Source organism: Pelobates fuscus, chromosome 7 (genome assembly GCF_036172605.1).
Source record: "Pelobates fuscus isolate aPelFus1 chromosome 7, aPelFus1.pri, whole genome shotgun sequence".
Classification (NCBI taxonomy): domain Eukaryota; kingdom Metazoa; phylum Chordata; class Amphibia; order Anura; family Pelobatidae; genus Pelobates; species Pelobates fuscus.
This window is the reverse complement of record NC_086323.1, coordinates 79648660-79710936: the sequence shown is the minus strand read 5'-3', so window position 1 is coordinate 79710936 and position 62277 is coordinate 79648660. Positions and strand designations below refer to the sequence as shown.

General features: G+C 41.8%; 2 protein-coding genes across 2 annotated transcripts; both read right to left on the bottom strand.

Moving 5' to 3' along the window:
• Positions 1-3343: 3343 nt before the first annotated feature.
• On the bottom strand, positions 3344-35701 carry LOC134569161 (uncharacterized). Its single transcript, XM_063428071.1, has 9 exons — positions 35685-35701; positions 34823-35050; positions 26994-27100; positions 25940-26047; positions 24999-25097; positions 23721-23813; positions 19544-19670; positions 3810-3945; positions 3344-3560 (listed from the first exon to the last, which is right to left on the bottom strand). The coding sequence occupies exons 1-9, from the start codon at positions 35699-35701 to the stop codon at positions 3429-3431; spliced, it is 1047 nt and encodes a 348-aa protein (XP_063284141.1). The 3' UTR covers positions 3344-3428.
• A 1332-nt stretch (positions 35702-37033) lies between these two features.
• AKNAD1 (AKNA domain containing 1) lies at positions 37034-53327 on the bottom strand. Its single transcript, XM_063428070.1, has 8 exons — positions 53253-53327; positions 51185-51397; positions 49823-50901; positions 48862-48985; positions 45037-45176; positions 41142-41275; positions 38591-38732; positions 37034-37141 (listed from the first exon to the last, which is right to left on the bottom strand). The coding sequence occupies exons 2-8, from the start codon at positions 51354-51356 to the stop codon at positions 37034-37036; spliced, it is 1899 nt and encodes a 632-aa protein (XP_063284140.1). The 5' UTR covers positions 51357-51397; positions 53253-53327.
• Positions 53328-62277: the final 8950 nt, after the last annotated feature.

Here is a 62277-nt window from a genome sequence, read left to right as displayed (position 1 = left end):
CATACTAAGGTGGAGTTAGAACAGAAGAGCAATAAAACAAAGTTGTTGTTGTTTTTTTGTTTTTTTCTGTTGATTAGTTTTGTAGGTCTTGGTTTTTCTTTCCCTATGCAAGTTTACTTTGATCAAAGCTGTTTCAGTAATAAGCTCCATCAATGACTGAAAGACAATATAAACTTGTTTTAACTAAATTATGATATATAAAAAAAAACTGATTTATGTATTCGATATCCTTTTTCATGTTGTTACTCTCCATGATTCTGGTGTAGAGGAGACCAGTCTTCTGGAAGTGACTTTTCATTTCTCAGCAAAAATATTTCTTCTCCCTTCATCAGCAATGACCTCTTCATTCTGTTACTTATTTATCGCATGCTAACACAGTTATCCGTTTTGTTTTACAAGTCAAGGGTTCAACATTTTCATAGTGGAAATAGCTGCTGTACATTACAATTTATTATTTAAACCGTTTATTACCAGATATGTAACCAGCACGTTGGACACCTCTGGCACTGACTTCTCATAGAAGTGCTTTTGAAAGTAACACTCTGTCATGGGAGAACTTTGCATTTATGTTATTTCTTTTTGCTTCTTCTGGAAACTAATATACTACTATTCAGGTTATGATTTGGCTTTTATAAAACAGAAAGACACTTTGCAGTTCTTGATCGTATAAGGCTAACTTACATGTACCTTAAAGCTATTACTTAGGAACATATTTAGAGCACGAAGACCCTGAAGGTGATTGAACTACTTTATGGCACATTGCATGGTATGTAATATTATCAGCAGTATTATAATTTAAACAAATACAGTGGGTGTTTATCATTCAGAAGTGGTATTGAGGGAACAGATCTGGAAAAAAAAATAGCTTTTAAACTAATCCAAGTCTGCCGCTGGGACATTCCTAAAAACAAAGCCACTCTAAGGTAACAGGTCCACTTGTATTTATGGCTTTGTTCTGCGTGTCAAATTTAACATATCACTAAAGAGGGAAGTATCAATAGTCTCTCTGAGAACAATTCAAACATGTCATCTTGTTAGTTGGCACAAATAATGTAATTATAAGCAAATATCGTGTTGCCTTCTCTGTAAAATGTAAACTGTACAGCCTGTTGATGTGCTTAGTTACAACAAGCAAAATATTCCACGAAGAGTAGCCTAATTGTGATGTTTTACCGTATATACTTGTCTATAAGTCGAGTACAGTTTTTTTTTTTACCAACAATTGTGAAATATGCTATGACTCGTTGGTAAGTCGAGGGTACGTGTTCCCTTATTTGTACCTTGTTTCATCGGATATCCCCCTGCTTTCGAATGGAATTGTTCTCCTTCTGTTCGATTACCAAACAGACTCTGTGTGGTCCCCCTTGTTATCACCTCGTAATCACCGACCACCCTGGGCTGTTAACAAACAAACATTCCCTGGGTGGCCAACGTTCGTATATATGAATGCACGTGTTATTATTATTATTGCCATTTATAGAGCAACAACAGATTCCGTAGAGCTTTACAATATTATGAGAAGAGGAATTTAACTATAAATAGTACAATTACAAGAAAGCTTACAGTCTATATATTCAAACAAACTTGTCTCCCGAACGCAGGCAGCGGTACATGGTCATCGACGGCATGGATCAATGAGTCGGCTACACAAACCCGCTAAAACTTGTACCCCTGTCTGTTCGACTTCCCGACCAGCTAGGAGAACGGTGTTCGGGCGTCGACATTGCCCCACATTCAGTATACAAAATTCGATCAAAACTAGCACTGACCTGTGGATAAGTCGACTTTGTGTTTTAAAATTAAGTTTACGACAAATTTCTCGACTTATATATGAGTATATATGGTAACTTCAGTATATAGCAGTAGTTCTTAACTCCTGGATCAGAAGCCAAAACCTGGCTCAGCATGCTATTGTATTTGGTGCCCATTGACCTGTACCTTATATTCATTAGGAATCCGCTGTCCACTGTAAAGTTTTTACAGTAGCTGCAATACTTTACTTTGCAATGGAGACCTTTTTGACACTAGGCGAACTGTAATGGTGTTTAGTAGAATTTATTTTGGTATATTTTAGAACACACAGTTTATTTTATATTTGAAAACGGGTCTCTAATTATAGCATAAGATCATGGAGAATACCTCAAAACTGTCTCTCAAATAACCAACAACAAATATTTAAAGTATAAAAGCCTGAAAACACATTAATTGGCTTTAGACATGAGGGGAGAAGATTGATAGCACATCCTTCAAAATAACCCCCGATTATGGGGTCTTGCTAGGGTTCTAGCACAATATGTTCTGACTCATTAAACTTACAGACTTGGTTGGAGAGACAGCCAATGCTTGTACCTTTGTTTTCAGATTTCCCTCACATGTTATGAAAATAAGCTCTTCTTGAAGTACCACAGAATACGTTCCACAGATGAATCCATATGGTAGTACCTATACTTCTACACCTATTACATAATGTGTTTTTTTCAAACATACTTCATGGAAGAGTGCAGGTTGGGTGATGCATAATATTGAGATATGGTAACATTACATTTTGTTTCTACACTACCAACCCATTATGTTACATATTCATTAATACCTAACTATGAAGGCTTGAAAATATAAATCCTGGGGAACGGGGGGGCGGGGGGGTTGAGCTTGCAACGCCTTCCTATTGTTCAATGGAACACCAGGTCTATTTAAACCTTGACACAATTTACTGATTGTCCGCTTGTTCTACAGATCCTGCGTGACTGGATATGACTGTAAAAAGGTGGGAGACCTTCATGTCTCCATATACGCTTTACGATGCGTTTCACAATGATCCTTTGTCCGTAATACATCTCTGAATTACAAAAGAGACCATACAAAAATACAATGCCTGTTGTGGGATAATTGGCTAGTGTACAGATGCAAATTTTGCTGGATAAAGTGTTAAATAGGATTATTGATGTATCTATGTCTCTGTCAATGTATATCTCTGCTCGTTATTGTATTACTTGTCATTTACCTTCCACGGGTAAACCCCTTTCAGCGCCTAGGGGGGCTCTCCAAGAGCCTATAGTGCCAGGAAAACTGGTATGTTTCCTGGCACTGTAGGACCCCTTTAAGACCAAAGAGCAATTTTGAAAATCAGCTATTACAATTCTCCTGTAGTGAGTTTATATTTTATTTATAAGCTTATATTTTACATGGTTTTAGATTTACATATTAGATTTACACATAGAAAATTACTAGTAAAAACGGAATTGTCATACCGATGAAAATGGAATATAATACACTATTTTATTAATGTGACTGAGTGTAACATTAATTGCTGTGCAGATAAAAATCACAAGACCTAAGCAATATATAAAAAAAAATCTCTGGCAGCAGGTTACATATACAATGCTGGCTGCAACACTATGATTGCCAAAAAGGTTGGAACTTTGGCACTGTTATCGACTGTAGGAGAGTCTGTTACAGGATGGAATACTCTGTTCTGTAGACAGTTTTTTTAGCATCCTCTCCGTTGTTTTCTGCATGCGTTTGGCAGTACAGAGAGCTTGGTCCAAAACAGAATTCAACATCTGCATGATATATAAGAAAAAAAAAAAGATGTATAACATTCCCAAAAACATAGCTGCTTAGAATCACAACTGGACAATCTTCCTGACACATAAGTGTAAGGGGCCAATTTTTCTTTACATTTAAAAAAAAAAAAATACCAATTGTGGAAACTGCAAACTGTTATTGTTTATTTCTGTTACATGTTTTACTTATTCATTGTATAAATGAAAGTGTAGACACCAACAAACCCATGAAGCAGTTCTACATACCTTACTGTCAGTGGGATCCATGTGTTTCTGCTTTATACATGACCAGCATTTACTTTGTTGAGTTACTTTATGACTGCAAGGTATTACTGGGCCAGCAAAGCGGGAGTGTCTCAAAACTGGAACATGGAAATTGTATCTGGAATTTAAAAAATATAAAAATGTATATTTATGCAGGATTGTGTAGATCTGTCTTAAAATAACCTTCCAAGATGATACATTTTCATAATGTTCTCTGCATGATAGACCTTGTGAGTAAGTCTCATATTATGTGCGTTTAAGTTTTTTCTCAATGTAATTTTGACTCTTAAGTAGAGTTGAGAGAACCCGAACCGCAGAGTTCAGGTTTGTACCGAACATTATGGTTTTTGGACCCTGGACCCGAACACTGACATTTCAGTATATGTTCGGGTTTGAGTTCGGTGTTCAGCGATTTAATGGCGTGTTTTGAAAGGCTGCAGGGCAGCCAATCATCAGCGTTTGACTCATTTGCCCTTAGAAGCCATCACAACCATGCCTACTAATGGCATGGCTGTGATTGGCCAGTGCAGCATGTGACCCAGCCTCTATATATAAGCTGGAGTCACGTAGCGCCGCACGTCACATGAGCTCTTATTAGTGTAGGGACAGCTTAGGAAAGAATTCTGGTGTTGAATCTGCAAACTACAGCGATTATTTTAGTGGGTGCTATACTACATTTTTGTACCCTGCCCTGAGCCCAGTGCCACAGAGAGTGTAGTGCACTTGCAACTGCATGTGTGCCAGGCACATGACTTTAATCCTGTTCTTGTATAGTACATTTGTGTACTGCATTTTTTGCAGTCTAATAAAACCGTTAAATACTACTGTTACATTGTTGGTTTAAAAAAAATCACACATGGGGGGCGGAGCCTGACTGCTGAGGTGGATGGTCGCAGGCTGCCCGAGCTCCGGGCCCAAGACCAAAAAACTGACTGACTAACGAGCAAAAATCATAACATAACGCTTCACAATTCCACTGGATACCCATGAACGACCCGGGAACACGATGCGTGTGGTAATCCCGCCAGTGGTCATCAGCTTCATAACAATGCAACCACGCAGCCTGTGGGAGACCGATACGGGGAGAGACGGCCGCTCATCCTGCACGAAGGTCAACTATGGAGCCCGTAATCGCTCCCACCCTCCCCCCTATGGACCGGTGGGGGTCATCCCGGTCCCCCCCCAAAGCGCAGATGAACCCGTCCAGCATCCACCGGAGGGGCCCTGCAAAATCAGAGTCCCATGTGGAGAGAGCCAAGATGGGCGCCGAAATCAAGACCCATTTCACTTCAAACTACCAAGAAGTGGGCCACCCAGAAGGACAGCATCGCACAAGCCTTTGACAAATTCTGGGCAAAATTCTGGGAGCTGACCCTACGGGGTGAGGCACAGTGTGCCAGGGCAAAATCGACCCAAAGCAAACCACAGACCGACGCACTCCCAAGCTGGACTACAGTTAAGCAACCTACAAGACGGCTGGAGAGAATGCAGAAGCATCGCTTACCAAACCTGCTTCGGGCTCCCGCCGGCAGCACTCCCGGTTGCACGGCATCATGGAACCATCAGGCCGATCGTCACCGACCACCCAAGCACAAGCCCGGTGACTCAGGGGAGATACCACAGGAGAAACGGTGCAAGAAGCAACCAATACCACGTCGGAACACTGGGAAAGTCCAGTGGCGGTATACGAGGCAAGCACGGAGACAAGCCCCTGAGAAAGCACGCAGCTGGCATTACCTAGCCACGACATGGGGGCTCATAGGGGCCGGAAAGGCCCCTTACACCAGCCATCCAAAATGGGCCAACAGCTTCCAAACCACGGGCGTAGGATAAAAGAGGACTAGACATGGACCATTGCCCACCAATTGAACACATTTTTGGTCACAGAACTGCTGCCATAACCGTTGATAATAACTTTAGACCTGTTGTCTTACATTCTACTTTTATCTATGAGGCTGGAGGTATACCAGTACAATCAGAGATGACTAGCACCCATCCGATGGTAACATCTCCATTAAGGAGTGCGACTTAATCTTATAGACACAACGCTATCCTACACTTACACTGTATATCAACTCACCACACCCGCACTCACTATCTCTGCCATGTAAGTCTAGCACTTCTATCTACCATACCTCCACCATGACTAGATACAGCACTAGACATAATAATCTCTCTTTTCCTCCCTTAGCAAAATGTATGATTATTACTAGAGCAGTGGTCAGCTAATATAGCATGTTTAATTTTACACTCACTGCAGAAGAACCAAAAGCGTAGTGAATTATACTTGTCTCTACTACCTATATTTTAAAATGTGCCAGTACCTCAATGCCATATCTGTGACTTAACGTGTTTTCAATTTACTTACATATGCTGCTGTGGCATCGTAAGATGTTTTTGTTACCCCATGCACAATAAAAAATAAAGAATTAATTTTTTTTTAAATCACACTTTTTTGTGTTAAATAGAACATTTGCGGCCTGCGGTGCCTTTCTTGCAGTCCAATAAAACCCTTAAATACTACTCTTACATTGTTGGTTTAAAAAAAAAAAAATCACACTTTTTTGTGCTAAATAGTACATTTGCGTCATGCGGTGTACTTCATATCTGAGAGTCAAATAAAAATGTCAAATACTGTGCTTACAGCGCACTTTCAAAAATTAAAATTATTTTGGGTGCTAATACTAAATAGTACATTTGCTCCTGCGGTGCACTTCATATCTGAGAGTCAAATAGAACCGTCAAAAACCCTGTGCTTACAGCGCACTTTGAAAAATTCAAATTGTTTTGGGTGTTAATGCTAAATAGTACATTTGCGTCCTGCGTTGCACTTCATATCTGAGAGTCAAATAGAACCGTCAAATAGTGCTGTGACGTAGCAGTTTTAAACATTCAAATTTTTTGGCTGCTAAATAGTACATTTGCGTCCTGCGGTGCACTTCATATCTGAGAGTCAAATAGAACCGTCAAATATTGTGCTTACATTGCAGTTTTAAAATGTCTAATTCGTTAGGTGCTAAAAAGTCAATTTGGTGCCTGCACTTCATATCTGAGAGCAGAGGCGGCTCTCTAATTAGGCGGTTTAGGCGGCCGCCTAAGGCCTCGCGCTGGCTGGGGCCTCACGGCCGCCTAAACCACCTGTGGGCAGAGTGTGTCAGGTCCTCGGTCACTGACCGAGGACCTGACACCAGGAGGGGGCCCGGCGGCTTGCCCGGTATGCCGCCGGGTGCGAGGCCCCTCCTGGCTGCCCAGCCAGCCACCGCAGACAACGGTCTGCAGCTCCGCAATGAGCAGAGCTGCAGACCATGTGTCTTGCGAAAACCGGCCAATCAGAGCGTTGCCGCGGCTTACCACGGCAACGCTCTGAAATCTCGAGAGATTACACGGTCTGCAGCTCTACGGAGCTGCAGACCGGGAGCAGTGGCCACCAGACCACCAGGGAGCCCACTGGACCACCAGGGAAATTAAGGTAGGCTCTCCCTCACCATCCCCCATCACCCCCCACTACCCTCAGCCTCACCTCCCACCACCCTCAGCCTCACCACCCCCATCACCCTCAGCACCCCCACCACCCTCAGCTTCACCCCAATCACCATCACCCCCTCCTTCTCACATCACCCCCCTCTCACTCTCACATTACCCCCCTCAGCCTCACTCCCCACCCCCCTCAGCCACACCCCCCACCCCCCTCACCATCACCCCCCACCACCCTCAGCCTCAGCATCACCCCCTTCAGTCTCACCCCACCCCCCTCAGCTTCACCCCCCACCACCTTCAGCCTCATTACCCTCAGCATCACCACCCTCAGCACCCCCCACCACCCCCAGCCTCACCACCCCCACCACCCTCAGCCTCACTCCCCCCACCAACCTCAGCATCACCCCCCACCACCCTCAGCATCACCCCCCTTCACCCTCACAATCACCATCACCACCCTCAGCCTTACCCCCCTTCACCCTCAGCCTCACCCTCACCTCCCACCACCCTCAGCCTCACCTCCCACCACCCTCACCCCCCACCACCCTCAGCCTCACCATCCCCCATCACCCCCCACTACCCTCAGCCTCACCCCCACCACCCTCAGCCTCACCACCCCCATCATCCCCCACCACCCACAGCCTCACCCCCCACCACCCTCAGCCTCACCCCCCCACCATCCTCAGCATCAACCCCCTCACCACCCTCAGCATCACCCCCCTACCACCCTCAGCATCACCCCCCACCACCCTCAGCATCACCCTCCGTCACCACCCTCAGCCTCACATTACCCCTCTCACTCTCACATTACCCCCTTACTCTCACATTACCCCCCTCACTCTCACATTACCCCCCCTCACTCTCACATTACCCCCTCTCACTCTCACATTACCCCCCGCTCCCTCTCACATTACCCCCCGCTCCCTCTCACATTACCCCCCGCTCCCTCTCACATTACCCCCCGCTTCCTCTCACCATCACCCCCGCTTCCTCTCACCATCACCTCCGCTCCCTCTCACCATCACCTCCGCTCCCTCTCACCATCACCTCCGCTCCCTCTCACCATCACACTCCCTCTCACCATCACCCACGCTTCCTCTCACCATCACCTCCGCTCCCTCTCACCATCACCTCCGCTCCCTCTCACCATCACTCTCCCTCTCACCATCACACTACCTCTCACCCTCTCACCATCACCCCCCCCTCTCACCATCACCCCCCCTCTCACCATCACCCCCCCCCCACACACACTTCAAGCAGCTACCCCATACACATAGGGTCCCAGACAAAAATACAAATATGCTCACAGAGACATACATTCACACACAAAAGGATACTCTCTGTCAGACACACTCTCGGGCACATACACAGGTAGACAGTGCATCAATGTGTATATGTGACACTTTTTTCTAAGTGGGGCCTCATGTTTGCGTTTCGCCTAAGGCCTCATAAAGTCTAGAGCCGCCTCTGTCTGAGTCAAAAAGAACCATCAAATACTGTGCTTACAGCGCATTTTTAAACATTCAAATTATTTAGGTGCTAAAAAGTCAATTTGGTGCCTGCACTTCATATCTGGTGTATGTGTGCAACACTGGTTAGTTACCGCTTCTCAAGAAAGTCTAAAGACTTTTTTAAAAAGTGGAAAATAAGTGTTATTGTGGTAGCTTCATATACAGAAGCATTAATATACATTTCTATATTGTGTAAAGACACAACTCCAAAGTTAAAAACCAAACACCAAAACAACGTGAAATGAAGGTCATGCGAGTGACATGTGCAGTTTGGAGGAAGAGGCGCTGGTCGGACAGAGGCACCAGCCCAGCATAAGAGGGAGCAGGGTGCAAAAGCGGTGCAGCCGTCCCCCAGCACTCGTCGGCATGTATTATCTTTAGTATTCCCACAGTTATCCAAGTAACAGATGGAGCGATAAAAGGAAGCATAACAGATTTAACGAGCCTTTTGCAGTTTCACATTCAGGAGGGCAGTCTGGTGACCGGGACCCAGACACTGTCTGGGCGGCGGTCAGACGACTGGTACCCAGTATGCCTGATGTTGAAGTTAGGAGTCACAGTGTGGAATGGATTAGCAGGGTCTGGTGCAGGGTAACCGCATGCCCCCTGGTGTTGAGCACCAGCGATTGTGCGGCCACATACCAGGACCCTGGTGCAGTTTCAGGGAGCAGCAGCAGACGATAGTAGAGTTTCAGCTGAAGCACGCACGGGTCAGTCGCTCTGCACCAGACTTGCCCTCCAATTGATACAAGTTAACGGATTTAAAGTGGACTCATTACAATTACAGGGCCTCGAAAGAGTAGTGTATTGTTATGTCGTCACTACCTCCCCACGTCGGGAGTGGGTAATTTGTGCGCCTGCTGCCTTCCTTGCATGTGGTAGCCATTTCTCAGGCTCCCTCTTTGGAATCGAACCCTGATTCCCCATTACCCGTGGTCACCATGGTAGGCGCGAAAATTGCATCAAAAGTTGATAGGGCAGACATCCGAATGGGTTGTCGCCATCATGGAGATGTGTGATCGGCACAAGGTTACCACAGACAAGCGCAGCCGCCTGTCCACGGCCAACGTTTATTAAAATGCAAGCTCACGTTTATTAAAATGAACCAGGCATGGACAGGGCCGCCATCAGGGGGTGACAACCATGACGGTTGTCACGGGCCCGGCGGCCCTGGGGGGCCCGGACTGCTCTGGCAGTCCTGGGCCCCACTTTCCCTCCCTGCACACATAGATAGCGAATATCGCTATCTATGTGTGCAGCCGCGGGCCCCCCGGCTTCCCGGTTACCGCAGAGGGGGCCCAGGCAGCACACTGCCTCTTCTCTTCGCTCTCCTCTAATAACTCTCGCGAGACCCGGTTGCCATGGCAACGCTCCGCGGGTCTCGCGAGAGTTATTAGAGGAGAGCGAAGAGAAGAGGCAGTGTGCTGCCTGGGCCCCCTCTGCGGTAACCGGGAACCCGGGGGGCCCCACCATGCCACCGGACCACCAGGGATGGAATCTCCCCCCTCCCTAGACACAGGTAAGCAGGGAGGGGGGAGAAACAATTTAATTAAATGTATTTTTTTTATGTTAAAATGCCCCCCCTCCCCCTCACCCCAGATTGCACATTTACACACATACACTGACACAACACACACACTGCATACACTGACACAACACACACTCTGCATACACTGAGACAACACACACTCTGCATACACTGACACAACACACACACACACTATATACACTAACACAACACACACACTATATACACTAACACAACACACACACACTACATACACTGACACACTGACACAACACACACACTACATACACTGACACAACACACACACACACTACATACACTGACACAACACACACACTACATACACTGACACAACACACACACTACATACACTGACACAACACACACACTGCATACACTGACACAACACACACACTACATACACTGACACAACACACACACTATATACACTAACACAACACACACACACACACACTACATACACACACACAACACACATATTACATACACTGACACAACACACACACAGCATACACTAACACAACACACACACACACTACATACACTGACACAACACACACACTACATACACTGACACAACACACACACTGCATACACTGACACAACACACACACTACATACACTGACACAACACACACACTATATACACTAACACAACACACACACACACACACTACATACACTAACACAACACACACACACACACACACTACATACACTAACACAACACACACACACACTACATACACTAACACAACACACACACACACTACATACACTAACACAACACACATATTACATACACTGACACAACACACATATTACATACACTAACACAACACACACACAGCATACACTAACACAACACACACTCTGCATACACCAACACAACACACACTGCATACACTAACACCACACACACACTGCATACACTAACACCACACACACACTGCATACACTAACACCACACACACACTGCATACACTAACACCACACACACACTGCATACACTAACACAACACACACACTGCATACACTAACACAACACACACTCTGCATACACTGACACAACACACACTCTGCATACACTGACACAACACACACTCTGCATACACTGACACAACACACACTCTGCATACACTGACACAACACACACACTCTGCATACACTGACACAACACACACACTCTGCATACACTGACACAACACACACTGCATATACTAACAACACACACTCTGCATACACTGACACAACACACACTGCATACACTAACACACCACACACACACACACTGCATACACTAATACAACACACACACTGCATACACTAATACAACATGCACTCTGCATACACTACACACTAACACACCCTCTGCATTCACTACACATTAAACACTGCATTCACTACACTAACACACACTCTGCATCCGCTACACACTAACACACCCTCTGCATTCACTACACATTAACACACTGCATCCGCTACACACTAACACACACTCTGCATCCGCTACACACTAACACACTCTCTGCATTCACTACACATTAACACACACTCTGCATTCACTACACATTAACACACACTGCATTCACTACACATTAACACACACTCTGCATTCACTACACATTTTCACACACTCTGCATTCACTGCACTAACACACACACTACATTCATTACATTGACACACTCTGCATTCACTACACACTAACACACACTCTGCATTCATTACACACTAACACACACTCTGGATTCACTATACTGACACACACTCTGCATTAACTGTACACACAGCATCCACTACACAAACATCCTGTATTCACAGTACACACACTACATCCACCACAAATGGAAACACTCTGCATTCACTATACACAGACACTGCGTCTAATACACACACTGCATCCACTACAGACACTGCATCCACTAAACACATTTCATCTAGTACATACAAACATCACATCCACTACACAAACACACACTACATCACTGTACACACACTACATGCACTACTCAAACACACTTTGCGTTCACTATACACACTGCATCCGCTACACAAACACACACTCTGCATTCACTGCACAAACAGTATCTAATACACACAAACACTACATCCATTACACACATTCTAATTCACTTCCACTATACACACCACATTCAGTCCCGCATCATTGTCAGCGGACTAGGTAGGGCGTGGGCAGGCCCGGGAGGGGGCAGAGGGGGGGGGGGGGGGGGCAGACCTTGTGCTTTATCAGGGGCCCCACAATTTCTGATGGCAGCCCTGGGCATGGATCTCACCAGACTTGTCTGTACCTTGTGCAGAATAGACATTTATACCGGCCTCACCCAGCCATTGTTATACTCAAGTGCACTTATTCATTTTTTATTTTTTTTTATATGTCCCAATATTTGGGGGGCTACCCCAATAAAAAAAACCTAATAAAAACAGTGTTGGCTACCTCCTCCTCCACCGCCGCCGCTTCCACCTACACCGCCACGGTGTATACCCAGATATATCAGAGCTGCTGCAGAAAGTGCGGGCCGTCTGTGCGCGCTTTTGGCGTTCTCAACCTGCTGCTGCTGCTCGCCTGTCTGCGCTGCAGCGTAACTTCGGCCTTCCCGCTCACCGCCTCATATGAGACGTGCCCACAAGGTGGAACTCCACCTTGCACATGCTGGAGAGACTGTGCGAGCAGCAGCAGGCGATAGCGGAGTTTCAGCTGCAGCACGTACGGGTCAGTCGCTCTGCACCACAGCACCACTTCACCACCAATGAGTGGGCCTCCATGCGAGACCTGTGTGCCATGTTGCGCTGTTTCGAGAACTCCACCAACATGGCCAGTGCCGCTGACACCGTTCTTAGCCTTACTATCCCGCTTCTATGTCTCCTTGTAAAAACGCTTTGGGCGATGATGGAAGAGGGTGTGGCACAGGAGGAAGAGGAGGAGGAAGAGGGGTAATTTCCACGGTTATCAGGCCAGTCATTCACAAGTGGCTCGGAGGGTGGGTTCCTGCACCAGCATAGGCCAGGTACACAATTGTCCAGCATCTCCACACTGTCCCATAGAAGCGTTCAGCTGTCCATCTCCCAAACACTGGAGAGAAAGAGGAAGTACCCCCCTACCCACCCGCGATCCCTGGCCCTGAATGCCAGCATTTCAAAATTCCTGGCCTTTGAAATGCTGTCATTCCGTCTAGTGGAGACGGACAGTTTTAAAAACCTGATGGCATTATTGGACTGCAAGAAATGCACCGCAGGCCGCAAATGTTTTTTTTTTTTTATATGTCCTAATAAAAAACAAACAAACAAATAAAAAACAGTGTTGGTTACCTCCATCGCCGCTTCCACCTACACCGCCACGTTCACCGCCTCCTCTACCTCCTACTCCACATCCACCTCTTCCTCCTAGAGCAGGGTGCAAAAGCGGAGCGGCCCTCCCCTAGACAGTACGCCTGCTACTGCCCACCGCACCCAGGGACCGAGCACACCAAAGCCAGCTCCAAGAAATTCCCTGGCGTGGCAGTTCTTCGGACAATGTGCTGACGACAAGACACTTGCTGTTTTGCAGGCTGTGCAATCAGAGCCTGAAGCGAGGCATAAACATGCTAAACCTGAGCACAACCTGCATGACCAGGCATCTACATGCAAAGCACGAGCTGCAGTGGAGTAAGCACCTCAAAACCAAGAAAGGTCTCATGCTCCTCCTGCTTCCTCTTCTGCTGCTGTCTCGGCCTCTTCCTCCACCTCTGGAGTGACAGTGGCACCTGCCAACCCGCAAACAGAGGATGTGGAATCAACGCCACCACGTCCGCCACCGTCCCCAAGCATCTCCACACTGTCCCATGGAAGCGGTCAGCTGTCCATCTCCCAAACACTGGAGACAAAGAGGAAGTAGCCCCCTACCCACCCGCTATCCCTGGCCCTGAATGCCAGCATTTCAAAATTCCTGGCCTTTGAAATGCTGCCATTCCGACTGGTGGAGACGGACAGTTTTAAAAACCTGATGGCGTTATTGGACTGCAAGAAATGCCCCGCAGGCCGCAAATGTTTATTTTTTTTATATGTCCCAATATTTTGGGGCTACCCCAATTAAAAAAAATGAAATAAATAAAAAACAGTGTTGGCTACCTCCTCCTCCTCCTCCTCCACCGCCGCCGCTTCCACCTACACCGCCACGGTCACCGCCTCCTCAACCTATGGGTCACTTAGTATAAACTATGTACACAATAGCAGAGGCTTGTTGAAGGCCTTTTCTCCATGCATCAGGAGTTGAGCTCAGTTTGAACAATGAAAGAGAATACCCTGCACTCCAACTCTCTCTCAAATGATTCTGGTGATCCTCCTGACAGCCATGCTTTAGATTTTGCTTTATGTTCTTCCAAAGCTAAAATCAAAGATTCCATCTAGTGCTATTTTATGGCTCAGCTGTATTTTTTTTATTTTTATGTATTTAATGTTATTTTAAGTGATTTCCCTATCCACATTTGTTTGCAGGGCACTTGTCCTACTCTTACCCCCATTTTACTTCCTTTTGCAGCCCTCTAGCCCTTTCCAGGACTTTTTTAGAGCCATTTTTGTGCCCAAAAGTTCGGGTCCCCATTGACTTCAATGGGGTTCGGGGTCAAATTCGATCCCAAACCCGGACTTTTTTAGAAGTTCGACCGAACCCGCCGAACCCGAACATCCAGTTGTCCGCTCAAATCTAGTCACAACATTGAAACCTGTCAAGTGGTGGGATATATTTGGCAGCACCCGAACAGTCAGTACTTAAATTTTATGTGTTGGAAGCAGGAAAAGATCTGCGTGACTTTGACGAGGGCCAAATAGTGGTGGCTAGATAACTGGGTGACGTCATATTCAGCTCCCTCGCGCGCCCGCCAGCCTGCCCGCTGACCAGCCGCCCAGCAACACCACTGGACCCCAGGGAATCCCCTCAGCTCTCCCAAAGGTAGGGAGGCTGGGGGATTAAATAAAAAAAAAAAAAAAACGTGTGTGTGTGTTAGAGTGTGTGTGTGTTAGTGTTAGTTTTTGTGTCAGTGTGTGTGTTAAAGAGTGTGTTAGTTTGTGTGCATATGTTAGTGAGTCTGTTTGGTGTCTGTTAGTGAGTGTGTGTTTTGTAAGTAAGTGTGTATGTGTCTGTCTGTCAGTGAGTGTGTATGTATGTCTGTCACTGAGTGTGTGTCTGTTAGCTAGTGTGTATGCGTCTGTTCGTGACAGTGTGTGTCTGTTAGCTAGTGTGTATGCATCTGTTCGTGAGAGTGTGTGTGTGTCTTCAGCACTTACCTTTCTCCAGCGCTGGATCCCTCCGCCCTGATCCGCCTCTCAGCTCCGAATGCGCATGCACGGCAAGAGCAGCGCGCGCATTCAAACCGCCCATAGGAAATGCTTTCCTATGGACGTTCAGCATCTTCTCACTGTGATTTTCACAGTGAGAATCGCGGAAGCTCCTCTAGTGGCTGTCTCATTGATGGATTAACCCTCAGTAAAACATAGCAGTTTCTCTGAAACTGCTATGTTTTCAGCTACAGGGTTAAAACTAGAGGAACCTGGGGGGTGGAGCCTAGCAGCCTAGCCGAACGGACACATACTGGTGGAGTTCATCACACAAAAGCCTGAAATAAGCCTAAATAGCGACATTAAGCCCTAAAACTGCCTACCTTTCAGCCCCCGAACAGAGGGCTTACCACAGAGGAAGTGCACACAAGGCCGCGGCAAACCACAGCGACGACGTACCAGGGATCAACCTGAGGCCTACGAGCGGCCTACTCAGACGGCACAGGGGAGGCGGCCGATCCCTCTGCTGGCTGTTGCCAAACTACTTGGACGTCTCCCCGACACACTCTCACCACCCCCCTGCCGGAGAGGGATATCCCGGCTCAAGCCTCAGGTGCACGGCAACACAATCGACTCACCGACACTGCCGGTCTGGTGTGCCACATCATGGCGGACGTCACGTGCCAGCCAGAACAAAGATCCTCACTGCCACCACTCTCGGAGCGGCTGGACCGCCTGCTAGCTGCTTTCTGGGCAAAGCTCCAGCAGAGACACAAGCAGCAACAACCCCACAGGTCACCAAGCTACAACCCGCGGCTCCAGGAGGGGGCCAAACTAAAGCCTGGAAGGCTGGGAGGAGAAGGCGGGAAATCCGAAGCAGGCCTCAACGGGTCGGCAACAGACCACCAGCGGTGAGTCACCCAACTAAAAGGCGACAAACCCCAGGTCTACCCGCTTACACCCCCCCTTCCCCCAAGGTGATCACTACCCCTCCCAAGCAAAAGAAACCTCGACGGAGACCTACAGACCACAAGACACAACTCAGCCCAAGGCCTCTGCTCAAAAGTGAAGGGGCGCGAGGGGGGTTCTCCTTACCAAACTGCCCTGACAGAGCATTCCGGCCACCACCGGCTTCCCAACCCCTGCCAGAGATGACAAGCCCACGACAGGCTTAATAAAAGCCAGGGGACTCTAGCCACCATACCCCCAGACTCCATGCCGGCTGGGAACTATAAGAGCACCAAATGGGGGGACCACTGCCTTACTACAACTATCACAGACTCAGATTAGGGCTGGAGATGGAGACATACCACACGCTCAGAATGCAGCAGGGCTGCCCCAGATAAATCCCACAACCAACCCCGAGCAGGGCCCAGACAGGGAATCGGGTGAAGAACCTCATAGCAAAAGACAGCCGGATTATTGGATGCCAACCGCAAACTCCCACAGCCGATGACTAGTAAATATAAAACTGGACAATAACAATAGAAAATGTTTAGCTTTCACCATGTCTGTATCATCTTTTCTTCCCTACTTGCACTTGCATAGTTCAGCATTTAGACATGAATATATAGCCTGACAGGAGTGAATTGTTTTACTTTAATAAGCATCAATGTGACCATAGCTCACGATTTATACATGCACCTACGAATGTGTGCCTAGACGTTTAAATGTATTAATCATCATTGACATTACCTACATAGGCCTGCTTAGCTTATGTTTTCAATAGATGCACTCTCTTGCTTTGTTTCTTATAATATGTTCCTTTTATGGTAGCATGACTTATACTCTTTCACACAAAGCCGGCTCCAGTGGCATACTCAGCCTAATTTAACTATAATGGCCTGCATGTAATGACTCACTCGCAAAAGCGCCTGTTAATTTTCATGTACGACTAAATAATAACAAAAATGTGCTTGTCTCTCATATACCCCTATGTAATATATAAATGTGGAACGCTAGAGGATTGCCTTTGGGGTACCTCACAAGCGAATGTTATATGTGTGCGCACAAGAAAAATAAAAAAATGTAAAAAATAAAAAACTAGAGGAACCTGGCACCCAGACCACTTAATTGAGCTGATGTGATCTGGGTGTCTGTAGTAGTCCTTTAAGTGTATGTGTATCTGCATGCACTGGCGTACATACCGCGGTCGAAGGGGTCGCAGCCCTGCGACCCTTGCGACCAGGTGCCCGCCACCATGTGTTGCGGCCCACGCCCGCGCAGAGTAAGCCACGGATCAGTTTTCGCACCGGGGCCCCATTGGTTGTGTGTACGCCACTGCCTCTCCCTCACACCATCACAATCTCCCTCCCAGTATCCCCCCTCACTATCACCCCCTCCCTCACTTTGTCACCCCTTCCTCCCAGTATCCCCCTCACAGTATTAGCCCCCCTTCCTCACACTATCACCCCCTCCCTCCCAGTATTCCCCCCTCACTGTATTACCCCCATCCCTTTCAGTATTATTTTTCTATTTCAGATTTGGTGCACCCCTTCCCCATTTCTCAAAAAATAAAAAAGTTGCTTACCTGTAATCAAATGACAATACTAATAACTAGAGAAATTCCACTTGTGGTGATGGGTCAAAAAAATTTGGCACCTCCTCCCTAGTGGAAGAGCACCTTAGTGGACACTCCAGGAGTGTCCTGGGGCTTAACCCCTTTAAGTCAAAAGAAAAAAATGATAATACTCAAAAGGCTGGAGTGATCCAGACTAGCTGAGTATAGTCCTGGAGAAAAAATCGATAGATAAATAGATAAATAAATAGATAGACAAATGGATAAATAAATTAATAAATAAATCAATAAATTGATAGCTGTATAATGTGGATACCGTGTAATCTGGATAAGATAAGTAGATTAAGCCAAAACACAGTGACAACAAGCCCTAATGGCTTACCTCCATATATTACCAAAGATACCTAATATCCTATTCACTCAAAAAATCACACCTGGATACTGACTTTAATCGGCGATTGGCATGGTCAAGTCCAGTGGATTAGAGTGTAAACCATAGGTAAATGTCAGATAGCTGACCCAGGTATCCGAGAAAGGTCACTAAGGGGTCTGTCATACAGGTGAATGCCGAAAGGCTATTAGTTGTCGCCAGTACATACAGAGCCCATATTGCTACGGCTGTGGATAGTTGGTTAGATCAAAAAAAGCCCAAACTCAGGCATAGGGGATAGCATGCAACTACACCTATAACTACTTGCTATTGCACTATAGTGCTAACCTATATATGGTTACCATAGCTAAACAGGAGATGAGTTCAGCATGCTTGCAAAGGTTACCCCATAACACCCAGAGGAACTCCCTCTATAGACTCCAATATAAAATAGTGACCCAACAGCAAAAGGAGGTATAAGAAAAATTAATTAAAGTGCCTCCATGTGCAGAACCATACTTAGAATGTTGGTTGCCTGCACATGGTGATAGATAGCTTAAAGTGAGAAAAAAATGTGAGAGAAAAGAGCCCAAAGAGCCCAAAGAGCCCGACTCCAGCCTTTTGAGTATACTATTTTCTCACTGCACTCCTAGAAGAGCATCACTAGTTGTAATCTCCTGGCAAATCCAATGCTTCTCACAGAGAAGCATTGGCACACAGGGCATATTGCTCAAAAATCTGTTTATGAAGAAACATAGAAACCGATGCACTTCTATGAGGAGCCCTTCTGCTTTGAAAGAGTGCTCAGTCGAGTGAAGAAGAAAAACCGCCCAGTTGTCTGGTTGACAGTAAGGTGGTGTCAACAAGAGTGTTCTGACTTCAAGAAAGAAAAATGACATAAAAGGGCATGCTCTTAACCTTCAAAGTACTTTAGAGGCTTAGAGTGTTCCTTTGATTTAAATTGCCTCCTAATTCCATCAATGAATGGTAATGGAAACAAGCGAACTAGAATAGGTTACCTATTCACATGTTGGTTATGGATGCTTCGTTTGTACTTTGTAAGATGCAACTTGTCTGCAATATTTTCTTTGTTCTGTGGATATACAGGAATGCTGGAAGCCCATGATGATTTCTGAAGGTATAATCCTGTGTAAAAAAAAAAACACAAAAAAATAGCTTTTTGATATCAGGCCTTAGCCAACTACAAGAGTATTGATAATGTTTTTGTGCGAGTGTGGCGTCTCTTCTCTCATTAATAATTTTCTATTACATTAATAGAAATGTGCAATTTGTTTTCTTTGAATGATGTTGTGTATGCTCTATTTTCAAACTGCCTTTACCTAAAACATAACACACTAGAACGATGACTAATAAGAACAGACGGTCGTGTTAGACATACATATTGCACTTAAACATATTGGCTAATTGTGTGCTGCTTTTCCTAGGAGGAAAAAAAGAAATCATGGGTGAATGATAACAAAAAACAAAATAAATCATGGACGCACATAAGTACGTAAAAAGTACGTACTGACAGACACACACTCAGTGACAGACATACATACACACTCACTGACAGACACACCCTCACTAACAGACGCACACAAACATACTCACACAAACATACTCACACACACTCTAACACACACACACTCTTACACACACACTTACACACTCTAACACTAACACACACACACACACTAACACTAACACACATGCTCACACACACACACACTAACATACACTCACACACACTCACACACACACTAACATACACTCACACACACACTAACACACTAACATACACTCACACACACACTAACACACTCACACACACACACTAACATACACTCACACACACTAACACACTCACACACACACTAACACACTAACATACACTCACACACACACTAACACACTCACACACACACACTAACATACACTCACACACACTAACACACACACACTAACACACTAACATACACTCACACACACACTAACACACTCACACACACACACTAACATACACTCACACACACTAACACACTCACACACACACTAACACACTAACATACACTCACACACACACTAACACACTCACACACACACACTAACATACACTCACACACACTAACACACTCACACACACACTAACATACACTCACACACTAACATACACTCACACACACACTAACATACACTCACACACACACTAACATACACTCACACACACTAACATACACACACACATGTTTTTTGTTTTAAATTTAATCCCCCCAGCCTCCTTACCTGTGGGAGAGCTGAGGGGATTCCCTGGGGTCCAGTGGTCTCACCCGGCTGGCTGGTCCTGCGGGCGCATGAGGGAGCACTCTCCCTGGCTGAGTGCTTCCTCTTCAGCTCCCTCGCGCACCGCGAACTGATACCGGAGCCGCCAGCCGGGTGACAGGGCCAGCCTCGGGGGGCCCTGAGGTGGCCGGCTCCTGGGCCCACCAGGAGAGGAGGCTGGCCCAGTGACATACATACCTGGGTCGCAGGTCGGCCGGGCCCCCTGGTGGGCCGGGCCCAGTCGCAGCCGCGACCCCTGCGATCCTGGTATGTTTGCCACTGCCCCTCCCTCAGCATCAACCCCCCCTTCCTCTCACCATCACCCTCCTCCCTCTCAGCACCATCTCCCTCCCTCACACCATCAACCTCTCACACACACAGTATCACCCCCCATACGCACACATCCTCCCCAGACACACTGTTGGCATCCTCTCCCACTGTCACCCCTCCCTACACTGTCATCACCCCCCCACACTGTCAGCCTCTTCATGCATCCACACTCACATTAACCACTCCTAATCCTGTTAATTTCACCCCCTCCAAACTCACCTGCCCACACTTTGCCACACTCACCCTGTCACATTAACCCCCCCTTAATTCTGTCACACTCGTCCCTCCTAGCATGCCACAATTGCCCTGACACACTTACCTCCACTCGCCCTGTCACACTCCCTCATCAAACCATGTCATACTCCCTGTCCCTCATTCTCTCTAACAACCCCCCACCCTGTCCATTTACCCCATTCGCCCTGTCACACTCTCCCTTCCACTGGTACCCCTTTACTCAGCTTGTCACAGTCACCAGCTGAAGACTTTCATCATACACACACAGTCAAGAAACATAGCTTTGCCATAAACAAAATGCACAAAAGCTACAGGCAGATCCCCCATACACACAACACACTTCAAGCAGCTACCCCATACACATAGAGTCCCAGACAAAAATGCAAATATGCTCACAGAGACATACATTCACACACACAAGGATACTCTCTGTCAGACACACTCTCAGGCACATACACAGGTAAACTGTGCATCAATGTGTATATGTGACAGTGTGCATGTATTGCATGTTTGAGTTTCGCCTAAGGCCTCATGAAGTCTAGAGCCGCCTCTGTTTGCACTTAAAATATAGGTGTTAATTTTAATGGTGACTTCCTATCCTTGAAAGATCTCGTACCACATCGGTCACAGGATCTACTTCCAATAACACCAACTGGTGAGGTTCCTGAAGAGCATAGCAAAACTTGCACCTACAAAACTATTTCTAACCAACCACCACCTCCATTACATACAATTTCATTATTATACAGCTTGTTGAATGCCTCATGGGCCAAGCATTGGTTTCCCTTTTTCAAATTCTTGGAGAGAGACCTGGGACACTCCTGGTCAGCTGAACAATGGTACGCCACTTTCCTTCTTGTACACAAATCGCCATTAGACTCTCCCCTAGTCTTCAATCTTTTAAGAAGTGGCTTAAAACCCATCTCTTTAGGAAAGCTTATGGCCTCCCAGAGTAACCTCTACCTCACTTACCTGTCTCTTGCTCTCTCCTAAAGGGCAGCACTTTACTCTCTCCTCCAGCTTTGCTTCATTCCCACCTTATTTGATTGCTATTTCCTGTCCTATTGTGTTTTACACCCCACCTCCTATAGACTGTAAGCTTGTTTGAGCAGGATACTCTATTTAACCTATTGTTCCTGTAAGTTTTCTTGTAATTGTCGTATTTATAGTTAAATCCCCCCTCTCATAATATTGTAAAGCGCTATGGAATCTCGAAATGGCAATAATAATAATAATAATAATAATCAGGACCAGATTCCAGGAATCTGGCTATAAAAGGATCTCTCAAGACCCCAGAGAGACTGTGCATTATGGGAAGCAATTGCAATCAATTCCTTTCTGTGACCTTTAGTAATGTCTTTCGATAAAGTTGAATGAAAAAATAAATAAAATAGAGGTGGTGGTTGAATTAAAAAACAAAATAATCAAATTGGTGCCCTGGGTATATTGTGAAACCCAAAGGGTTGAATGCTAGAGGAATTAAAACAGGATGTGCCAATGTAGAAACAAGCTTAAGGTTATAGAGAGAGTGTGCCATAGCCACTAATTCAAACCATATATCTATGTGCAATGTACTGGAATCGAGCTGACGCAAAATGAAGAGAAGGACAATCTAGCTTTACATCATAGTCTATCCTTTGTACAGTTTTTAATCAGGCATACCTGTAATACTTAATTAGTCACTCAAACACCATAACACTCTTGTACCATGTGGTGATAGTCCTATGTTATAAATTGACATTTACGTTCAGCTGGTGTCAGACCCACGGTATGGTTTGAACCTATGTGACCTGTGGATTGTCACATTGGCGTCAAACATGATTAGTTTCCTTTTTTGACAGTCATAACTGCATGTTTTCACCTTAACCCTACAAGTGACAGTATTGCTTTAAAGCAACTAAACAAATGAAAATTAAAGAGTTCCCTAGAGCAATCCAACAATAGACAGTAAAACTATTTACAAGCACATTGACACTTCCCTGTTTCTGTCTGGCCCCCACAATACTTCTGCTCTCAGCTAATCTGATAAAACGGAAGTTCATATTTATGCATTATATCAAATTCAAACCAAGTTAAGACATTATACATTGGCTACGAGCATCAACTGGTGGTTATAGTGCTTAGAGTGTCCCTTTAAAGCAGTGTTCTTACACTCTGGCTGACCCAATTTTGATGGTCTACAAATCCAAGTTTCTTTGAATGCAATAGGTGGCCAAAGACTCATGGGCACTGTAGTTCAGACACATCTGCTGGGCCAGAGTGTGAGATGCCAGATTTAAAGTATATTTACATAAGCTGCAAAAATATTACCCTTTGTATTTGTATCAGGGTTCTTCAGTCTACTACGAAATCCAGAAGAGAAGTTCCTTGTGCTGTCTGTCTCCGAGGATGGTTTTGGCAAGGCTGTGGAAAGAACATTATATCAATCTGCTTTTGCAATTCCAATTACTCTACCAAACCCTCTGACTCAAATAGTTATTAAAGTAGCTCTTTCTCTGCATCCTTTTTCAAGGATCTCCCCCTGGTGATATGCCTGTTTGCATGGTGGCATTTAGGTATAAAGGGTAAGGGAGATTTAAGCACAAGGAGCTCTGCTTATTCAGTTTTGTCATCCTCACCATCTCATCTTTTATTTACACACAGATAAAGTCACAAGCAGCTGCTACTAAACTGGGTGTTTGGAACATCCTGTGAAAATGCTGGATCCTCCACAGACTTTCAATCACATGTGGAATGAGATGTCATCAATTGTGCATCTATGCAGAAGATTTTTTTTCCCTAAACAGACTATATTTATGAGAAACTCTAGATAGATACATAGAATAATAACTGCACTCTCAATGTAGAACCTCTAAATTTCAAATTAAAAATAGAAACTGCAACATAAACGCTAAAATAACAAAGCTCTAGCTATAGCTGAGTTGGTGAATGTTTCTAGAACAGCTTTATTTGCCTTAATTTTGCCACCTGGATTTGGACTTGCCACAATTTGGATCTTTGTGAGATCAATTCTGATACTGTTGTATTTTTGTCCCCTGTTGTGGGTAGGATGCTCTGGCATGGCCCCTGGCTCTCTATTAAACTATTTTCAAGCGGTGTTCCTGGTGGCTGTGGCCCAGTCCCTTGCTCGTTACTAAAGCTAATGTAGCATATGGAGGGATCCAGGGAGCTCCTGACCGGACGCTAAATGAGAAATTGCCATAAAGGGATTTATTCACTAAATACTGAATTGTACCGATTTCAAAAGTTTGCATAAATAGCCACGCTGTAATTGAGCTGGAGAATATATTGTTGCCATTCAGATTTCAATCCTTTACAATTCACTTTTTAGTGAATAAACACCCACTCTTTAAAGTCCTGGTTGTGATCCTGAAGGTGTTAATAAGCAGGTTGGTGAGAGGATATTAGCGTGTCACTCACAAGGTCCACTCCAGATAGACTGAAGTAAATCAGAAAGTGCTTTCTTCTACATGGTAAACTACATAATCACATGCAGTAGCCAAGTACAGATTGTACCGTGGATAGAAGCGCCGCTCTGGAAGTACAACACATATTTCAAGGATGTATGAAGAATTCTCATATACTTACAAGTAGTGAAAGAATGTCTCCCGAAAGCGCAGGGACTGACTGGATCATTGTAGTCTTCAAGCTGTAAATACTTATATCTGTTGGACTTGTAGTTCTGCCCTGCATTAGTGAAATGAGACAAAATGAACATTCTCAGTGTTCAATAAGAGTACAGCGAGTAAATTCTTAGTTATTCAAGCAGAATGTGCCCACCATTCCATGTAATTATCAAAAGGTTGTTTGTTTCTGATATTCTGTTTACATCATTGTTACATGTTTCTTTTTCTCTCCATTTTGTAGACATCATCACCCCTACTGCAGTCCGATGAATGCAGCCCCTTATTAGTTACTCGAATATAGTGAAATCACCCCCCAAAAAATACAGATTTGCATGTTCTATATCATCATCCTATATCTATATTTTGTTTTGGTTGTTTTTTCCTATGGTTTTCAATAGTTGTGGATCCCATACCGCCCAATATTTTAAATGGACAAAGAAGGACACTTTAATTTTAGAGGTGTGTCCATGGGCAGGGTAGTTCTGAGAAATTTTAGGTGATGCATTAACAATTTATGCAACTAAAATGCACTTAGCTTCAGAACAATTAATCTTATTTACACAGGCTGATTTCTAAACACATTTATTGTAGTTTAAAGACACGTTACTCTTTGAGTGTATAAAGAGCTCCACAGAATAATACAAACACAGCATTCTGAACTCCTAGAAAAGAGGGACATTAGGATAGAAAAAGGGACAGAGGGACTTGAGACAATAATAGGGACTGTTCCTCCTAAATAGGGACACTTGGGAGCCATGATATCCCAGAGACAGTCCAGGCTCTGTTTGTTTCTTGGGATTCCTGATCAGCGGCTGCAGGTTCAACAGATATTCTACAAGGTGTTCTAAATTTTTATCATATTTACACCAGGAACATATTTGTAACAAACTAAATTCCACTTGCCTTTACTTAAATTATTTTCTTTTCTCAGTCTCGGGCTACTTTGCTCTGACACACTGGAAAATGATGACATCAACCAATCAGAACTACAGGAATCCTTCATTCCTTTACCTAGATCATTAAACAGTAAAATAAAGAAAATTAAAAACTTGCTGTTTACATATTTAATCAAGCAAACATATTTGAAGATCATTATAAAAAAGGTAATTGACCTGTATATCTTAGGTTAAGACAGGTGCTGAAAAGTGTCAATGTCTATCTGACAAAGAGGATTGTTTTAAAAAAGCCAATGTGACACATTACAAAAGTTTTACTTCCTACTAATTCCAGCTGTCAACGAACCTTTCACCATTGACATCTCTCCTGCTAGCCTGTTCAACTTATTGTCTTAAAGGGACACTATAGTCACCAGAACAACTACAGCTTAATGTAGTTGTTCTGGTGAGTATAATAGTTCCATTCCGGCTTTTTTAATGCAAACGCTGCCTTGTTTTCATTGCCTCTAGGGACACTTCCAAGTGGCCACTCCTTAGATTGCCACTGGAGGAGCTTCCAGGGTCAGTGCTGCCGAAAAAGCAGCCCTGACGTTCAGCGTCATTATGCTCTGCATGGAGACGCTGAATTTTCCTCATATAGATACATTGATTCAATGCATCTCTATGAGAAGATCCTGATTGGCAAAAACGGCATTTGGCCCTGCCCCCGTGACGATTTTAGTCAATATGGATTTGGCTAAAAAGTGGCCATTTTGATGATGTCCCAAAAGGTGGTGGAGACAGCGCCGTTGGACCTGTGCGGCGCTGGAAATAAGGCGAGTTTTAAACTTTTATAGGGGAGCTAAAGCAAGCCACCTTAATGGTGGGTTAAACACTATAGGGTCAGGAATACATGTTTGTGTTCCTGATCCTATAGTGTTCCTTTAACTCACCTACTAAGTGAACGGGTGCAAAACTTTCCATTGTGACGTTAGTAATCACCTAAAATATAATCAGCTCATGGCTCAGAGTAAGAGCATAGACAATGTTGGATATATTTTTGGAGGTAATTTGTTACATACGGTCAGGAAAATCAAGGTCCACTGTTTTCTCTTGAATGAGGAAGGACAGCCTCCCATGATTTGAAAGTATTTTCTCTGGTTTGTGTGCTTCATATTTCTCATACCTGCTGCGGGTAAAATGGATTTAAACATAGTATATTTACATGGAGGTTTAGCTTCAGAAAGTAAAAAAAACAAAACAAAAAAAACTCGTGAAACCAACGGATATTGTTAGTTGTTAGAATGGCTGGGGTTAACGCAAGTGAAAAACTGTGTAAATGTAGGCTGTGGGTCCCCATTGATTGGAGCAGGTACACAATATACAACAAGGCCCCAAGTGACAGATCCCAATAAATTATTTATTGTAGCATCACTGCTATTTCAAGTGCAATGGCAAACCCTCTAACAATGAGAAGAGTTCTAATGAAGGCGATTTTTACAATTAATTTTATTATATAAAAATGTGAAAATAAGCCCAAAACTCATTTTACAGTTAAAGACTGGGGTTCTAAGTCAATATGTTGGACATTAACCAACATTCTTGTTAAAAGAATGCTGGGGGCACACCACTAACCAATAGGATACGTTTAAAAATAAAAAGTGTAAATGAAAGGTAATATTTCCAGATTTTTCCTTATAAAAATTAATGGAAATGCATTCTATTAAATAATATAAAAAATCATAAATCGGTAAGGTAGAAAAACAACAAAAGCAATATAAAAATGCAAATCAAACTAGGTTAGCTGTTATCGAAGTGTTATAAAATAATATAAAAAGCAGGGGTTCCCAACCCAGTCCCCAAGTACCCCCGACCAGTCCAGAATTACCCTGTTGTGTCTAAAGCTTTCTTTCTTTCTCTTAGACACAACTAGGTAATCCCTAAATCCTGGATTGATATAAAGGACTTTTACAGCATTTCAATATTTGACCACTAGAGGTCAGTATTTGAACACAGGTGCATTGTTGGCAAGCTTTTCTACCTCTTATAAGAGTCGGTTTTGCTATAGTAAATTAAATATAAAAAAGTGCAACTGTGATTTCATCCTTTTACTTTCCTTGTATTTCTTGCATAAAATCCACAGTTTGCTAGTAAAAAGCACAAATGTTCTGCACAGTCAAAAACTAGCTGAATTAGTGAAAGTTCAACGCACAATCTCCTACAGCTTAGAATTGTAGGAAATCTCCAGGATTGTTTGACAACACAATTCTTAGACCAGTGTAGAAACATAGAAACATAGAATGTGACGGCAGATAAGAACCATTCGGCCCATCTAGTCTGCCCAGTTTTCTAAATACTTTCATTAGTCCCTGGCCTTATCTTATAGTTAGGATAGCCTTATGCCTATCCCACGCATGCTTAAACTCCTTTACTGTGTTAACCTCTACCACTTCAGCTGGAAGGCTATTCCATGCATCCACTACCCTCTCAGTAAAGTAATACTTCCTGATATTATTTTTAAACCTTTGTCCCTCTAATTTAAGACTATGTCCTCTTGTTGTGGTCGTTTTTCTTCTTTTAAATATAGTCTCCTCCTTTACTGTGTTGATTCCCTTTATGTATTTAAATGTTTCTATCATATCCCCCCTGTCTCGTCTTTCCTCCAAGCTATACATGTTAAGATCCTTTAACCTTTCCTGGTAAGTTTTATCCTGCAATCCATGAACCAGTTTAGTAGCCCTTCTTTGAACTCTCTCTAAGGTATCAATATCCTTCTGAAGATAGGGTCTCCAGTACTGTGTACAGTACTCCAAGTGAGGTCTCCCCAGTGTTCTGTACAATGGCATGAGCACTTCCCTCTTTCTACTGCTAATACCTCTCCCTATGCAACCAAGCATTCTGCTAGCATTTCCTGCTGCTCTATTACATTGTCTGCCTACCTTTAAGTCATCAGAAATAATCACCCCTAAATCCCTTTCCTCAGATGTTGAGGTTAGGACTCTATCAAATATTCTGTACTCTGCCCTTGGGTTTTTACGTCCAAGATGCATTATCTTGCACTTATCCACATTAAATGTCAGCTGCCACAACTCTGACCATTTTTCTAGTTTACCTAAATCATTTTCCATTTTGCTTATCCCTCCTGGAACATCAACCCTGTTACATATCTTAGTATCATCCGCAAAAAGACACACCTTACCATCAAGACCTTCTGCAATATCACTAATAAAAATATTAAAGAGAATGGGTCCAAGTACAGATCCCTGAGGTACCCCACTGGTGACAAGCCCAAGCTTCGAATATATTCCATTGACTACAACCCTCTGTTGCCTGTCCCTCAGCCACTGCCTTGCCAATTCAACAATATTGGAATCCAAACTCAAAGATTGTAGTTTATTGATAAGCCTTCTATGTGCAACAGTGTCAAAAGCCTTACTGAAATCTAGGTAAGCAATGTCTACTGCACCACCCTGATCTATAATTTTAGTTACCCAATCAAAAAAAATCAATAAGATTAGTTTGGCATGATCTCCCTGAAGTAAACCCATGTTGTCTCTGATCTTGAAATCCATGTGTTTTTAGATGTTCAACAATCCTATCCTTTAACATGGTTTCCATCACTTTCCCCACTACTGAAGTAAGGCTTACTGGCCTATAGTTGCCCGACTCCTCCCTATTACCTTTCTTGTGAATGGGCACAACATTCGCTAACTTCCAATCTTCTGGGACTACTCCTGTTATCAATGATTGGTTAAATAAATCTGTTAATGGTTTTGCTAGTACACCACTAAGCTCTTTTAATAGATTTGGGTGTATTCCATCAGGTCCCATTGACTTATTTGTCTTTACTTTTGACAGTTGAAATAGAACCTCTTCCTCTGTAAACTCACGTATAATAAATGACTCATTTATCCTTTTTCTTAACTGAGGTCCCTTTCCTTCATTTTCATCTGTAAATACCGAACAAAAATATTCATTGAGGCAGTCAGCTAGACCTTTATCCTCATCTACATACCTTCCTTCTTTTGTTTTTAATCTAACTAATCCTTGTTTTACTTTTCTTTTATCATTTATGTATCTAAAAAAAGTTTTGTCCCCCTTTTTTACTGACTGTGCTATTTTCTCTTCTGTGTGTGATTTGGAAGCTCTTATAACTTGCTTAGCCTCTTTCTGCCTAATCTTATAGGTCATTCTGTCTTCCTCACTCTGGGTTTTTTATAATTACTAAATGCTAACTTTTTGTTTTTTACTATTTTGGCCACATCTGCGGAGTACTACAGTGGTTTCTTGAATTTTTTGCTTTTACTGACAAGCCTAATGCAATTTTCTGTTGCCTTCAGTAGTGCAACTTTTAAATAATCCCATTTCTTTTGGACTCCATTTAAATTGCTCCAGTCTGATAATTACTCCTTTACACATATTCTAATTTTAGAAAAGTCTGTTTTTCTAAAGTCTAAAACTTTTGTTTTTGTGTGGTGTGACTCAGTCACTGTTCTTATATTAAACCACACTGACTGATGATCACTGGATCCTAAACTTTCACCTACAGTAATATCTGATACCAAATCTCCATTTGTTAACACTAAATCTAGTATGGCCTCTTTACGAGTTGGCTCCTCAACGACTTGTTTTAGAGACAATCCCAGTAGGGAGTTTAGAATATGTGTGCTCCTGGCACAAGTAGCTATTTTTGTTTTCCAATTCACATCAGGAAGATTAAAGCCACCCATGATGATAACTTCCCCCTTCATTGTCATTTTAGCAATTTCTTCAACTAGTAGATTATCTAACTCTTCAATTTGTCCTGGGGGCCTATAAATCACACCTACACAAGTTACTGTGTGATCACCAAATTCTAACGTAACCCAAACGGACTCTATGTTCGCCTCACTAACCTTTATTAGGCTAGATTTTATGCTATCCTTTACATACAGGGCCACCCCTCCCCCTTTCTTGCCTTCCCTGTCTTTTCTATATAAAGAGTACCCTGGTATTGCTATGTCCCAGTCATTTTTCTCATTATACCATGTCTCAGTAACAGCGACTAAATCTACACTATCAGTTGCCATTATTGCCACAAGTTCATGGATCTTATTCCCTAAACTGCGAGCATTTGTAGACATGACTCTAAGCTTATCATTTTTAACACACTTGCTACAGGCACCTTCTGTCCTTGTTTTGGGGGACAATTGGATTGATGTTTTATCACCCTTTTGCCCCCCCCCCCCCTCCTAGTTTAAATACATCCTAGCAAAACCTCTGAACTGCTCACTGAGAACATTTGTTCCCTTTTGAGAAAGATGCAAACCATCTTTTTTGTACAGTTTATTTCCATTCCAAACAGAGCTACCATGAGCAAGAAAGCCAAATCCTTGCTCCCGACACCATTCACCAAGCCACAAGTTAAAGTCCCTAATACGCATCCACCTGTCGAGTGTTATGCACAGGCAGAACTTCAGAGAATGACAGTGTGGAAGCAACCTGCCGTATATCTTTGGCAAAAACACTAAAAACTTCCTTAACCTCTGAAACCTCATTGCAAGCCAAGTCAGTTGTCCCTAAATGGACAAGTACATCCAATTCCCCTTCCTGCTTTGCTTGCTTAACAATATTACAGATACGTCTCCTGTCTCTGTGAGCAGTAGCTCCGGGAAGACACCTCACAAGACCACCATTGTCCATCTCCACACCTCTTATGATGGAATCCCCCAACAACAACTGCTTTCTATTAGGCCTCACCATAGTCTTCAAGCCTCTCTGCACAACACCACTAGCCTCAGTGCCTCTCTGCACAACACCACTAGCCTCAGTGCCTCTCTCCACAACACCACTAGCCTCAATGCCTCTCTTCACAACACCACTAGCCTCAATGCCTCTCTTCACAACACCACTAGCCTCAGTGCCTCTCTTCACAACACCACTAGCCTCAGTGCCTCTCTGCACAACACCACTAGCCTCAGTGCCTCTCTCCACAACACCACTACATTCTGAAAGTGCAGAAAATGAATTATGTAGAGCAACAGACTGTGCAATATGCCTTTTATCCACAACTCCAAGTCTACCAGATCCTACAGTAATCCATCTGCCATTCCTAGTATGTCTCTGCGGCAGTGGCTTTGCAGCAGTTCCAGCCTGAGTTTGTTTAACAGATAATTTACAAATCTCAGACTTCAAAAATACAATCTCCTGCCGCAAGATAGAGAACTGTTTACAGATTAGACAACAACCAAACCTCCAAAAAGTGGAACGTGAAACAAATGCAAAGCATCTATTACACTGAACTAAGTCTGCCATTCCAATGAGGTGAATAATTTAAATCAAACAAAGTGTGCTCAGCACGTGTCATGTCTGATAATACATAGTGAGATGTTCATCCTTATTGTCTCTTACACTATGCAGCCTTTTTGTTGACTGCTTTGCATGCTAGAGTCTAGAGCAGCGGTTCCCAAACTGTGTCCCGCGGGACCCTGGGGTGCCGCAGAATGTTTCCCCAGTGCTATGATTATAGCACCGGGAAACATTACTGCTGAACACAGGCCCGGTCGGATGCCGCCGTCCTTTAAGACCGCGACCAGGCCCCTGTAACGTTAGCCGGCTGGGAGGAAGTAACAGGCTGTCACTTCCTCCCAGCATCATGCAGAGGGCATAGCGGGAGGAAGAGGAAGCAAACGCAGCATGAGGGGAGAGGAGCACTCCAGGAGCTGCTCCAAACTCCTGACTCCCACCAGCAGCAGCAGGACCAGTGCTCCAAGCCACTCTCCTGGACACATAAGGTAAACTAACAGGAGGGTGGCTGGAGATATTAAAAATATACTTGTGTGTGTGTGTGTGTCAGGTTGTGCATCTGTGTGTGTGTGTTTGTGTGTCAAGTTGTATATCTGTGTGTGTGATGTGTGTCAGTGTGTGCATCTGTGTTCTGTGTGTTAGGGTGTGCGTTTTTTGTCAATGTGTGTATCTGTATCATGGCGTGCGCATGGATCAATGTTTGTGTGTCAGGGTGCAGGTGTGTGTGCATAGGTCAGTGTATGCGTGTTAAAATGTGTGTGTGTATCTGTGTGTGTATGTGTCGGTGTCTATTATGAATTTGTGTAAGTATGTATGTTTATATGTGGTAGTGTATGTGCATACATCCAAGCAGTCATACACCAGCACAACATCCAAACACATTCCTGCAATCTAACACAAATATTACATACAAACACACACCTGCATTCAAACTCCCAAAAAAATATACGAACACACCCCTTCAAACACAAATAATTCACCCAAATGTACATCTGCATTTAAAAGTGAACATTACATTTAAACACACTCCTGTAATCAAACGAAAACATTACATAAAACACACCCCTGTTTTAACACACTAAAACTATATACAAGCACCCCTTCAAATGCCAACACTGTACATTACACTATAGCGCCATTAAATGCTGCAGCGCTGTACAGATATACAACCTAGACATTTAGACTTGGGGTGCCTTGGGAAAATATTAAAATATTAAGGGCGCCTTGAACCTAAAAAGTTTGGGAACCACTGGTCTAGAGAACCCACTATACCATTGTGCACAGTCTAATGCAGAGCAACCATTTGTCACACAATTCATAACAACAACCCTATATTGCCATGGTGAAAATAATCCATGCACCTTTCATAAAAATGTAATGGACAAAGCTCACAAAAAAGATTTATCATGGTAAAGGCTGGGCAAAAATGCATTGCTTAAGAAAAGAAGCCTAAATTGCATGTAAAGTCCATGAGGCCTTAACTACTGTAACATACTTACCTGTTCCTGGCACCCAAACTGCTCCCCTCCTCAGGTCGCGCGGCCCGAATAGGGAAATATTCATACTTACCATTTGGCCCGCGAACAGTACCCTCTGCTGGTTTACGCCAGCCGTAATCCTCCTAGCCGATTTCTTCCCTGCAATGTATTAGACTCTGCCTGTTTGAATGGCGCGTCTTTTATAAATTTAAATGCCGTGATGTCATGCCCACACTTAAAGTGACCAGATCATCCAGGTGACCCTGTTATGAAACATTTTAGAGTAGCAGAGATGACGTGGACTAATCAGTAACATTGTTAGCCTATATAATTGTAATTTAGACCCTCGTTCTTTGCCCTATTGTGGTTTCTGCCTTGATACATGTTTGTGCTCAAAGTAAGTCTATCCTTATAGATATTCTGATATTGACTTTGGCTTGTATTTGACTTTGTATATTTCTGGTATCCTGGCCTTGCTTATCATTCTGTTTATCCGTATTTCTATCTTCCTGATCTTGGCAATTCCTGACTCAGTCTTTATCTTTCTTATGTTAAATCCAGCCACTCTAAGGCCCGGTAATACATCTATCTAGTAGCTTTTTTTCCAACACAGTCAAAACATACCATAAGACAAAGTAGTGACTACTTTGTTTTAAGGTAAATCTTCAAGTTGACAAAACTTGACACAAGGTGGAGCTACCTCCATCAAGTCTTGTCACTACTATTAGTCATCGCAAGTGACGACTGTAAGAATAAGGCATGATCTTGCTCATCAAGAGACAATATCTATGGTGGCTTCCATGGTCTCATAAGTGTACTCTCGGAATGTGAGAGCACAGCACTGATGTGAGCCTCTGGTGGCTGAATCAGGTAAGTATAACTCAACCTACTGGGCCACTGCACGAAAAGACCTCACAAGGTGACAGAGGCACTTTAAAGAAAAATAAGAATGGAAAATGCAAAGTTTCAGCTTTTTTTCAAATTATTATTATTATTATTTATATAGCAAAACAAATATTGCAGCGCTGTTCAAATCACATTTAATTAGTCTGCAAAAAACAATATTGTAAAAATTCCTTGAATCATCTCCCTCATTGTACAGCACAATTCTTTGCACTGTTCAAAAGTGATTACTATATTTTTAATACCTGTTTAGAGAAAAGGAACTTCTCCCATTTTCTTGCCATGACTTCCCTGCAGTCCGATGGGATACCTCTTTTGGATTCTCAGCCAAATGCCACTCAGTAAAATTTTCCTTAAACAAATATTGATCTAAAAGGATTTCTTCATTGACATTTAATGAGTTTGTGTCCTCAATATGATGAAAAGTAAACTTTAATGGCAAAGGATTACTGTTCCCTGATAGCTGATCTGAGCTAAAAGACAAAATTAATAAACATTAGAAAAAAAAACTAGAAAAGAAAATGCAGTAGATTGACGTTGTGGCATGCTTATGCAATATATGATCATATAATGTAACTAAACCCCCATTATTTTTTTCCTAGGTGAGGTGTTTTTAAATAAAACTATTACAATCTGTAAAGGTTTAGTGAATAAGCGAGTGCGCTGGATTCTGTATTTTATATGTTGTATAATTTGGCCCCAGCAGCACCCTATAATGTAAGCATGTTCAGGTGGGTGCAGCCCTCTTGGTTTCATTTATATATTTGGGAGTCCAGGCCAACTCCTTGGTTTTGCACCCCTCCCTGTCACAGGTGCCTCATTCCAGGACCCCATTTAGCCTCTTGCAGAGAGTCCCAGGAGGAAGTATTTCCCAAGTAAGTGGATTAATCTCATAAGAGCAAGCAGTAGGCTGCTAGAGTAGGACCTGCCAAGAATGGGGTACATTGACGGTGTAGCAGGCTTATGCAATATATGATCATATACTCGAGACCCGGACAGGAGCAGGAACGATCGAGCCATGAGTGGCTCGTATTGAGGCAGGAGTTCTTGATCTGTGTGAATCCAGGCCAGTACGGGGATCAGGTGAGTAATGTTACAATAACTAACTATACCAAAAATAACATATTGCGCCTAACATGTTACAGACAAATGTGCTAAGGAACAGCCTTGGAATGGCTTACCTCTGTGAAATGGCCTCCTGTTTGAATTCTGGATTGACAGTTTTTGTTGAAGTTTCTGTGTGTTTGATCCCACGCGGTTTAAGAGAGAGATCTGAAGGCTATTGTTAAAAAAAAAATCAAGAGACTAAAATTAACCAAACTATATACATGCAAGAAAATGATCATGTTTTCAAGATCTATAGATGATAATTTGTATATTCTAACTGAATTAACAGTAATCACAAAATGCTATTTGCTGTTATCTTACCAGTAAATGTGTGTAATCAATAGATTCTTGAAGATGTACAGGGTCTTGCTCACATATAGGCTTTTCTGGTACAGAAGTCTTGTTTGGTGAACTAAAAGCAAAACATTAAATGGTTTACTTTTCTGTTTTATCAATGAAAATGCATAATAAATGTAAGTTTGTTTTGAACTAAATTCTACATGCTCACCAGGATAAGTGTCTTGCAAAGTGCCGTAGTTTAACGTGCGGTAGTGTAAAGCATTACTAGTTTTTGGCTCTGAATGTCCTGCCTCACTGCTTTTACCCACTTCATTTTCTCTCTAATACATGTCGAAACTTTTTCTTTTTCTGTTCAGTTTGTTCCCCTCCTTTTTTGACCATTCTACTGCCTTTATCTTTTGTTTCCTTGCTGTATTGCGGTTTGTTTCCTTGCTTTTTACCCCTACTTGTTGACACTTGTTTCATTGTTTCCTATATTCTGTTTGAACATCTTTAGAGAGGCACTCTAAGCCCCATAAGCACTACAGTGCATTGTAATAGTAATAGTGCACATACCAGGTTTGGGCACGATTCATTGGTTGAGAGTATCAGCTAAAACATACTGTCTACTTATAGTGTGAGTTTGTATTTTCATGCAAAAGTATGAATTTCCGCTTTACCCTATCAATGGCACCAGAATAAGCAAGGTAAGTGGCAAAAAAGCAAGGTAAGTGGCAAACTGTTCCAAAACGGTTTCACATATTACGGTCAGATGGCACCTAGGAACTCCAGGCACCATGGCCCAGTAGTGGTTATGGTGCATAGAGTATAATTTTAATAAATATTTAAAGAGCATTGCAAATGAGAATTACTGCAGGTAGAAAGTATTACAGGTGGATAAGGAAAAGGAAATAAGAACAACACGCACAAGTTGTGATATGAATTTAAGGGACCCTAGTTAAAAATCAAGATATTTTAAGGTAGACATGTTCATTATTTTTAGGCAATACCAGTCCCGCCAGCAAGGAGCCACGGCTATACAATATGTGCAGGAGGAAGGGGGAATGGACTTACTTTGAGTAAGGCTGTAAGCTAAGAGTTTCAACCTTTCCGCTTGCATCAACCAACTGACTGTCTGTGCTGTGCGCTGCCTGCAGGGCAAAAACATCCTCCGTCTTCTTTTTGTAACCATTCATTAAAAAAACAAAACATATGTACATTAATAGAGTTTCAATGTGATGTTAAAGAGAAGTAATGCAGATTTTTATTTTTTTAATATATAATTATGTCATAAAATATACATCTTAAATACACTAGATATGCACATGGACAACAGCTCCAGAGATAATATACATAAAAACCTATAGCTTACTATAAGGGCACATTTCTAGATTTTTTTTTAATAGCATCTTTAATTCTGTTGATAGCATTAGCCAGGGGACTAATTAAAATTACTTCAGTGGCCCATTCTTTAACTGTTCCATATAATATAGCGAATGTAATTCTGCAAAACATATTTATTAGATTATGCCCAGGATCAGAGAGGTCTCCAATGCATGTCTGAACACAGTGCAGCTACAGAAATAAATTAATGCAGGCCAATCCTTGGGCCATGGTGAATATTATGTATATTTTTCAACCATTGGGTGCCCACTGAAAGTGCATCAGGACAGATTTTGGGTCCCAACCCAAAGGTTAAGAACCAATTGGCTAATTAGAATTAACACATCATAATCCAAGAATCCCAGAGTTTATATTTGGGAAAGACATAGTGTGGTCACATTACCTGTGCCATTCAAATCATGATACAGAGCGGTTACTCATATGATGATTGTGTTGCAGCTTGTGTGTGTAGCGCTAATTAACCTAGATACACCATTAAAGTAAGAAGTCTACTTGAAAATTGCCTCGCTCAGTAATCCCTTTCAGGGCAGTTAAAAAGAAAAATGGTTGCATTTGGCAATTATTTCTCCTTAATCTAGTTCCAAGGCTGCTAAAACATAGCTGGATGAAATTACTCCTCATCCCATTTACTACAGTTCTTTGTGAGACCTACACAAACCCAAATTAAAATTCTAGAATGCCATTTTACTGGACCATCAATGACACCACATGTATTCATTAGAGGCCAATATACCCTGCTCAGTTCTGCCTGAGCTATGCAAGGATGTAATCTATAACATACTTAAAACACAGTAGGATACAATATTATGTGAGTGGACACATGATGACCCATATACGTGTTTATTGTCATCAATACCACCTATTGTGTTATTGTGTCATCAACAGCACAAGGTAAAGCTAGACCCTGTGTATATTGCTCTACGTCCTCGTAGGAGATAAGAACTATATTGCCACATATATAACAAACATCTTATTACGTTATAGAGGTATATATAAGCCTATAGCTGTGCTCAATGGAATGATTACTGCAGGCTCTCACACCTAAGAGAGGACCACAGACTCTGAATCATATGCGTAAATCTACTTCGTAGAAACAGTAAAACAACGCAATTAAAATGATTTCTTGACACTTTTTTTCTTCCTCTTTTCCCTTCTTGAAAAATGATGACTGATTCATTTTTTACCTAGAGACTAGTTATAGAATCGACTAAATCGTCATTTACCTCTGTGCGTGGAGTTGAAAATGTGTCACGTGTGTTGACTGGAGATAGCATGCACGGAGACTGGCTCCTTTCTTTTTCATTTATTTGATCCTGAAGATCTTCCAATAACATCCCCAGTTTGAAAATCTGCCCGGCCACCTGTCTGAAGCACAGCTGGGTTGTAAACACCATTTAATTTCAGATTTTCAATGATTGCTTAATCAGTCTAATGTCTATTTATTTATTTATTTTTTTATTCTTTATTTTATTTGTGCATGGAAATTCACAGATAGCACACCTTGCCACAATAGCCAGAGTATGCAGAGTCGATCTAAGGTATACATTAGTTATGCATTGGAAAAAAACGTGCACATTTTTAAGTTATTAACACTGACCTCAGAGTTATATCTAGGCTGAGTATTAGTAAAAATAAGAAACAGGATTAGCGTTAGACAGGTTATGTTGGTAAGAGAACATTGCAGGCTATAAATGAGAGTCTAATATATGCTTAATTAACACGGTTAACAATATTGTTGTTGTCAGGGAGCCCCTTAATTGCTCTAGTAGGTATATGAAAGGCCTTAGTGGAGTGTGAGCTGTTATGCAGTAGAAACTACAGTCGTTCCTCAATTTGCACATGGGGGTTTACATGAGTCACGCAGGGTTTAGAGTAGGGGGAAAAGAAAAACAAGGGTGAAGTGAAGCTACCAGAAACAATATATGTGGAGCTGTTACCACTCGTCGTTAAGTTCAACCGATGCCGCTGGGGGGGTAATGCATAGCGTTCCAGTGTTGTGCCCATCTGCTCTGTGGCTTGAGGGCTTGTCCTGGGATGTTTGGGGCCTGATCTGCCCATCGGGGCCCGGTGGATCCTCCTCGCTGTTGTAAGAAAAATGTGTGAATAGGCTTGCTGGTTCCTCAGGCTTCCTGTGTTTGTTGGTTGGCTGGACTGGGGTTTTGCTTGTTTGCGTGGGGTAGCAGTCATCTCTCAGCGCTGATGCGCGTGTTTGCTTGCCGGTGGGTAGTGTCGTTTTTGGCGCCTTTTATGGGTCTGCTTCTTCAGGCTTATTGTGTCTCTCAGATGAGAGCAGGAGGGCAGTGCCACAGGTGTGTACCCGTCCGGGATCTGTGTGAGTGCTTGCCTTCCTTTCAGCTCGAGCCTCCTCCAGAAAGCTGCGAATATAGCCTCCAGCCTTGCTTGGATGTCAAGCCCATGGGCTGCGTCATCATGCTTGATGGCGGTCTCTGCCATTTTGTGGTCGGTTGGCTCCACCTGGGGCTGCTGCCATTCAGCTCGGTTGGGCTCTCCTGGGACCGAGATAACCCCATTGGCCCATGGGGGGGGGGGGAGAGGGCCTGTGTTCAAGATTGTAGCCGTTGGTGGCGGCGGGGGAGCGGCAGCCTCCTCCGCGCCATCCATGTTTGTAGGCCTTAAGCATCGCGCCAGTGAGTCCTGCAGGGTAGGCTGCTTGTTTGGTGCCATTGTGAGCCCCTCGATATCACTTCGTAGTTTGTGACCCATCTGCGGCTTTTAAGGGCCGTCTGCGGCTTATAGTCAGCAATATGTACCTGGCAGATAAGGAGCAACACACTCCTGCGTCCACTCAGTTTAGTGACCAGGCCCCGCCCCCCAGTCTAATGTTTCTTAAGTACAGACTATACAAGGGAAAATAAAACTCAAAAGGCATTATTCTTTGAGACATGCTAATCTCAAAATATTAATTTGCTTTGTATCTTGATCCAAACTAAGACACATGTTAAACCAAAACAAATCTCTAAAATTCCAATAAAGATATAATCAGATATATTGGAATTACATATGTATTCAATAAAAGTATATAAGATAAAATAGGGACTATGTAAGCATGTGTAAATGGTAAACATGACGAATTCATACAATTCATAAATTTCCATCTGTTTTGCTTTGCCATGTGCAAGAAAATCTGTATTCCTGAAATTTCGATACATCTAGATGGACCCCTATTTTGTAATCTCATGCAGGTAATTACAAAGGTGATGTGGCCCCTGGCAGCTTTCATCTGTCTGAAGTTGAGGAAAGAAGATCCTGAGCAATGAAAACTTCAAGTGAGCATATCACCTCTCTCACGACACCCTTTTCTCACCAGATGCCACCATCGGGGGATATGAAACTTAGAAGCAATCTTTCTGAAAAAATGTGGAGGCTCCATAAGTCTCCATAAGTAAATATATGTCAGCTGCAAGTAAGGGTCGAACCCCACCAGTGTAATCCCACCATATAATCCCAAAAGATTACACCACCATCTCAATTTAGCTTTAATTTTAAGGCATAATATAAGGGGCCAGTCATGCTAAACCAAGGGGTAGTTTACCATTCCGGTTACTGGCATTTGGATATAATGAAGATGTTCTCCTCACGCTTCAATGCCATTTGATTATTCTCAATTACAATGTCTTTAATTTAATATTTTATTTTGACCAGAGGTAGGGGTCATCTATGGTATTTTTATCTATGGGTCACGATTCCTAAACTCCGCCATATCATAAAATTAATAGATATATCTACTGTGTAACAAATAATAACAGCTCATACCTCTCAGTATCAAACTCTCCAACTATTTGGGAGTCTGTCCTGTAGACCTGAAGCTGCAAATTCCGATGCTTCTCTTTTGTGGACAGGTAATTCCGTTCTAGGGTTTCCAAGCAGGATTTCAAGTTCTGGAATATCTACAAGACAGAGGTGATGACATATAAGTGAATTTATGGGATTTCAACAAATTTTGTAAATTATAAAATGTCGAAACATCATGGGATTTATTCATTTAATGTTTACATTGTAATGCATTGAACCCTAACAGCAAAATGTAGTGAAAAATAGCTCATTTGAAAATATTCTACAACTCATCAATAGGCACAAAGTGGCTATTTTAGCATAAATTTTGCAAATCAGTATTTTATTCATTACAAAATTACAGTTTCATGAATAAACCTCCACGTGTTTCTATATGCAGACATGCTTTATCTACTGTAGGAATATTATCATTATCACAAAACACAATGTTTTTTTGCCAGGCTAAATAATCAGGCAGATTCAAACCATGCAGAATCATGTAAGGATACAAATCGCTTTAAACACAGAATATCACAGAACAGACAACTGAAACTTGAGTTGTGCAAAACTATTTCTTATGTGCTATATTCTATTTCCCCACATTTGATAAACAACTGACTGATTCAAAGGGTTAATCAAGAGGGACATAACAAATCGTCTCTCATCCTAATCATTCACTCTTTGAGCATGAAGGTTAAAGGACCACTATAGTCACCCAGACCACTTCAGCTCAATTAAGTGGTCTGGGTGCCAGGTCCCCCAGGTTTTAACCCCCGCAGCTGTTTTAACCCCGCAGCTGTAACATTGCAGGGTTAATCCAGCCTCTAGTGGCTGTCTTCCTGACAGCCGCTAGAGGGTCTTCCCCGGCGCTGAATGTGAAAATCACATTGAGCACGCAGAACGTCCATAGGAAAGCATTGAGGCTCCATTAGGCTCTACTCGGGAGCTGACGTCAAAGGGGGAGGAGAGGTCAACAGCACCTGGATTTTCAGGTGAGTGAAAATAATTGTATGCCTTTTTTGCAGTGTTTGGCAGGAGGGGACCAAAAAAATTTACTTTTTGCATTTTGTTGTTTGTTTTTCTAAAGTTAGAATGACGTTATACTTATAAACAGAATTTGACTCAAACATTTAAAAATAGATATGTGATGACTGTAAGGCCTGCTTCTGTCTTGATCCTCAATAAATGGCAATTACGCTAATAATCCTACTATGTGTATATTTCGTTGTTCTTGATCCATAATTGTAGCTTGAAATCATCAAGTTATTTTAAAAACAGTCTAGGGACATTGTCATATTTAACTCTGAATAGAAATAAAGAAGAGCATTGTCACATAGAACAAAACACTGGAAATTGATGTATTGTTTAGGAATAGAATGCACAGCATCACAGCATGCAGCAAGTCAGATGGAGAATGATTACCAGGTGCTGCTCCTTCACAGGTAATGAATCCTTAATTAGACAATCTGAAAAGTTTTCAACCTAGGAGAGGAAACCAATTCATTTCTATGTAAATGGTTGTGTACGTGAAAGTCTAGATAACCAATAAATATCTGCCAACTGACTTCAGCACAAAAGTAAATAAACTGAAACAAAAAATTTAAATAAGTCAAAAAGTGCCTATGTTCGCCACACAGAGGAGACATTTGTTAAGCTCTGGAAAGCTCAGAAATCATGTGTAAATAACTGAGAGATCATTGCCGAAGCATGTCCCTTTGTCCCTTTTTTCTTCAACCCCAATATGTTTGTATTTACTTTATTTTTTTTTATTCTTTGTGAATGTCTGTCGGTATGACATAGTGATTTGGCAAATCTGTCGTTGAACTGGGCTGGCTTGGTTTCCTAGATACTGTGTCAGTAGCAACGCCCCCTTGTAGCAACATCTTTGCTCAGCACACAGTGTGCAAAGCATCAATATACTGATAGGCTCAAATCATGTCAGCTATTTCTGACTCACTGTTACACAGTGTGCACATAGTTAAAACAGCAAGATACTGATAGACTCCTTATCACATTTGCAGATGGCAATATAATTAACCTGCAGCCAAGAAGTAGCTGACATGGTTAACAGCATCAGCACAGATTAAAATACGTTGAAATCAGAATCAGATCAGTCCTCAGAGTCACAGCTCCAGTCCTATAGCTTGAAGATTCACAACTTTTCAATTAGCCACAGCATGAGTGCCTCGGGTCTCAGCTGTAGAGTGACTGAGCACTTTATAGAAGATGGTGTGTAAGTGCAGTAAGATTTATTAAGCACAGTGCTCTGTATCAGAAATGTTCCCCTCCCCTTGTCACCTGTGGGCTTCCCTGGCGTTATTGCTTAATCAGACCCCAGGCAGACACTAGGGCTATTGTGGAGAAAAAAAGATTTAAAAAAATACACTTCATTTGGCAAGGGCCATGAGCTGCTGCTACTTCCAAGATGGCTTCTTGCGACTCTCTCCTGTGGGTACTGTAACCCCACCCCCTGAGTACAGAAGCCAATGGCATGCCTACCCTCATGAGCAGGTGGCTCTGCTGTCCGAATGGAAAGTTCAATGGAAATTCCTGAAATTCCTTCTTAAAGGAGACCTGGCATGTGCAAAACTGTCATGGATAGCTAAAACCCAAAACGCAGAGCTTAAGTAATACAAATACAATTAAACAGCGAAAAGCATATTACAGAGCCTTAGAGTGGCTGAACTGAATGCTAAACACAATAGTACAAGACTAGCCAAGGTCTAGGACAGGCATAGGCAACCTCCGGCACTCCAGATGTTGTGGACTACCTCCCCCATAATTCTCTTACACCCATAATGCTGTCAAAGCCTCATAGGAGGTGTAGTCCAAAACATCTGGAGTGCCGAAGGCTGCCTATGCCTGGTCTAGGACGTCAGAAGGTAAAATAGTCAATGTAATGCCAAGGTCAGATAAGCAAGAGATAAACAAGAATATACACGCTCTTAGATTAACCAAACAATGGAAAACCATGACAGGGTACAATCCAATTATAATATTCAGTTTAAACAGCGCTAGGAGGGCAAGGATTGGTCAAAATTGATTTGCCATGCCTTGATGCTCTCAAGAAAGCTTCTCCAAACAGCTACCAATCAGGAGGTGCCCTTCAGAATGGAAACCTAGAACAGAATTAAAAAGACAAAAAAAATTCCCATATTTTTTTGGCTTACCACCTTTCCCTCCAGAAAAAGAATCTTAGTGTTTCTACTGCATATCATTTTTTTGCTTGTGATGCATATTCTCAATTTCTTGCCCGGGCCCTTACATAGGACATCTATAATACCATTATTATACCTCCAGAACGTATTTTTTTAAGATGTTTAATCGTTCTGGAGCTTTAGTTTTTTGAGTTTTTTTTCACAAAAATGAGCATAAGTCATCCCAAGTTTCTCTCTTTTCAAGTGCTACCAGTCTAGGATATTATCTAATTATTCCCACATAACACCAGTTTCAATATAGACATACATTTATTCATGATTAGGTTGTAAGTAATAACGCCTGTTGAAAAACAGTGAAAGTATGCGCTTATGTTCTTTATGCAAAACAAAAATAAAGAATTATAAAAACAATTTTTTTTTAAATACTGAAAGATGAGATGGCATGTGTCTGTGGAAGAGACACAACCTGACAGCAAATTAACTAGCTAATAAAAGACAATGATCTACCTCTGTGCTAGAGATAACATATCCCTAGTACTAAAATTGCAATTTTCCCATTAATGTCTATGGGAACATTGCTTTTCAATCAGCAAAGATAACAAATGTCCATATAATTCAACTCACTGTTGCCTTATTATTATTATTATTATTATTATTTTTATACTACACTGCTATTCACCGCGCTCAGTTAGTAAAATGTATATGTATGTTCTTATTACTTTAACTTTTATCTGCTGGGCTTGTTCCTCTAACATTTCGGACATCCTTTCTCCTTCCGTTGTACCCTGTGTGTGAACAGCATTCAAAGATACATCGGTCACTTTCGGACAAAATAAATTAGCGCCTTGAAAAGTAGCTCCTGCAAAGAACAAATGTCATAACGTTATCTACTGTCAATTATTGCAATAATACAACGTATATTGGTAAACTCAGTTATATATTGTAGTGTTGGGATGGATGGCGTAACTCGGGCTCCTTAGAGGCTTGTGACTTTGTGGGTGTATTGGCAGACAGCAGTAATAGTGATATCAATGCAGACACTCGATTCGATTACACAACCCAGAATAATGAGGCTGTGTAATTAAACAAGGGACCCAGAGCTAGTCTGAAAACCTGTACCAGCCAGACACAAACTTAGAACCAGTTGGCTCCGGACTGACACCACCTATGAATGGTGTGTTGTAGAAAAACCTGGTAAAGGAGAACAGAAAATGTAAGCAGGCTGGTGGGAAATATCTGAATTTTGCTAGCTGCTAAAGCTGGCAAATCAAATGTAGAGAAAATACATTAGTCTGTGACACATATAATAGCACATAGCCTGCACATACCTATAGCAACTATAATATGCATTAAGGAGTTGGCTATATACACAAAACAATGGGTATGAGTATCAACAAGCACTGGAAATGCTAGTTATCAAACACAAATTGTGTAAGATTGCTTAGTATTGTTTTATTGGCATTTACGTTTTTTTACTTTGTCAATCTGGGCTTCTTCAATATTTTTGTCATTAAAGTTCACTTATGAGTTTATGAGCCCCGTTGTTAGACCCGAATGAGGCAGAGAATATTCAGTCTATGTCATCTATGGCAACAGAGCCACAGATCCAGCTGCTCCTATTAGACTGTTTGACCATGTTGTTTAACAGGTATGGAATCCAGCGTAACATGGCAATAGTGATCATAAAAGCTACAATGTTAGTACTAAAGCATCACATGACTATAAAAAATGTGCATAGGGAAGTGCATGCAACAGCATTATTAAATAACAGCCTTTCTGCTTTTACACAACTAGTTGAGTTCTTTATACACTGTATTACTCTTTATTAACGGTCAATAAATTGTAATAATAAACGATGAGGTTTTGTTTTTTTACTAAACCATGAGTTGTGGAAAATTGAAAAGCAAATACAAATGATCAGTTTAAAATTTTCAAAAAATAATTTGCAAATTCTCTTCTCACCATTTACTTGGTAGATTATATGCATATTGATTTACTTTTCTTAAGTGATTATTATATTGTTTCCTTTATACATATAACATTGATGTGTATTGTGTATAATGCTTTTTAAAAATGTAATGTAAATATATCGGGAAAAAAATGCAAAAGAGATCCATCTCAGCTAATTTTGAAGCTCAAATAATTTGTCCTAAAATTGTGCAATTCACCAAACTTCCAGCTTTAGCCAATAAAAACCAACATTATCTGTATTTATTTATACATTTATTTATACATCAGCACAACATGGTATTTATTTATATATCAGCTCAACATGGGTAATGTATTATTATAATAACCAAAATAATATTTGCTTATATACATTTTAAAATAAAAATAAGGTATTACAGCCACATGTTAAGAGATGAGGAATTTAAAATAAAAAATATGTGTTGAATGTGGCATCCTTGCTACCTAACTGTCCATAATAATGATTGATGGGTTGGTATAATGTTTTTAAGTAAATGTTTAGGCATTTTAGCATAGATTAATTATGGGAATTGGTTGAACCATGTGTCTGTATCTCTTTTTTGTCTGTTTGTCATCCTTTAGTATTTTAATGCCAATTAACTTCCGGTCATGTGACGATGATGTCATACGACCATTATTTTCAAATTGTACTGCCCTTTGTAAGCAGCCCTGGTCCGTTTAGTCTGTAAACACTTTGGATAAAGCCATTTTATTAGTGAAACGCGTTCGTGTATCAAAACATTGTTTTATATTTTTAATAATAAAAGTACTTTTTTTTATTGAACCATATCGATTGCTACTGGATTCCTAACACCCATATCCTTGATGGGGATAATAAACCACTAGTGCCTATTGGATTGAGCAAACATATTTTTGCTCTACTAAATGTGAGTACATTTTTATTTATTTTATCTTCCCACTCCATTTTTACAGTGTACACTATTTTAGTTTTATTTCTCTTTTATACATGGAGCAACTCCTACATCACCTATATCCTAGAGTGGGGATCATACCACTTTGCACTAAATATATGGAGCCACTGTTTAGGCTCCATAATATGTGAGTGCACAACTTTTACTACCACCATTGCTGCTAATTGGTCTGGCATACTACACTATATTAATTTACATTTCTTCCACATATCCATTACCACGAGTACTATATTCGGATCCTGCACAACATTATATTTCTAGGCGGGGATCATTCCACCCAAGCATTCAAGTTGGAGCTGAATCTAAGCTCCTTAAGTGTGTGAGTGAACTACTTTTCTCATTTTACCACTATACTTTACTTATTACACTATTTGTTTTCTTCTTCTGTCATTACATATACCTTCAAGGACACCTTAGGTGCTACACCTTCCTTCTTATTTATAACACTGCCTCTGCTAGTCTGCCTTCTTCACATAGTGCATCCTGCTGCCATCTCTTCCCTAGGTAAACAATGCACATGCACCTGGCCATCCACCTGATCTAAAAGAAAACTTGATTCGTCAGACCAGGCAACCTTCTTTCATTGATTCATGTTCCAGTTCTGACTTTCACATTCTCATTGAAGGGACTTTCAGTAGTGGACAGGAATCATCATGAGTATTCTGACCATTCTGCAACTATGCAGCTCCATACACAGCAACCTGCGATTCACTGTGTGTTATTACACCGTTCTATCCACCTTTCAGCATTAAATTTTTCAGCAATTTGAGCTACAATAGCTCTTCTGTGTGGTTGGAAAAGACAACCCTTTGTTCCCCACGTGCATCAATGAGCCTTGGGCACGCACGACCCTAACACCAGTTCTCCTTCCTTGCACCATTTTTTTCTGTATCTTTAACATGTTGATATTTTAAGGATAGGATTAATGTAAGCATTACGATATTCTAAGGATTATATCAATATTGGGTTGGGTTAGTGAAAGTTAATGTTTAGTGATAGTTGAGTGTGTTATTATAGTGTGGGGGGTTAATGTTTTATATAGTGGGTTGGGGTAGTAAAATTTGATAATAGTGTTAGTGTAGAGTGTCAATATAGACGATGGGGTAATGTTTAGTGTAGTGGGTTGGGGTAGGGAAAGGTATTATTTGGTGGTAGTATAGTGTGTTATAATAGTGTAAGGGTTGAGAGGAGGACTTTACAGTAAGGGCATGTCTCAGTGCTGCCTAAGATAGTGGGAGTTACATTCCTAGGTGACGGTTATCTCACCTGCCATTATTAAAATAGCTGCTGACGCCATTTAGGAGTGCCACTCCCACTATTCTCCTGTATACTGAGACATGCAGTCTCCATAATGCACACGTCCTGCCTGCTTTAGCTTAGTGGTAGCAGCTATTTGTAGCTACCAGCATTTTAGGTCAGCACTTTTCCAATAATGATGTGGTCAGACAGCAGAGGAATCCATTATATTTAGCCCACCCATCTCCTTTTCGAGAATATCATTATAGGCCGATGGGCTTAATTAAGGTAATGTAATTCCCTCAAGTTTTGGACAAGTGTTTGTACAGCTTCTCCGTTTGATGTACATGTTCTTTACGTTATTTACATTGTAATAAAAACATGAAATATTATTTTGAATTGATATACCTTGACATGGAATTTCTGTCTGGAAAATTTGAGCCTGAGAAGACCTTGTGGTAAAACCTTCTCCATTTGATAGAGACACATTGTTAGCTGTGTTTTCATTAGCGTCACCTGGTATCTGGTAAACCTGAAGAATTATTAAAAATGCCAAATTTAGGGATTTCGAATCAATTTGTGAATTTTTTTAATTATTAATATTCAATGACAATGAACAAGATACTGAATATCATCTGTTATTTTACATCAATCGATGGCTAATGTATTGATTTCCGATGTTGGGGTTTGGCCTGTATGCATGTACTTCCATCTGCTTAATTAAAGTCTATAAAAACAAAAGATTATTCTGTCCTATTTATCAACAGGTTCTTTCTTGCATTGTCTTTAGGCTGGCTCACACCCATCATTATATTGTTTTGTAGTTTGTCACTCTTGATGGGGTGTGTGAGAATATGACAGAACTGTATCTGCCAAATGCTGTGTCAACACCTGTTTACACTGAATGTATCAAAAGCCATGTCTATATGGCCAGTTATAATCTTTATCACATCTTTTTTTTTTTAATATGAATTTGCTTTTAATGTTAATTTATCTTCTATTAATACTTTTTTCTTTTCAACTATACAAATTGTCTAAACTAACAAACTGTTATTTTTAATTTTTATATATCGAATATACTTGCATGATGTATCCATATGAAACATACATGTACACCAAAATAATGATCTTAACGTACACTGTCCAGAATTACATATAGTGCTATTACAGTGTTACAGTCCTTTTTAAATGTGTGTGATGTATTTTAATTATTTTACCTTCTACTACGTTAGGTATTGGGATTAGCATACATTACGGCCAACGTTTTTTTGTTAAATTACTAATATTTCAACTTGCTGTACTTTTTACACACATACGATTTTACATCATGTTATATTTAGATTATCAACAGTAAAGGAATTTCAATCACCTGAGCATGCACTTGTCCAGAGGTCTGGCCTGATTCGTTGAGGTGGTCATGTTCAACAAAAGGTTGCATGGACTCCAAGATATCTTTGATAACATTCGATGGTCCTGTCAAATTGGGAGAGGATCTGGTTCGTTTCATTGCAGGAAAAGCTTTTACATGACCATTTCCCTTGGGTATCTTTACCTTTGGTGGGATCTTTGAAAAATCAGGGAGTTTGTAATGAACTTGCCCTTGGCCATACTTGATATCATGAGATGAAGATCGCCGTTCCACGTTATCTCGATGACATTGATTCTCTTTATAAGTTCCATCGATAAAAGGATCATCCTGCTTTCTACTTTGTTCTTCAAGTTTGGAAATCGTCTCTCTGCCATTTTCATCAGATAGGGCATCGTTCTCAGAACCACTTTCTGTAGTTACATTTGAGCATTGGTTCACATTAATATTGGTTTCTACCATAAACGTTTCAAAATCATCTTCTTGTTCCGTTTCCGAATCATGCTGGCTACATTTTTTCCAAGTTTGTATACTTAAGAGTTCCTCACTACTTTCAGCAATGGATATTTCGGGAATAGTTTCATAATCAATAAACTGGCTTGGATGTAACAAAGCGTCATCACTAAAATGACGTTGAAGGACTTCTGGGATTTTTGTGGTACGAAACTTAGTCTGTCTTTCATCAGTCACGATTTGTTTCGTTTCTTCACTATTTCTGTAGCTAGTTGATCTTTCAGAAACACTATATACATCACTTTCTGGGGTATGCAAAGGTGCTTGAAATGTATGGATTTCACAATCCTTTACACTGCTCTTAACTTCTGTCTCTATTAGATCAGTGAAAGCTTGGTGGCAAGATAGGTCCCCACCAGAATTATTGTCTTCATCGTGGTCAGTATTTGTAACTAAATAGCATTCAAGGATTCCATCATAAGGTAGATCTTCTTGTTCATCATCAGTTGTGTCACTTGTTGAATTAACCCTGGAGATCTTAAGCTTAGCGGAGTTATTAATATCATTACCTGCTGATGAGATCTCTATACAGAAACTGTCAGCTGTAAAAATGGAACACTGGTTTAAATCTGTGAATTAAATTGAGAGTTAGGTGAATCAGACATAGAGGCTTTATTTCCTAAATGTAATTAACAGCCTGAATAGTATGCATATGCTGAAATAAGAAGAAAGCTAGTGCAGACACCCAATTTTAACATATTATATAGATTATGTATTCAAATGTACAAAAAAATTAAATGAAAATAAAATGAAAAATATTAGGTTTTATGCAGATAACAGAACATGACTGAGATTCTAAGCCACTCATGCTCCTGCTACCCTTTTTGGCTCAGTGACACACGGAATGCTCACCAGAAATGCTAAAATCATGTTGGTCAGCAGTTGGAATTAAATAACGTTCAAGGATCCCATCATATGGTAAGTCTTCTTGTTCATCATCAGTTGCATTTCTTGCTGAATGAGCCTCTGAATTCTCAAGCTTGAGCAAATCACTAAGGTCATGATCAGCAGCTGGAAGCTCCATATAGAGATTTTCAATGGTACAAATGGGATATTAGGTTAAATCTGCAAAGATTAAAATAAAGTTAAATCTTATGTCATGTGAACTAGTAACAAGCAGCTCGAGCCATCCCTAGAGCAGGCTGTTCCAAATTTGAAGGATATGTCACATTACAGGTTCACTTTAAGTATAGTAATAAAATTAAAAAAGGCAGGCACACTAAAATAGTTAGACCACAGAATTAATCAGTGAACAAGTGTGATGTCAGGGTTTTCACTCAAAGGTTCTATGCACCATAGAACCTAAAAACAAGGTACATACATGTACAATAGAATGAGGGAACATATGCCCTTGATAAAGGTTTTTTTGATGAAACGTTGGGGGCATATATTTGGATAGTCACCTCTTCTCACAATTCTTGTATACTCCAGTGTACTTTCAGATGTATTTTGTAGTTAGTGTTTTTTTCATGATTTATGGTATCTGCCATGATAACATTTAATGCTTAATGCATAATAGTTATTGTTATTTTTCTGGCATATTTGATGATATTATTTTCTTGTATTGACATAAACAGTATGTATGTAAAAAATACTTTTCTGTGGCGTATTTTTTTATAAGCACCACATTGTTAACAGTGCTATTGATGCCTTTCATGGTTACCAAGTGTTTTTGGCTTACATAATAAAGTTGATTTATTTATTTCTATTTGTTGTGCTCCTCATTGTATTGTACATGTCACTTTAATTATAATGCCAGTTGCAAAGGTAATAAGGAGGCTATCAGTATCGTGCTACTTTTACCCTGTTTACACAGTGTGCTGAGAGCTGGTAGGGAGTCAGGAGTAGATGACATGGTTGGAGTCTATCAGCATATTGATGCTTTAACCACGTGCACACTGTGTGCTGAGAGCTAATGAAGTAGCTGCTTCCTAACAACAACAATATTTAATAAAAGGTAAAGTTTTCATAGCAGGAGCACAACTAAAGATGAAATCATGAGAGAGAAGGCTAGGGAGATAGGGAGACAGTACATATACATGTACTGTGTGGGTATCTCTGTATTGCAGCTCTGTGTAATCCATCACAATGATCCAGGCTTGGTCTCCTTTCACCATATCTGAATGTCCAGAGAAGTGGGCATGCTCTGGAATCTGACTGCGCGAGCTAGTGTGGGCAGATGAAGGCGATGCAATAAATGTCATTTCGAGGAACACTGCGATGGCAGATCTTAGGAAATAGATCCAGAGAAGAAATGAGGCAGTAAAAAAAATTGTGAAATTGGGGACATAGAGGCATTTGGGGATGATTGGGGGGGGGGGAGGATAATAAAGTTTAACCCCTTAAGGACCAAACTTCTGGAATAAAAGGGAATCATGACATGTCAGACATGTCATGTGTCCTTAAGGGGTTAAAGGAGTCAGGAGAGGGGTTTAAACAAAATGGATGCGCCCATAACAGGGCCGCTTTACAACTTTACCAGCTGCCACTGTAATTTAGAGAATCAAAAAAATACTAAATGTAATCATTTACACCGTTTAGATCTGTAGCATCTCACCGAGAAATTCTGAGAAAATGAAAATAGCAATACTTGTGATTGTGTTACAGAGTAGCACAGAGCTGATTGCATGCAAGGTTCCTCAGTTACTAACAGTACAGTAACAATTACTAAAAGTGTGACTTTACTCATACATAATTCATCTGCAAAATATTATAATATAGTAACCCAAATTTCACAACTCATATCTTACATAAACCTAAATGTTTGTCTACACACATTCTTGTTATAATTATTGCTAGCACTCCAAACAAGCAAGCTTCTGATTTTGAAATGCATTTTCTTCAAACAAAATAATTAAGAAATATTTCATAGTCCAAAAAAAACAATGCTTTAAATTAAAAGATCCTGGGGAGATCTTACCAAGTGAGTTCAGCTTCTCTCTCCTGTCTGCATGCTAAATGTTAAACAAACAAACAAACAATAGTAATATTGAACAATAATGGCAGCCTGTAGTTTGACAGTGTGAGCATCATGTTACAAGCATTGTAAATGTTCCTGCAGATCTCAAATGGAACCGTGTGATCTGCCTTTGCATTAGTAACTATACACCCTGTCATTAGGCATTCCCTTTCTATACTGTTTTTTTACATATTACCAGGACGCCGTAACATAGCAACCAACTCTAACCCAGCAGGAAATGTTCTTTTTTTTGTTTTGTTTTTTTAATAGCCTGTTTTATTCATTAGGTTGGCTGGAACATTCATAATTAATGCATAAACACAATTAACACATAACATACTGCTATTAACTTTATTTTAATTGATTTCAGATATATTGCTCTCTAGCAAAAAGGTCAAAGTGACTAACGTGTGTTTTAAACAAGTCTGTTTGCCAACGCTTGTATTATATGCCGATATGTCATTGTAGATTGTTGTCAGGTTTTGACCTCTTCTGTTGCTGCCACTAGGTATTCATGAAATCAATAATAGATGACTGGGATTATGAGACGTTCAGGAAACTGTGAACTATTGTCCTGCGGCCAAATGATGATGTATGAATACTTTAAAAGGAACACAATGTCCCACAAACTTGCTGGGTTACTGGGGTATCGGAATAAAGGAGAGATCTTTGAAGAAGCAGGTTATCTACATATTTCTGGTATTTCTTTGGAGGGGTGTGGGTTGCATTATTTAAGGTCAAGTGGCTGCCTATAATGCATTGGTCACTATGGTAGTGGTAATGGGACCAGGGGGCACCTACCACCTGTCCTAGCTCTTTTCTTTGTAATGGGAATTGCACAGGAGAACAAAAAGGGCAGAGGGAATGAGGACAAGAATAAACAGGGACTATGTAATAGATACTCTGGCCTAAAAAACAGACATAGCTAAAGTAGGATCCAAACTTTTGCTTGAGATCTACAAATAAGATCTAAAAAGCATGGGCACCCACGGGGCCCAAGGGTAATCCCAGTACAATAACCACTCACTAGAACCACCGCCCATATCAGCCGCACTGTTAATTCAGCATGTCAATTTCGTCCAACCTAGATGACATTAATTGGCTGAGAGTGCATGAGGTGGATTAACCCGGTACTCTCATACAATCAATGCAGACCATGTTGGACAAAATTGACATTCATAATGTCAAAGAATGTAATGGTTACACAAAGAATTTGTGCCCCAAATGTAAGTGGCCAATGGTTTGCCAACATTTTGATTACTTACCTAAAATCTGCTGGGTGTTAAGCTATGCCTTGCAGGGGAAGGGAGGGTAGGGTAATGCCCTCGCCCAGTGAACTGTAGTGTTTATGGTATATGGAGTGTATCTCTCTAACCATAAGCAGAATCTGTAATATAAATTTAAACAATTGAAATGTGTGTATATGTATATTTTTTTTATTTAATTATTTGTATGGTTATTACACAGTTGTAAGAGAGGAAGTATGGTGGGTTACCTAAATGCGTGAATGGAAAGCCGGTAACAGTTTAATTGAAATGCTTTCCTAAATAAGTGAGTTTTCAGTGATTTTCTGAAGGAATAGAGACTGGGTCAGAGTCTAATGTAGCAGGGAAGGGAGTTCCATATGAACTTGAAGTTGGGATTCAGAGGTGTTACATACAGGACTTCAGCAGAAAGTTCGGGCCTTCAAGGGGCATACTTGTGTATTAGTGTGAATACGTAGGTAGGAGAGATTTGTAAGCAAGTACCAAAATTTTAAATTGAGTCCTAAATCTTATGGGAAGCCAGTAACAGAAGGAATTGAGTGAGAGGTGCTGGTGGACAGGAAGATGAGACTCGCCGCATCATTCATTATAGACTGTATGTCAGGGTACCTGAAGTCTCTACCTCGGAGGAGGTTAGACTTTCAAACGGCCGTCCTCTCAGGGGGGCTGATTCACCCAATCCTCACAGCTCTCATAGCCGTTTACACGCCGGCCGCGATAGCCCCGCTTCCTTTTATGACGCGGCGATCAGGAGCCGACGTCATGACGGCAATCACGTCCCGACCTGTCAATCTAGTTCCGAACAACGAATCAGGGCTCGGCAAGGGCGGAGTCATCAATTAAAGAACCAAGGTATAAAATAGGGATGTGTGTAATGGTTCATTGCCCTGTCGTGGTTCTAGCTTGTCTGGTCACTCAGTGCTCTTATTACTATTGTCTCTTTGGTTCTGACTCGGCTTGTACTTTCGTTCCTGCTTATCTCTCGTGTCCTTTGACCTCGGCTCGTCTCTCGCTTACCTGTTCTCTCGTTCCCTCGACCTCGGCTTGTCTCTGACCATTCTTTGCTTTCTCCTTACGTTAGTCCGGCCATTCTAAGGTCCGGTATATGTACCTAGCTCCTGTTTGTATTCTGCGTGTTGGATCCCTGTCCCGATCCTGACACTGTAATGGGGCAAACTGGGAATGCATAAATACCAATGAAAAGTGGATTGCAGTAGTCAAGTCAAGATATGACATTTGCCATTGGCTAGCACCTTAGCTGCATCCAGCATTTAAGATGGAAGCGGCACGATTTGGCAATTGACTGGACATGAGGGGTGAAGGAGAGGTTGAAGTCAAAGAAAACATATAGGAAGCACGCCTGTGAGGTAGAGCTGATTGTAGTGCCATTAACTTGGAGGGAGACAGACACAGGAGTAGAGGTAAAGGGAGGAAAGATGAGAAGTTCTGTTTTAGACAAGTTTAGCCAGTTAGCAATAGCAGATAGGCAGTTAGAGACACAAATCAATTCAATACAGAATGAGGAATACAACCAGTAAAAACAAATCAACTTTATTATGTAAATCACATATGTATGGTGCCCATGAGAAACATCAAAAACAATAATATAATCTATAGATAATATAAAGGTAATTATCTGTTAATCACAGGAAAATATACATAAATAACATGTATCAAGGCAAGGAAAAAAACTGAAAACACTGGTAATATAGATGTTATCAAGCCAAATCTAATAACGCCTGACATACCAAAACAACTACAAAATACATATCACAAAAGAGCAAAGGCACAGGAGAAGGTAATTAATAATGCAAACCTATTTCCTAAAAGATATTATTCTAGGTTACTGAACAGAAATATATAATAGACAATCCTTAAAATGAATGACTTGTGGGGAAGAGGGAGAAAACAAACAAGTTAAAATTTCCCTAACAAAAAGTATTATGCTACTGCAAACCATAATACAGTCTTTGAAGTTAGTTATTGCACTGTTTTAAGTGGATCACTTATAATAGAACATCGATCACAACTTCAAATTCTTCAATCTACTTAACCAGTGCAATTATATACAAAACAACTGACTCAAGCATAAACAGTATTGTACATCAGGTTCAACTGGTTCTTTTGGTTAAGAACAAAATTTAAATTCCATTTGGATTCATCATTCTAGGTCTAATCTTCTTGATTGCAGTAATAAACAGTATTGTGCTTAGTGGAAAAAACAAAAACAAATTGCAGTTTAATTGAAATTTCAAAACCTCTCTGAAAAAACTACTTAAAAATAAATAAATCAGAAGGCACTGCTAAAACCAATCCTAGAGCGTCCAATGAGCTTGAAAATTTGGGATTTGGGGACTCTCCATGTCTTATGAGAATCTCTTATATGAAGAATCAATTTTCCACCTACGGTATTTCCTTTTTATTGACTCTTCTGGGATCCATCTGTAATCATCTGTATGCCACAGAAGATTGACAGAAGTTTCATTTTCCCAGTCGTCACCAGTGATGGTTGCCGAGATATTAGCTGTATCTATCGAGGATCCTGCAGTCTCACTGATTCCTTCATAGATTTCATAGGTGCACTCTTGCGCATGCAGAAAAGGACCAGAGAGAAGAAGATGGCAGTGCCTACGAGGGACAGGTTCTGGTTTGTAAATATCACCTTTCCCTGCTTTCTCCAGCCAAGGGACTACCAGCGGCGATGTCACCATCAAAGATCTTTGCAAATTAAGCAAAGTCACCAGACAGTGACAGCTCTGCTTTAATCATATAGACAATGTTTCATCCACAGTATTGTGAGTGAATATGGGCTTTACCGTAGAGGGATTGGTGCAGTATTGTGGGGGACAGGGACTTTGTGTGGGGGAGAGGGGGAGTATAGTGATGGATAGGGGCTTAATGTGGGGGATTGGGGCTTTAATGTGGTGTGGTGTAGCATTATTTTGGGGGATAGGGACGTTACTGTGGATGCACATACATATAGTCAAACAAACTTAAAAACACAGTTAGACACACAACCACAGACACAATCTCACACCCTCACAGACATTTCCACATACATAAACTCAAAAAAAAGGTTAGGGGTCATGAAGGGGGACATGTATGGAAGGGGTAGGCGGACATATATGGAAGTGTACAGGACATGGAGGGGAGGGGGCACGGATGGAAATGGAGAGGGACATGTATGGCGTCATGTATGGAGGGGTAATGTATTAGGCGGAGGGGGACATGGATGGGGATATGTATGGAAGGTATAGGGGGACATGGAGAAAGACATGTATGGAATGAGTAGGGGGACATGTATGGAAGGGATAGTGGACGTAAATAGAAGGGATAGGGATAGTGGAAGTGAAAGAAAGGGGTGGGGGGACATGTATGGAAGGGATAGGGGAACATGGAAGTAGACATGTGTGGACAGTGGCGAATCTAGGAGGGGGACCAGAGGAGGCCATGGATGTATGTATTGGGCAGTATGTGTGTGAATGTATGTATTAGACAGTGTGCGTGTATAGGTGTGTATGTATTGGGCAATATGTGTGCAAGAGCAGAGCAAACAAACAGAGAGGAGCAGAGCAAGCAGGGAGGAGGCAGCGCAGAGCAAGTAGAGAGGAGCAGAGCATGCATAGAGGAGCAGAGCAAGCAGGGAGGAGGCAGCGCAGAGCAAGTAGAAAGGAGCAGAGCATGCATAGAGGAGCAGAGCAAGCAGAGAGGGAGCAGCGCAGAGCAAGTAGAAAGGAGCAAGAGCAGAGCATGCAGAGAGGAGCAGAGTAAGCAGAGAGGAGGCAAAGCAGAGCAAGTAAAGGGAAGCAGAGCAAGCAGAGGAGCAAGAGCAGAGCAAGCAGAGAGAAGCGGAGCAGAGCATGCAGAGAGGAGCAGGAGCAGAGCAAGTAGACAGGAGCAGAGCAAGCAGGCAGAGAGGAGCAGGTATTGCGGCCTGTGCCACATCTAGGTTCTGAGAAAAGTGAATAGATTTCAGTAATTACAGTGAGTGGTGTGAGTGTGACAAAAGTGACTTACTCCTGATTGCAGACAGCGAATGGTATGACAGTGACACTTACTCTTGAGATTGCAGACTGTTTGCAGTGCGGCCCCACGTAAAGTGTCAAACCTTACCTACCTGGGAGTGCAGTTTGCAGAGGGACTGAGCCAGTGGAGCAGACACTCCAGACAGTGGCACTATTACTGTAAGTAACGTGAACTTTAATTTAAACTTTTGAGTAAATGATATGTATGTACCCAGGATTCCATATTGTGAGCATACGAATGAAACAAGTCATTTTAGTTTGTGTTGGTATAGTATTCACCAACTATAGGTCAGGGCACAAAATTAAGTGCCATCCATTTTTAGCTGTTCTTGGAGTAGAGCTAAATCTGCTCTTGTTACAGGACAAGTTCATTTGAGTTAGCCTTTCAAAATACAACTTTCTGTCACTTAAAATTGCCTATGCTGTGAGTGTATACTGTTAAGTGACCATTTCTATGTTTGTGAAATATTTATAAAAAAGTGTTAATTTCAATTCCATTCAAATTGCATGTTATAAATTATTTAAAAAATAAATATATATTTTTAAAAACTATAGTTTTGTTACCATTCTGGCATCATGAGATATTGTTACAATGGCATATCTAAAGCAGACTTTAGCATATTTAACGAGATTGCTGGAAATCTGAATTTTGTTAACTTTTGAATGTTCTCCACGTTTCTGTGTGTATATGTGTGTATATATATACATACACATTATTATTATATTATTTATATAGTGCCAGCAAATTCCATAGCACTGTACAATGGGTACACACACGTTTTAGAATTGCCCCCCTACTTTTGTCCCTGGCCCTCCCCCCATGCGCACCCCCCCCCCCCCCCCCCCCCCACCCCCGTGGAGACGCCACGTATGGAGGGGGATATGTATGAAAGGGGTAGGGGGACATGGAAAGCGATATGTATGGAAGGGGTAGAAGACATGTATGGAAGGGGTAGGGGGACATAGTACTTATTCAGGCATATGTAACATTCCTGAAAAAGTCCTATGGGACAAAGCGCGTTGGATACGGATATTTGCCATGTTTTTATGTATGCTTTATGTTAGTTTGTTTGCTTTTAACTAATTTTCGAATTACACTACTTGGAATATCTTCTGTAATTAGGATACTTTGCTTCTGCCTGGGATACCACTATGTTGTGGAGATATGCTGCTGTACCATCTGCCTTCTTGTAAGTGCAAACTTGTATTAATAAATGTGTCATTGTTAGACCACTTTAGTACACTTTTATTTTCTAGATATGAGTCCTATGTTCACTTTATGAATATTATATCCAGGTTGTATTGATCTTTACACATATTTCACTTTTGGTGTCATTTGTGGTATATCTACCTTTTCTTTTTTTTTTTTTGGTACTGTATTTTTAGTGTCTTTTGGAGGGAGCACTTTTTATAAAGTTTTTTTGCTACGCAATTTCTATTTCAGCATATCTTCACTTTGTTGAACACAGATGAGCAGTTACATGATGCTATCTACTCATCAGGGGTTATTACGATCATACAAAGACAAACAATCCCACCATATTCTCATCACACACAGCCAGCCAAATGCTAACACACTGTTTCCATTACATGCACACAGCCCAATACCATCACACACAAACTATTGCTATCACACACAGACAACTGAAGACATTACATGCAGTACCCATTACACTCAAACAGCCAAATATACCACACACAAACTGTAGCCATTACCCTCAGACAGCCCAATATGCAGTCCCTATTACTTCCAGATACCCCATTAGATCACATGCAGTCTCCACTATACTGAGACAGCCTGAGGTCGTCAATCACAACCAAGGTATGTGTTTGTCATAAAAAAAAAATTTAGTGGTGCAGTGCCAGACTGCCCTGGGGCCTTTAAGAGTTCGGCCGTAGCGGGATGCAGATGCAGATGGGAGCTGGGCAAGTCCTGTGAGTACAATCTCGGTGTTGGGGCAAATCCTGTGGGTGGAATCTCAGTGACGGTGGGCATGTCCTGTGAGTGCAATCTAAGTGCTGGGGTAAATTTTGTGAGTGCAGTCTCTGTGCTGAGGTAAGTCCTTGATGCTAGGGCAAGTCGTGTGAGTACAATCTCTGTGCTGGGACAAGTCCTGGGTTCTGGAGCAAGTCATGTGAGTGCAATTTCAGTGTTGGGGTAAGTCCTGGTTGCTGGGACAGGTCCTGTGAGTGCAACCTCCATTCCATGCTGGTGGATGGAGTGCTGGGGAAAGTCCTCTGAGTGCATATATATATTTTTTTACTTCTTCATGATCGGGGGGATCGAACACTGATACAGAAACATAGAATGTGACGGCAGATAAGAACCATTCGGCCCATATAGTCTGCCTAATGTTTGAAATACTTTCATTAGTCCCTGGCCTTATCTTATAGCTAGGATAGCCTTATGCCTATCCCACGCATGCTTAAGCTCCTCATCGAGGGCAGTAGAGACCCTAGGTACGCCTTTGCCTCAGCCTGGGCCACAGTGATGTAACGTTACCACTCCAGGCACCTCTATAGGGCATGCAAGGGAGCTGTGCATGAATAGCACATATTGTTCAGAGTTCCCTCGCTGCCCCCCCTCCCTTGGACTTTGTAGATGTATGGCAGCATGTACTCTGGGCGCGGGGCAGCATATTTCTAGTGGCCACTCAGTGCTAAGGGAGCGTGACAGACAGCTATGTTAGGGCAAGGCTGAGAAGCCACTCACTCAGTACAAGAGTGGCCCACTGGGAATAAAGCACAGAATTTTTTTTTTTTTTATTCTTTATTTTTGTTTCGACACTGAGTGCGGCTTGGTAACGTTTAGTGGCCCACGCAAGGGCCGATCATCAACAAGTATTACATTTCTTTTTACAGAAGATAAGTGGAGTTGTATCATGTATATCAGTTCTAATGTGCCGCACGGTGTCGTTTGTAATTTCTTAGGGCATTTCGAGCCCATGTGTCAAACATAAACAAAAACTAAATCCAAACAATAAGATACATGTCTGCGTGGCATATAAAACAGTTAACTTTGTGCGGTTCTAGATTCCGCCAGGCAGGTTCACAGTCGTTGTGGTCATCTGTTTAACACTCAAAGCAGTTCGTGCTATTGTGCACCTTATGTGTTCGCTATTGCGTCTGGACTAATTTCGTACTATAGTGGCCGCGGACGTCAAGTAGGTCTGTCCCTTAAGGTAATGTTCATCTATGTCCGTGTTGTGTACTCCCCAGTTGGGAACATTCTCTGTGAAGTTGTTGGTGGCCCTTATGATGCGTTCATCCCCCCTTTGGGGTTATTCCCTGAGGGACTTCTAGCCGGGTCGTGTGTGTGTGGTGGTCATTCTACCACTGTGAGCGTTCACAACATTAGCTTTCCTACGTGTTTTTCATCCTGTTTTCGCTGCCTAACTGGGTTACCCTGTGTGTTTCACCTGTGGTTTTAAGTAGGCGTATGAGCCGGTTTTGTTGTCCAATACTGTGCACCGTATGTTTGGCAAAATGGAAGGTGGGGGGGATTGGACGGGGCTGTGGGATGGAGTGAGGGGGGGAGGGGCATGCTGTTCGTCGGGGCACCCGGTGGGTCTAGGTCTCCGTACGGACCACTCACCCTGTCTAGTCTATGTGGTGTCAATTGTTAGCCAAGGTTGCCAGATTTTTTGGAATGATTTTTCGGTGTTTCTAATTTGGGCTGTGAGTTTGTCCATCAGA

Excerpts from the sequence above, each read along its gene's own strand:
- AKNAD1 (XM_063428070.1), bottom strand. The coding sequence starts at position 51,356 with ATGGAGCTTCCAGCTGCTGATCATGACCTTAGTGATTTGCTCAAGCTT. Across the intron at positions 48,986-49,822 it reads CTGGACAAGTGCATGCTCAG|GTTTACCAGATACCAGGTGA; the intron begins GTGATTGAAATT and ends ATAATTCTTCAG. Across the intron at positions 38,733-41,141 it reads GGAGAGTTTGATACTGAGAG|ACAGGTGGCCGGGCAGATTT; the intron begins GTATGAGCTGTT and ends GCTGTGCTTCAG.
- LOC134569161 (XM_063428071.1), bottom strand. Across the intron at positions 25,098-25,939 it reads AGAAAATAATTTAAGTAAAG|GGCAGAACTACAAGTCCAAC; the intron begins GCAAGTGGAATT and ends TCACTAATGCAG. Across the intron at positions 3,561-3,809 it reads TGGATCCCACTGACAGTAAG|ATGTTGAATTCTGTTTTGGA; the intron begins GTATGTAGAACT and ends TATATCATGCAG.